General features: G+C 38.7%; 1 protein-coding gene across 4 annotated transcripts; it reads left to right on the forward strand.

Annotated features, from left to right (window-relative positions):
• The first annotated feature begins 15,432 nt into the window (after positions 1-15,432).
• CR2 (complement C3d receptor 2) lies at positions 15,433-60,656 on the forward strand. 4 transcript variants are annotated; one of them, XM_055419938.2, is made up of 27 exons: positions 15,433-15,587; positions 26,760-26,939; positions 28,293-28,392; positions 28,804-28,889; positions 30,349-30,747; positions 32,350-32,526; positions 32,607-32,709; positions 33,325-33,410; positions 34,505-34,894; positions 36,694-36,882; positions 36,971-37,070; positions 37,288-37,370; positions 38,075-38,482; positions 40,309-40,485; positions 40,581-40,671; positions 40,947-41,023; positions 45,651-46,058; positions 46,431-46,607; positions 46,682-46,769; positions 47,124-47,206; positions 48,189-48,581; positions 49,615-49,800; positions 50,847-51,035; positions 52,001-52,024; positions 53,968-54,043; positions 57,149-57,254; positions 59,937-60,656. In XM_055419938.2, exons 1-26 carry the CDS (start codon positions 15,530-15,532, stop codon positions 57,237-57,239), a joined length of 4,419 nt encoding a protein of 1,472 aa, XP_055275913.2. In that variant the 5' UTR covers positions 15,433-15,529; the 3' UTR covers positions 57,240-57,254; positions 59,937-60,656. The 4 variants fall into 4 exon arrangements, with proteins under 4 accessions (XP_055275913.2, XP_055275915.2, XP_088701285.1 ...); XM_055419940.2 differs by lacking the exon at positions 46,431-46,607; XM_055419941.2 differs by lacking the exons at positions 26,760-26,939; positions 28,293-28,392; positions 28,804-28,889 and having other exon boundaries at positions 15,437-15,587.
• Positions 60,657-60,948: the final 292 nt, after the last annotated feature.

The raw sequence follows: 60,948 nt of genomic DNA on the forward strand, positions 1-60,948 counted from the left end.
AATCAAGATTGCCGATGATACCACCCTTATAGCAGAAAGTGAAGAGGAACTCAAAAGCCTCTTGATGAAAGTGAAAGAGGAGAGTGAAAAGGTTGGCTCAAAGTTCAGCATTCAGAAAACTAAGATCATTGCATGTGGTCCCATCACTTCATGGGAAATAGATGGGTAAACAGTGGAAACGGCCTTTATTTTTTTGGGCTCCAAATTCACTGCGGATGCTGATTGCAGCCATGAAATTAAAAGATGCTTACTCCTTGGAAGGAAAGTTATGACCAATCTTGACAGTATATTAAAAAGCAGAGACATTACTTTGCCAACAAAGGTCCGTCTAGTTAAGGCTATGGTTTTTCCCGTGGTCATGGATGGATGTGAGAGTTGGACTGTGAAGAAAGCTGATCGCCGAAGAATTGATGCTTTTGAACTGTGGTGTTGGAGAAGACTCTTGAGAGTCCCTTGGACTGCAAGGAGATCCAACCAGTCCATTCTAAAGGAGATCAATCCTGGGTGTTCATTGGAGGGACTGATGCTAAAGCTGAAACTGCAATACTTTGGCCACCTCATGCGACGAGTTGACTCACTGGAAAAGACTCTGATGCTGGGAAGGATTGGGAGCAGGAGGAGAAGGGGATGACAGAGAATGAGATGGCTGGATGGCATCACTGACCCAATGGACATGAGTTTGAGTGAACTCCTGGAGTTGGTGATGGACAGGGAGGCCTGGCGTGCTGTGATTCATGGGGTCACAAAGAGTTGGTCACGACTGAGCTACTGAACTGAACTGAACTGAAATGAAAAGCAGAAAGAGAAAAGCAATGTATTATGTATAAGGGAACCCTCATAAGACTGGCAGCAGATTTTTTCAGAAGAACCTTTGCAGGTCAGAAGGGAGTAGCATGATATATTCAGCTGCTGTTCAAGAATATTGTGTCCAGCAAAGTTGTCTTTGAGAATTCAAAAGGAAATGAAAAGTTTTCCAGACAAAGAAAAGTGAAAGGAATTCGTAATCATAAGATGAGCATTATAAGAAATGTTAAAGGAACTTAACAGTTAAACAGTTAAACCTGAGATAAAAGATTCAATTAGGAACAGAAAAACACATAAAAGTATCAGTCTCATTGGAAAAGATGTTAATAAATATATAGTTAAATTCAGGTAGAATCAGAATCATTTCAGTCACTCAGTCGTGTCAGACTCTTTGCAATCCCATGGACTGCAGCAAGCCAGGTTTCCCTGTCCATCACCAACTCCTAGAGCTTACTCAAACTCATGTCCATCCAGTCGTTGATGTCATCCAACCATCTCATGCTCTGTTGTCTGCTTCTCCTCCTGCCTTCAACCTTTCCCAGCATCAGTGTCTTTTCCAGTGAGTCAGTTCTTCGCATCGGGTGGCCAAACTACTGGAGTTTCAGCTTCAGCATCAGTCTTTCCAAAGAATATTCAGGACTGATTTCCTTTAGGATGGACTGGCTTGATCTCCTTGCTGTCTAAGGGACTCTCAAGAGTCTTCTCCAACACCACAGTTCAAAAGCATAAGTTCTTCGGCTCTCATCTTTCTTTATAGCCCAACTCTTACATCCATATATGACTACTGGAAAAAGCATAGCTTTGACTAGATGGATCTTTGTTGGCAAAGTTTATGTCTCAGTTTTTTAATAGGTTGTCTATGTTGGTCATAACTTTTCTTCCAAGGAGAAAGCATCTTTGAATTTCATGGCTGCATTCACCATCTTCAGTGATTTTGGATCCTCCCAAAATGAAGTCTGTCATTGTTTCAATTGTTTCCCATCTATTTGCCGTGAAGTGATGGGACCAGATGCCATGATCTTAGTTAAATTAAGAACACTCTAATGTTGTGATGTGCTGTGCTGTGCTTAGTCACTCAGTCACATATGTCTCTTTGTGACCTCATGGACTATAGCCTACCTGTCTCCTCTGCCCATGGGAATTCTCTATTCATGGGGATTCTCCAGGCAAGAAGACAGGAATGGGCTGCCATGCCCTACTCAGGAGATCTTTCCAACCCAGGGATCGAACTTGGTCTCCCACACTACAGGCAGATTCTTTACTATCTGAGCCACCAAGGAAGTCCAAGAATACTACAGTGGGTAGCCTATCCCTTCTCCAGGGGATCTTCCTGATCCAGGAACTAAACCTGGGTTTCCTGCATTCCAGGCAGATTCTTTACCAACTGAGTTACGAGCGAAGCCAATGTTATAATGGTGGTGGATAAATCACTTATAAATCTAAAGTGAAGGTTAGAAGATAAAAGTAGTAAAAGTAATTATAACTACAATAATTTGTTAATGGATATACAAGATAAAAAAGGTGTGAACTGTGATATAAAAAACATAAAATTGTGGGTGGAAGGGTGTAAAAATGTAGAGCTTTAGTACATGATCAATCTTAAATTGTTAAAAGCTTAAAGAATAAGGTTATCAGTTCAGTTCAGCCACTCAGTCATGTCTGACTCTTTGCAACCCCATGGACTGCATCATGCCAGGCTTCCCTGTCCATTACCAACTCCCAGAGCTTGCTGAAAATTATTTCCATCCAATCGGTGATGCCATCCAACCATCTCATCCTCTGTCGTTCCCTTCTGCTCCTGTCTTCAATCTTTCCCAGGGTCTTTTCCAATGAGTCAGTTCTTTACATCAGGTGGCCAAGTTATTGGAGCTTCAGCATCAGTCCTTCCAATGAATATTCAGGACTGGTTTCCTATAGGATGGACTGGTTGGATCTCCTTGCAGTCCAAGGGATTCTCAAGAGTCTTCTCCAAAACCACAGTTTAAAAGCATCAATTCTTTGGAGCTCAGCTTTCTTTCTTTTTTTTTTAATAATTTTTATTTTAATTGGAGGCTAATTACTTTACAATATTGTGGTGGTTTTTGCCAAACGCTGACATGCATCAGCCACGGGTGTACATGTGTCCCCCCATCCTGAAATCCCTCCCACTTCCCTCCCCATCCCATTCCTCTGTGTTGTCCCAGTGCACTGACTTTGACTGCCCTGTTTCATACATCAAACTTGGACTGGTCATTGATTTCACATATGGTAATACTCATGTTTTAATGCTACTCTTTCAAATCATTCCACACTTGCCTTCTCCCACAAAGTCCAGACGTCTGTTCTTTACATCTGTCTCTTTTGCTGTCTTGCATATAGGGTCACCATTACCATCTTTCTAAATTCCATATATATGCATTAATATGTTTTATGGGTTTTTTTCTTTCTGACTTACTTCACTCTGTATAATAGGCTCCAGTTTCAGCAGCCTCATTTATAGCCCAACTCTCACATCCATACAGGACTACTGAAAAACTATAGCTTTGACTACACGAACCTTTCTTAGCAAAGGACTATCTGCCTTTAAATATGCTGTTCATAGCTTTTATAAATAAGATGTTCATATTTTATAATAATATGCTGGTCATAGCTTTTCTTCCAAGGAACAAGTATCTTTTAATTTCATGGCTGTAGTCACCATCTTCAGTGATTTTGGAGTCCATGAAAATAAATCTCTCACTGCTTCCATTCTTTACCCATCTATTTGCCATGAAGTGATAGGACCAGATGCCCTAATCTTGGTTTTTTGAATGTTGAAAGTTAAGCCAGGCTTTTCATTCTCATCTTTCAGTTTCATCAAGAGGCTCTTCACTTCCTCTTCCTTTCTGCCATAAGGGTAGTATCATCTGTGTATCTAAGGTTATTGATATTTCTCCCAGCAATCTTGATTCCAGCTTGTGCTTCATCCAGCATGATGTACTCTGCATATAAGTTGAATAAGCAGGGTGACAATATACAGCATTGACGTACTCCTTTCTCAATTTAGAAACAGTCTGTTCCATGTCCTGTTCTAACTGGTGCTTCTTGACCTACATACAGATTTCTCAGGAGGCAGGTAAGGTGGTCTGGGATTCCCATCTTTTTCAGAATTTTCCACAGTTTGTTGTGATCCACACAGCGAAAGGCTTTGGCGTAATCAGTAAAGATGAAGTAGATGCTTTTCTGATATTCTTTTGGTTTTTCTATGATCCAACAGATGTTGGCAATTTGATCTCTGGTGCCTCTGTCATTTCTAAATCTAGTTTGAATATTTGGAAGTTCATGGTTCATGTACTGTTGAAGCCTGGCTTGGAGAATTTTGAGCATTACTTTGCTAGCGTGTGAGATGAGAGCAATTGTATCGTAGGTTGAACATTCTTTGACATTGCCTTTCTTTGGGATTCGAATGAAAACTGACCTTTCCAGTCCTGTGGCCACTGCTGAGTTTTCCAAATTTGCTGGCATATTGAGTACAGCACTTTCATGGCACCATCTTTTAGGATTTGAAATAGCTTTGTTTGTCGTGACACTTCTTAAGGCCCACTTGACTTTGCAATCCAGGATGTCTGGCTCTAGATGAGTCATCCCACCATCATGGTTATCTGGTTCATTTAGGTCTTTTTGTATAGTTCTGTGTATTCTTGCCACATCGTCTTAATATTTTCTGTTCTGTTAGGTCCATACCATTTCTGTCCTTTATTGTGCCCATCTTTGCATGAAATGTTCCCTTGGTATCTCTGATTTTCTTGAAGGGATCTTAGTTTCTTCCCCTTGTATTGTTTACCTCTATTTCTTTGCATTGATCATCGAGGAAGGTTTTCTTATCTGTTTTTGCTTTTCTTTGCAACTCTGCATTCAGATGGGTATTTCTTTCCTTTTCTTTTTTTGCCTTTCACTTCTATTCTTTTCTTAACTATTTGTAAGTTCTCCTCAGACAACCATTTTGATTTTTTTTATTTCTTTTTATTGAAGATGGTCTTAATCACTGCCTCCTGTATAATATCATGAACCTCCACCCATAGTTCTTCAGGCACTGTCTATCAGATCTCTTGAATCTGTCACTTCCACTGTATATTTGTAAGGGATTTGATTTAGGTCATACCTGAATGGTCTAGTGATTTTCCCTACTTTCTTCAATTTAAATCTGAATTTGTCAGCTCCTGGTCTTGTGGATATCATAAGAGAATACTAGAAACAGTTATTATAGTATTGCCAACAAATTGGACAACCTAGAAGAAGCTGACAAATTTCTGGAAATATACAGCCTTTCAAAATTGAATCAGAAAGAAACAGACAATGTGAACATGCCAATCACTAATGGTAAAATTGAATTTTTAATTTAAAAAATTTCCAGCAAATAAAAGTCCAGAATCAGACAGATTCACAGGGAAATGCTCTCAAAGATATAAATATCTACACTCCTATTCCAAAAAATTTCAGAGGACTCCTAAGTTCATTCTATGATGACACTATGATCCTGATACCAAAACCAGGCAAAGATACCACAAAAAGAAAATTACAGGCAATATCTTTGATGAATATGGATGCAAAAATGTTAGCAAAATATTAGAAAACCAAATTTAACAATATATAAAAAAAGGATCATACATAATGATCAAGTGGAATTTATTTCAGAGATGCAAAGATGCTTCAATATTTGCAAATCAGTCAGTATGATACATCACATTAACAGAAGAAAGAATAAAAATCACATGATCATCTCAATAGATGCAGAAAAAGCATTTGACAAAATTTAACATCTCTTCATGATAAAAAGTTTTATCAAAGCTGATATAGAGGTATATATCTTGTATATGTTGGCATATATTCTAACATAATAAAGACCATTTATGGCAAACCCAAAACTAGCGTCATACTCAGTGATGAAACTGAAAGCCTTTCTTTTAAAACCAGAGACAAGAAAAGGATGCCCACTTTTGCTACTTTTTAACATAGTATATGAAGTCTTAGCTATAGTAATCAGACAAAAGAAAATTAAAAGGCATCCAAATTGGAAAGGGAAAAAGTAAATGTGCCACTGTTTGCTTTGCAGATGGCATGATACTTTATATAGAATACTCTAGCATCTCTACCAAAACTATTAGCATTAATAAATTAATTTGGTTAAGATGTAGAATATAATATTTATATATAGAAACTTGTTACTTGTCTATATACTAATAATGAATTACCAGAAAAATTAAGGAAAAATCCCATTTACAATTGCATCAAAAAGAATAAAATACCTAGGAATAAGCTCAACCAAGGATGTGGAAGATCCATACTCTAAGAAATATAAAACATTAATGAAGAAATCTGAAAATGATACAAAGAAGTGGAAGGATGTTCCATGTTCTTTGATTAAAGGGTTTAACATTTTTAAAATGTCCATACTATCCAAAGTAATCTACAGATTGAATGCAATCCCCATCAAAATACCCATATTTTTCACAGAACTAGAAAAAATCTTTAAAAAGTATATGGAATCACCCTGAATTGCCAAGTTGAGAAAAAAGAACAAAACTGGAAGTATCAGTTCCCTGATTTCAAACTATACTAAAAAGCTACAGTGATCAAAACTATACTGTTTGACACTAAAATGGACACATAGGTCAGTGGAACAGAATACAGAGTCCAGAACCCAAGGCAAAACATTCAATATCACAGTAATGCAAGTCTATACCCCAAACACTAATGCTGAAGAAGCTGAAGTTGAATATTTCTATGAAGACCTACATGACCTTCTAGAACTAACACCAAAGTAAAGGATGTAACTTTCATCATATGGGACTGGAATGCAAAAGTAGGAAGTCAAGAGATTACTGGAGTAAAAGGCAAATTTGGCCTTGGAGTACAAAATGAAGCAGAGAAAAGTCTAACAGAGTTTTGCCAAGAGAACGACTGATAATAGCAAACACCCTCTTCCAACAACACGAGACTCTACACATGGACATCACCAGATGGTCAATACTGAAGTCAGGTTGATAATATTCTCTGCAGCTGAAGATGGACAAACTCTAAACAGTCAGCAAAAACAGGACCAGGTACTGACTGTGGCTCAGATCATGAACACCTTATTGCAAAATTCAGACTTAAATTGAAGAAAGTAGGGAAAACCACTAGACCATTCAGGTATGACCGACAGAGTGCCTGAAGAACTATGGATGAAGTTTTGCAACAGTGTACAGGAGACTATGATCAAAACCATTCCCAAGAAAAAGAAATGCAAAAAGGTAAAATGGTTGCCTGAGGAGCCCTTACAAATATCTGAGAAAAGAAAAAAAGTTAAAAGCAAGGGAGAAAAGGAAAGATATACTCATCTGAATGCAGAGTTCTAAAGAATAGCAAGGAGAGATAAAAAAAAAGTTTCCCTAAATGATTAACACAAAGAAATAGAGGAAAGCAATAGAATGGGAAGAACCTAGAGATCTCTTCAAGAAAAGTAGAGATACCAAGGGAACATTTCAAGCAAAGATGGGCTCAGTAAAGGACAGAAATGGTACGAACCTAACAGAAGCAGAAGATATTAAGAAGTGGTGGCAAGAATACCCAGAACTATACCAAAGAGATCTTAATGACCCAGATAACCATGATGATGTGATCACTCACCTAGAGCCAGATATCCTAGAAAGCGAAGTCAAGTGAGCCTTAGGAAACATCATTATGAACAAAGCTAGTGGAGGTGACGGAATGCCAGTTGAGCTTTTTCAAATCCCAAAAGATGGTTCTGTGAAAGTGCTGCACCAAGTATGCCAGAAAATTTGGAAAACTCAGCGGTGACCACAGGACTGGAAAAGGTCAGCTTTCATTCCGATCCCAAGAAAAGGCAAAGCCAAAGAATGTTCAAACCTACAAACATATAGTCAATTAATCCACAACAAAGAACCAAGAATATACAATGGAGGAAAGACATTCCTTTCAATAAATATGCTGGGAAAATCAGACAGCTATCTATAAAACAATGAGAGTAGAACATTTCTTGTTTCCATATGCAAAATAAACTAAAAATGGATTAAAGATCTAAATGTAAAACATGTAGCCATAATACTAGAAGAAATCATACGTAGAACACTCTTTGACATGAACAGTAGCAATATTTTTCTTCAATCTGACTCTTAAGGCAAAATAAATAAAAGCAAAAATAAACAAGTGGGACCAGATTAAAGTTAAAGAAAACTTTTCAACAGTAAAAGAAACCATCAACAAAATGATAGGACAGTCAAATAAATGGGATAAAATATTTGCAACTGATATAACCAGTAAGAGTTTAATATCCAAAATATATAAACAGCTTGTACAACACAATATCAAAAAGAAGAAATCCAAAAATGGGCAGAAACCCCAAAAGACATTTTTTCCAAAGAAGATATACAAATGGCCAACAAGCCCATGATAAGGAGGCTCACCACCAGTAATCATCAGAGACATGCACATCAAAACCTGAGTGAGAAGTCACTTCATACTCGTGGCTATCATCAAAAAGTCTGCAAATAACAAAAGCTGACAATGATATGGACAAAAGGGAACCACAGGCCTAGTTGAGATTATAAACTAGTGCACCTACTGTGAAAAATAATATATAGATACCTCAAAACAGTAAAAATAGAATTATCATATGATCCAACAATTCCACTGTTGACTACATATCTGAAGTAATCACAAAGACACATGCACCCCAATGTTAATAGCAGCATTATTTACAATAGTTATGATATGGGAGTATCCATCAACAGATTCAGTTCAGTTCAGTTCAGTCACTCAGTTGTGTCCAACTCTCTGCGACCCCATGAACTGCAGCACACCAGGCCTCCCTGTCCATCACCAACTCCCGGAGTTCACCCAAACTCTAGTCTATTGAGTCGGTGATGCCATCTAACCATCTCATTCTCTGTTGCCCCCTTCTCCTCCTGCCCTCAATCTTTCCCAGCATCAGAGTCTTTTCGAATGAGTCAGCTGTTTGCATCAGGTGGCCAAAGTATTGGAGTTTCAGCTTGAACATCAGTCCTGGATGCCATTTCAAACTTTTAATGCCATATATTTCTATCTATATGCTGCTCTAGTTCCATCCCAGCAGTTTTTGTGTACTGTGTTTTTATTATCATTCAGTTTCAAAAAATTTTAATTCCTCTCGGGATTTTTTTCTTAAGGAGATGGGTTATTTATAAGTATCTTTTATAAGTATTTAAACATTTTGGGATTTTCTAAGTATCTAATGTTTATTGATTTCCAATTTAATTTCACTATGACCAGAGAATATATTTCATAAGGTATCAAATATTTGATTTTTTTGAGACCTACTTTGTGGATCACTATGTGGTTTACCTTGGCAAGTGATACATGTGTGCTGAAAAAAGAAAATAGAGTCATTGCAGTTGGGTATTTTAGCAGTTGTTTGGTATTGTGTTCTTTGTTTTCGCCTCTTTAATTTTTGTGATTTTTCATTAAATGTATATACATTTAGGATATTTGTTTTCCTGGTGATTGTTTCTTTTAATCTTATATATTGTCTCTCTTATGCTTTTGTAAAATTCCTTGCCTTGAAATCTTTGTCTGATACTAGCTTAGACATGTCAGTTTTCTTGTGGTTACTCTATGCATGTTGTAACTTTTCAATCATTTACTTTTAACCTATCTTTGTCTTTATGATGATTTTTTTTGTAGAAAGCATATGGATTGCCAATAAACTGATTTTCTAAGAATAAACAGATGAATGGATAAAGAAGATATGGCATACACAACACATATACATGAAATATTATGCAATCATAAAGAGAATGAAATTCTGCCATTTGCAGCAATGTGGATAGATCTAGAGGGTGAAGAAAGTCAGGCAGAGAAACACAATTGTTCAATGTTATCACATATGTGGGATCTAAAAAAGGAAACAAAAGTATGCAACAAAAATAGAAACATATTCATACAGAAAAAACCAATAGTTACCAGTGGGAAGAGAGTAAGGTAATGGTCAAAATAGGGGTATAGGTTTAAGAGACACAAGCTATCACATACAAAAATAAATAACCTACAAGGACATGTTATGTAGCATGGGAAAATGTAGCCATTATTTTGTAATAAGCTTAAATGAAATATAATAGATAAAAATATTGAATCAGTATGCCATATACCTCAAACTAATATAATATTGTAAATCAACATATTTCAATAAAAATAAAATAGAATAAAATAATGTGAAAAATACCTACAAAAGACATCAGTTCAGTTAAGTCACTCAGTCATGTCTGACTCTTTGGGACCACATGGACTGCAGTATGCCAGGCTTCCCTGTCCATCACCAACTCCCAGAGTTTGCTCAAACTCATGTCCATCCAGTCAGTGATGCCATCCAACCATCTCATCCTCTGTCGCTCCTTTCTCCTCCTGCCTTCAATCTTTCCCAGCATTGGGGTCTTTTCCAGAGTCAGTTCTTTGCATCAGGTGGTCAAAGTACTGGAGTTTCAGCCTCAGCATCAGTCCTTCCAAAGAATATTCAGGACTGATTTCCTTTAGGATGCACTGGTTGGATCTCCTTGCAGTCCAAGGGACTCTCAAGATTCATGTCAATGTTTGGCAAAATCAATACAATAATGTAAAGTAATTAGCCTCCAATTAAAATAAATAAATTTTAAAAAATGAGTCTTCTCCAACACCATAGTTCAAAAGCATTAATTCTTCAGCACTCAGCTTTCTTTATTGCTCAACTCTCAGATCCATACACGACTACTGGAAAAAACCCTAATCTGACCCCACAAGAGACTGACCCAGACTCGCCTGTGAGTGTCCAGGAGTCTCCGGCAGAGGCATGGGTTGGCGGTGGCCCGCTGTGGGGGCAGGGACAGTGAGTGCAGCAGTGCGTGCACAGGACCTTTAGAAGGAGGTTGCCATTGTCTTCATTGTCTCCACCAACTTTTAACCCCAGGTCAAACAACGGGGAGGGAACACAGTCCTAACCATCAACAGAAAATTGGATTAAAGATTTACTGAGCACGGCCCCACACATGAGAACAAGACCCAGTTTCCCCCATCAGGAAGCTTCCATGAGCCTCTTATCCTTACCCCTCAGGGAGCAGACAGAATGAAAACCACAATCACAGAGAGCTAATCAAACCGATCACGTGGACCACAGCCTTGTCTAACTCAATGAAACTATGAGCCATGCCATGTCCAACCAAGACAGCCGGGTCATGGTGGAGAGTTCTGACACAACACTGGAGAAGGCAATGACAAAAGACATACATAAATGGAAAGGTATTCTATGCTCATGAATTGAAAGACTTCATATTGTTACAATACCCATATTACCCAAAACTGATTCACAGATTCAGTGTAATCCCAATAAAAATTTCAATGGTAGTTTCAACATTTAAACAGAAAAAAAAAATCCTAAAACTTGTGTGAAGCCACAAGATATGCCTAATAGCTAAAGCAATTTTGGGAAAAAAACAAAACTGGAGGCATCACACTTCCTAATTTCGAACTATAAAGAAAAAAACTCAGCTTTTTTTTTTTTTTTCCTATGTAGGGAAAAACCCAATTGTTCCCCACTGTGTGTTTCTTTCCTGTGTGTCTCCTTTACCTTTAGTAGAACACTCCTTCTTACACTTCTGGTGACCAAGCGCCTAGAGGACTTGACCCATTTCAAGCATTCTCTGCAACATCACTTGAGTGTCCTACACTACAATTATGACACTTTATACATAGAGATTGCATCGCATTCCACACGTTAAGGGCTCAGCCATACAAGACTACTCTCACCCCAACTCAGTTGCCATTCAGAAACCCACTTTATCTCCTGTGGCCATGGCCAGGTGTCTATAGATTCGAGGTTACAAAAACCTCCTCCTTGAGTCTGATCAATTTGCTAGAGAAGCTCACAAAACTCAGGGCCACACTGCCTCACATTTATCAGTTTATTAAAGGGTATAATAAAGGATGAACTTCCCAGGTGGCTCAGCGGTAAAGAATCTGCCTGCCATTGAAGGAGATGCTAAGAAAAGCCTGCTCGATCCCTGGGTTGGGAAGATCCCCTGGAGAAGGAAATGGCAACCCACTCCACTAGTTCTAGCCTGGAAAATTCCGTGGACAGAGGAGCCTCGTGGGCTACAGCCCATGGGATCACAAAGAGTCAGACATGACTGAGCACACCCTCACCTCACCACCATAATAAAGGTTACAGATGAATAACCAGATGAAGAGATACCTAGGGCAAGCTCTAGGAGGACCCAAGTGTAGGAACTTCTGTCCACATGGACTGGGAGTATGTCACCCTCCTGGTGTGAGTGTCTTCACCAGCCGGGAAGCTCTCTGTGGCTGCACTATTGGGATTTTATGGAGGTTTCCTCATGTAGGGGTGGTCAATTATTAACTCCATGTCTAGCCTCTCCCCTCTCTGGAGGATGGGAAAGGAAAGGGGCAAGCTCCTAATGATGGCTTGATCTTTCTAGTGACAAGCCTCCATCCAGAAGTCCTGCAAGAGTCACCTCAACAGAACAAAAGATGTTCCTAGTGCTCGTATCATGAAAATTTACTAGGATTTTATGAGCTGTGTTAGGGTAGAATCAAAGACAAATATTAGAACAAGATATCCTTCTAGTAAACACCTAGAAAATAGCAAGGATTTTAGGAGCTCTGTGCCAGGAACAAGGAGCAGAGACCAACACATATATTTTATATTATCTCATGTAAACTGTATTACACAGCTATAAAAATCAAAAGTGTATGGTATTTGCATAAAAACAGACACACAGATTAATGGAAAAGAATAGAGCACTCAAAAATAAACCTATATATATATAAGACTAATTATTTTACGACAAAGGAACCAAGAACAAACAATGAATAGAGGATAGTCTCTTCAGTAAATGGTGTTAGTAAAACTCTACAACCATATGCTAAAGAAAGAAACTGAACCATCTCACACCATACACAAAAATCAACTCAAAATGCATTGGAGACTTGAATGTAGGCCTGAAACATTAAATACCTGGAAGAACACATGGGGGTAAGCTCCTTGACATTGGTCTTGACAATTTTTTCTTTGATTTGACACCCAAAGTAAAGACAACATATGCAAAAAATAAACAACTATTACTACATCAAACTAAAAAGCTTCTACATATCACACATAAAAAGATGTTCACCATGATCAATCATCAAGGAAATGCAAACCAAAACCAAAACTTCACACCTGTTAGAATGGCTACCATGATAAGGGATAACAAGTGTTGGACAGGATGTGTATAAAAAGGACTCATATAAATTGATGCAGCTGCTATGGATAAAGAGTAGTCCCTCAAAAAAGTATTGCAGAACTGCTATATTATCCAGCAGTTCCACTTCTGTGTACACATCAGAAGGGGAAAATAAAAATGTGCCATATATTTTGTATATACATATATACGTATATTCAACCATAAAAAGAATGAATCTTGCCATTTTTTATAACATGGATGAACTTCGGATGCATTATACTAAGTGAAACAAGTCAAACAGGGGAAGACAAATACTGTATGATCTTATTTACATGTGAAATCTAAAAAGAACAAACTCATAATTACAGAACAGATTGGTGGTTGCCAGAGATGGGGGCAGGTGGGAAGTGGGGAGATTGAGTGAAGGTGGTCAGAAGACACAACCTCCCAGTTATAAGATAAATAAGTTCTGGGTATATAATGCACAGTAGGGTGACTACAATCAACAATACTGTATTGCATATTTGAAAGTTGTTGAGAGAATAGATCTTAAAAATTATTATAAGAAAACTTTGTAACTATGTGAGGTGATGAATGTTAACTAAAGTTGCCATTCTAATCATTTTTCAATATGTACATACATCAAATCATTGTGATGTACACCTTAAATGAATACAATATTATATATCGACAAAACTGGAAATAATTAAAATAAATATATGTTACCAAAAAAGTTAATATCACCTGAAAACACCCATACAGAAACTCTCAGAATAATTTTTGACCATGTATCTGGGCATCTCATAGCCCAGTCAAGCTGACCCATACAATTAACCATCACAAGTATCCAACAGGATACTATGGAAGTAATATAGTATGAGTTCTGAGAATAAATTTTAAATGACATTGTGACTTCTGCTTTTTTCTCTTGTTCTATAAGAAACCAGCTGGCATATCACAAGGACACTCAAATAGTCCTAGGGCGTCGTCCTCCTGGTAAGGATATCTGGCCTCCAATCTACAGCCATGTGAGTGAGTCTGCTTAGACTTAGATCCTTCAGTCTCAGTCCAACTTTCAGATGACTGCAGTTCTGGCCAGTGTCTGGACTACAATCTCATGAAAGCTCTCAAGCCAGAACTACCTTACTTATATGCTCTCAAATTCCTGACACAAAGTAATTGTGTGAGATATTGTGTTCTTATTCTTGCTTTAAATTAATAAGTTAAGGGTAATTTGCTACTTGCAATAGGTAACTAATTTAAAAGTCATTAAACAAAAATAATTGCTGTGTACTTTCAAAAATTTCAAGGTCAGGAAAACAAAAAGACTGAGGATCTTTATCAGAATAAATGAGAGAGAGAGAGAAAAAAAAAAAACCAAAATCTAATGCAATGCATGATCCTAGAATGACTCAGCACCAGAAAAAAAGCGAGTGTGTGTTCATTTGTGCATGAGTTGGCACTTGCCTTCCCCCACTTTTTTTTTTTTTGCCACAATAACGAATATTAGATGATTGGAAAAATCTGTACTGTCTGTCCCTTAGATAATACGTCAATTTCCTATTTTTGCTCATTGTACTGAAATTATGTAAGACTATATTCTCGTTTTCAGGAAATACATATTGAAGTATTTAGAAGAGGGGCATCATGCCTGTAACTTATCTCAAAGAGTTCCAAAGTAAAAAATTATATAATTGTAATCACATACACTTATAAACCTAAATGTGTATGTATCTAAATCTCTATATAACTATATCATAGTTATTTATCTAGAAAGAGGGAGAGCCGGAGAGTGAAAAAGAAAATAAAGTGTTAACATTTGGAGAATCTGGGTGATGGATGTGTGGGGATCCTTTGTATTATTTTTGCAACTTTTCTGTACCAGTTATTGCAAAATGAAAAGGACACCAGAAGTGGTTGCTGTTCCTTAGTTTCCTTTGTAAGTAAACGGTTTTCAAACGGAAGGTTGGAAACATGAATAACTTTTGAAATGAATTTAGCGAATCCAAACCAGAATTTTCAAGAGAGAGAAAGCGGGGGAAGGGGAAGAGGAGAGGCGGGGAAGGGAGGGGAAAATACGGGAGCGGAGGGAGGAAGGCTTGGACGGGGAGGAGAGGAGACGATAGAATAGGACAGGACAGGAGAGCATCATAGATCGGTCAGGTAGTGCTGTTTTGCTTCAGAGCCCTAGCGGCAGAAGTGGATGCCCTGGGCTGCGCGGTCCAAAAAGCTGGAAAGCGACTGCACTGAAGAGTGGAGTCTGAGCCAAACAGTGAATCAGAGTTTCTCCGCCCGCCGGCCCCGGGCCAACCCGCAGCTCCTGCTGCCACCCTCACGGTGCGGTCCCGCCCCCACCAGCCGGCAGGTGTGCACTCAGGCTAGCACGTGGTGCCAGACACTACTTAAGGGCCCACCTTCCCCTGCTTGCAGCTGCCAGCTTCGCTAGCCCTGTCTTCCCGCAGCTGCCGGAGGCTCGCGGGTCTCAGAACGCATTCCGCCGCTGGGGCTGCAGCCGTGGCATGGGCGCCGCGGGCTCGATCTGGGTTTTCTTGACTCTCCTCGCGCCGGGGGTCCTCGGTGAGCTGGGAATGGGATCCTGGAGGTAGGGACGCGTCTGGGGCCGGGCTGGCCTCTGTGCCACGATGCAAAGGAAGCAGTCAAAAGTGAGAAGGTGGGACAACCTTGCCTGCTTCTCGCACGCTTTGGGGCACCTCTCTTGGTCCTGAAGGTCTTCGCTCGCTCCTTCCGTGCTGGGGCCACCAGTATCGCAGGCTGCATGACGAAATGGCACTATGTGATCTGTCCAGTGTGTCCTGTGGCGTGACGTGCGCGCTCCGTGCTCGCCGGGCTCCGAGCCGCCAGGACTCAGCATGTGCTCAGCGCTCTGGGTCCCGCAGGTCTGCGAGCGCTAATGGCTAGACACTTACCCGAAACCTACTCGTGCTGAGTGCAGTTGCATGCTCCGCTAGGCGCGGGAGTTTCTGCACACGCTGAACGCCCTCCTGCCTAGTAAAAACAGCACAACCTCCCGCTGCCTTCCCAGAAAAAGAATAATGTCTGATTCCCTGGCGTGATTCTCATATATGTTTTTAAATTTTGATGTGATATTGGTAGAGAGATCCTAAATGATAAACATCTGGAGCTACTTAGAAAAGCTGATATGTGAATAAAAACTGCAGTTCTTTGTGTTATTTATTGGCAAGGGCACCAGAAAGTGTCATTCAACGTTTATTAAATTTTCTTCATCCAGACTGGCTTAATTTTAAATTGCAATTTAAATTGTAAATTGTAATTTAAGATCGGAGTTTCTTGGTAATACACTAGATATTACTGTCTAATAATTTTCAGAGGACAGTGGATAAGAAATTTACTGTATACAGACCTCAATACCTACGTGACTTTTAGCAAGTCATTTAGTTCCCAAGCCTCAGTTTCTTCATCTTTAAAAGGAAGCTAGTGATAAGCAGCCCTCCCCTTACTGGACTGCCCCAAATATCAGATGAAATTAGGCAAATGAAAACTGGATGTTCGATGTTATTACTAAATGTCAGTAATAAGATGACTATCTGGATCTGTTTTGACAGAACCAGCATTTAAGCTTGACCACTGCCAGCTTGCTAGGGGATATTGCATACTTTGGTTCTATTACAGTTTACTTTGTCAGCTTCCTGACATTCAACTTTTTCCTGACCCTTAATTGAACATTTCCCCAAACCACTATCTTCATCCCTCTCTCTCCTACCTATTAACTCTCTTTGAACAAATGTACTTTCACAACTTTCTCTAACACATCTGTGCGGCATTGCTCCTGACTGGACTTCTTGCCAGTGTTCCATTCGTTTTTCTAAATTTCAGAGAGGATGTTATCTACTGAAAATCAACTTCTTTAGCCACCCTGTCAATTCATTGTCCCCCCAAGGATACCAGAGCATCCCCTTCCAGTACCAGAGCAGGACTGTCCTCAGTCGCTCAACTCCAGACACACGAATGAGCAGGTTTACTGAACCACCAGCTGTCATAACTAGTGTGCTGCTGTTGTTTGTCTTATCATTCTCACACCAATATTCCAATCATTCTCATCATGATTGCCTTTGTAACAACCTCCTTTCTTACAGGTTATTCTGATACCTGTCCAACCTTTCCAATCATGAAAACTAAAATTAAAATATCTTTTTCATTATTTCACTCCCTTGCTCAAAAATCTGAAATGGTTTCCTACTGACTGTGGAATTAAAGTTAAATCTGGTGTCTTCAGCCTTTCAAGCCTTTGGATTTCACTTAAGCATACCCCTCTTGATTCCCCATCACTTCCTGCTCATCTTGCCTGACTGTCACTCCGTTATCTCTTGTTCATGCTCTGCCCATGCCCTCCTCCTGACTTTAGCTCTTACTATGTACCCTCCCCTGTCCATCCCTTGACTCTTGGCCAGTTCCTGCCTCTGAGCATGCTCAAGAAACTCTTGACATTCCTTTTACAAAAAGTATTCATACATGTATTTTTCCAGGTTTATTGAAAGATAATTGATATACATCATTAAGTTTAAGGTGTGGAGTATGATGGTTCGATTTGCACATACTGTACAATGATTACCATATAAGTTTAGTTAACATCCATTTGTTAACACAAGATAAAAAGAAAAGAAAAAAAATTTCTCCTTGTGATGAGAACGTAGGACATCCTCTATTAACAATTTTCCCACACATCATAAAACCATGTTAAATATAGTTATCATGTTGTACATTACATTGCTAAACTTATTTTTCATATAACTGGAAACTTAAAACTTTTGATCATCTTCCTCCAGTTCTCCTCCCATGCTCTGTCTTCAGTAACCGTAAATCAGATCTATTTTTTTCTATGAGTTTGGTATTTTTGTTTTTAGATTCCACATATCAGTGGAATCATACATTATTTGTATATCTCTGACTTATTCACTCAGTATAATGCCTTCAAATATCATCCATGTTGTTGCGAATGGTACGATTTCCTTGCTTTTAATGGCTGAATAATATTCCATTGTATATATTCATCCACAACTTCTTTGTTCATTCATCTGTTGATGGACAACTAGGTTATTTCCATGTGTTGGCTATGTTTACAAGTATAAATAATACCACTATGAACATGGGGGTACAGATATCTTTTCAAGTTAGTGTTTTCATTTTCTTTGTATATATCCCTAGAAATACAATTGTTGAATCATAAGGTAGTTCTATTGTTAATTTTTTAAGGAATTATGATGCCTTTTTATAATACAGGCTTCTGGGTTCCATCTTACCTTCCAGAGAAATGTTTGGGAGTTGGCCTAGGAATCCAAGATTTAACAAGCATTCTAAAAAATTCTGAAGCAAGTGTCTTAAAGACCAAATTTCCTTCTCAGAGTGGTTTCGTCTTTCTCCTTTTGTCTATTTGCATAAACCAATTCAAATTTCCTACACTCTTAAATTTCACTCTTACCTTGACTGACAGCCTCACCTCACCCAACACCAAGGAAACAAAATCATTAAGAGAAATTCCCCTATTTTCCAATCATTTACTTCTGTCTGAAATCAGATCCTTTTCTCTCCTCTGCTTAAAACCTGCCAAGGGTTTCCCATTATGTTGAGACAAAATCCATGTTCCTGAAACTCAATGCCAAGCCTCTGTCTCTCTCTGAAATTCTCTGTATTCCTCACTCACCACCTCTGTTCTAGCCATGCGGACCTTCTTTCTGTTCCTTAATTGGAGTCACACTTGTTTAGATATTGCACTAGGTGTTCCTCTGCTAAATACTTGTCTACAGGTCACCCCTTACCTGTCTCCTCACCATTCAGGTCTCAGACCCACTGTTATTCTTCTCTGACTTTCTGACTCTTACTTGAAGCAGTTCCTGCCCTAGTTCACTCTATCACATAACCATGTTCTTTTTTTCACAGAGCACCTATCATCATATAAAACCTTCTAATTTATTTACTTGTTTGTTCCCTTACCAAACCATGACAGCAAGCCTTTATCTGTCTTATTGCCTGATGAATCCCCAGCATTCGCACATGTCTAGGAGTTCAAGTTCTATTTTCTTCTATAACAACGGAAGAAGTATTCTTCCTCCTGACAAAAGTCAGCTCCTCTTTCTATATCCATGATCACAATCCATCCTCTATTTCCTGTGCAAGGACTTTACCTCTGCAGATATCCCCTGTCTTGTATCATCCATTTGTATCTCTCTCTTGGATGATCCTCACCAGGCCCCAGGGCATCCTTTCTTTGGACTTCTCATTACCCAGTGGCTTCTACTTTTTTGTCCTTTTTCTCATCTTTCTCAGCAGAAATTCTCATTGACTACTTTCTCATGTTTATTTTTCTCATTAATCCTCTCCAGACAGGCTTCTTTCCACACTGTTGTTTTGAAGCTATTCTCATCAAGGTCAGTACTGACCTTCTGCTAACAAATCCAATGGTCGTTTTTCTATCTTTACTTTTCTCAGTCTTTCAGCAAAAGCTGACTGACTTCTGCCTTTTGAAACAGTTTTCATTATCATCTTCCAAAACAGGACACTCTTACCTATTTTTTCTTATTTTTACCTATTTTCTCTGATTACCTTCAGTCTCTTTTGCCCTATCTCTAATATTTTTTTAGAGAGTCTTAGGGTTCAGTCCTGGGCCTCTTCTGTTTTCCTCCATACTTTCTTCCTAGGAGAGCTATCCAGTCTCATGACTTTAAATACTATTTATATGTTGATGACTCATATGTATTATCTGTAGCCCTGAGCTCTCTCCTGAGAGGCAAATTTGTGCATACAATTGCATTTGCATCTTAATTTACACTGAGTGTGTTAAATACACCAAGTCTAAAGTGGAACCAATTTGGTACATTCCCCACAACACACACAGGCATGCACACACACAGACACAGACACAGGTCCATTCCAATCTCAATACATTGTATTACCATCAATAAAGTAGTTCAAATAAAAGCTTAAAAGCTATTTATTAGGTTTTTCCTGGTGGCCCAGTGGTTAAAACTCTGTGTTCCCAATGCAGGGGGCTTTGGTTTGATCCCTGGTCAGGGAAATAGATCCCACATGTTCAAATAAGTCCCAGTGTAGTCAAATAAATGAATAAATAAATAAATTTTGTTTAAAAAAGCCTGGAGCCATTACGGAACACTCCCATTTCCTTAGCCCCACATCTAGTACAATAGAGTCTTACCAATTTTATTTCTATAATGTATTCCAAGTTTATCTGTTTCTCACTATCTCCTTGTATCCAAGCTTTATTTTATTTTATTTGGTCTAATATACTTTAATAGCCTCCAGACTGCACTCCCTACTTCTGAAAGTAAAAGTCCAGTCCATTCTCCATCCAATTACCAGACTATTCTTTTTAAAAGTTAAACCAGATCACATGACTCTCTTGCTTGAACTCTCCAATGACATCCACCCAAAAAACCATGGTGACATCCTACTGTAGACTAAGAAGCCCTGTGCAATTCCTTCTGCTGGACTTTCCAGCTTTATCCCATTCCACTATGATCACCAAATTCCAGCCACACTTGACTTTTGTCTTTGTGACCCCATGGACTGTAGCCCACCAGGCTCCTCTGTTCATTGGAATTCTCCAGGCAAGAATACTGGAGTGGGTAGCCATGCCCTGGGATCTTATCAACTCTAGGATTGAGTGCAGGTCTCCCACATTGCAGACAGATTCTTTACCGTCTGAGCCACCAGGGAAGCCCTAGTCTGTCGCTGCTGCTGCTGCTAAGTTGCGTCAGTCGTGTCCGACTCTGTGCGACCCCATAGATGGCAGCCCAACAGGCTCCTCTGTCCCTGGGATTCTCCAGGCAAGAATACTGGAGTGGGTTGCCATTTCCTTACATAGCAAATCTATCCCTGATCTTAGGCTTCTGCTTAAAATGCTTTTACCCATCACTTTACCTGGCTGACACCTTCTTATCCTTCAGTCATGACTCAAATGTCTATTTTTCATAGGTCTTCCTTAATCATCATAACTGAAGTTGTATGCCATCCTGTCTCCTCCTTTTCCCAGTCCATTACATTTTGATATATCACTCTATTTCCTTTACATATCATTTATTTATTTATAGTCCATCTCCCTCTATTTTAATATAAATTCCATGAACGTGAAAATCCTGTATCTAATATTCACTGATACATGTTCTTTGCTTAAGACAGTATTTTGGTTAATATGCGCACTGGTCATTCAAAAATTATCAAATGGTAAGGAAACCCAGTGTTTTGATATTTGATTATAGTAATTCTCATTATCTATAATATTTTCTCCTCCTACCTGCTGTCTTAAATTTCAGGTTTATTTTTATTATCCTATATATTTGTTCTTAATTCATTTCAAATGGACTTCTAAGCCTGTTCAGGTAAATATCTTTAAACACAAATAAAGAATTAAATATATTTTTGTTCTTTAGAAACTCCTTTGCATACTTAGTTTTAACATGGTTTATGTGATGTATATGTCAATATTTTGTCACTATCTTCTATTTTAGATCCTGTCATTATTTATACTGATGTTTACTCCTGATTTTAAAAAGATTTGAAGAGGATCCAACTTAAGAAAGATAATGTTACTTAATGGTTCATAGTTAACGTTCCCTTTTCTTATGTGGAAAACATGATTTTGGAATTTCTGTCCTCTGACCTGGGATTTTGATAATTTCATTACTAATAAGAGCTGAAAAGTGAAAGTGTTAGTTGCTCAGTCAAGTCTGACTCTTTGTAACCCCATAGACTGTAGCACACCAGGCCCCTCTGTCCATGGAATTTTTCAGGCAAGAAGACTGTAGTGGGCTGCCATTCCTTTCTCCAGGGGATCTTCCCAACCCAGGGATAGACCCTAGGTCTCCTGCATTGCAGGCAGATTCTTTACCATCTGAGCCACAAGGGAAGCCCTACTAATAAGAGTTGGTGTCCTCCAAAATAGAGAAAGTTACTAAGTCTCTTTGAAGATAAGAATTCCTAATATTTCTCATCCAGAAAGTATGATTCTTACTTCATTTCACCCCCAAATGTCACGTTATAAAGTAACTTCTACATTTTACTTCTCCAAGATCTTGGTGGCATCCTAGTCCATGTCATCACTACTGAATAAATCTTGTAAATTCAGATAGGTTTTCAGCTTGTTGAATTATTTAGGGTTGTTCTTATTCACATTGGATACGTATAGGTTATGTCGTTTGGTTAGGATGAATTGATACAAATAATGACAGGGTCGTGAATTTGGTCTTCATTAAGGTCAAACCCTGACTTTCCCCATAGAGTCTTGCTGTTTTGCAAAAGTATGTGCTTGAAGACATATGTAGGTGTTAATGGAAGAAAACAGAGGAGTTGAGAAAAGAAACAGGAGACCTACAGTGTGACATGGGTTCCAACAGTAAAGGCTAGTCTTAGATCGTGTTGACCAGTTCAGTCACTCAGTCGTGTCTGATTCTTTGTGACCCCATGGACTGCGGCACACCAAGCTGCCCTGTCCATTACCAACTCCCAGGGCTTGCTCAAACTCATGTCCATTGAGTTGGTGATGCCATGCAAACATCTCATCCTCCGTTTTCCTCTTCTCCTCCTGTCTTCAGTCTTCCTCAGCACCAGGGTCTTTTCCAAAGAGTTGGTTCTTCCTATCAGGTAGCCAAAGTATTGGAGCTTCAGCTTCAGCATCAGTCCTTCCAATGAATATTCAGGACTGATTTCCTTTAGGATGTACTTGTTGGATCTCCTTGCAGTCCAAGGGATTCTCAAGTGTTTTCTCCAACACCACAGGTCAAAAGCATCAATTCTTTGGTGCTCAGCTTTCTTTATAGTCCAACTCTCAGATCCACACATAACTACTGGAAAAACCATAGCTTTGACTACACAGAACTTTGTTGGCAAAGTAATGTCTCTGCTTTTTAATATGCTGTCTAGATTAGTCATAGCTTTTCTTCCAAAGAGCAAGCGTCTTTTAATTTCATGGCTGCAGTCATCATACGCAGTGATTTTGGAGCCTAAGAAAATAAAGTCTCTCACTGTTTCCATTGTTTCCCCATCTATTTGCCATGAAGTGATGGGACCAGATGTCATGATCTTCATTTTTTGAATGTTGAGATTTAAGCCAGCTTTTTCACTCTCCTCTTTCACTTTCATCAAGAGGCTCTTCACTTCCTCTTCACTTTCTGCCATAAGGGTTGTGTCATCTGCAGATCTGAGGTTATTGATATTTCTCCCAGCAGTCTTGATTCCAGCTTGTGCTTCATCCTGCCCAGCATTTTGCATGATGAACTCTGCATCTAAGTTAAATAGGCAGGGTAACATTATACAGCATTGATATACTCCTTTCCCAGTTTGGAACCAGTCTGTTTTTCCATGTCTTGTTGTAATTGCTGCTTCTTGATCTACATACAGATTTCTCAGGAGACAGGTAAGGTGGTCTGGGATGCCCATTTCTTTCAGAATTTTCCAAAGTTTGTTGTGATCCACACAGTCAAAGGCTTTGGCATAGTCAATAAAGCAGAAAGAGATGTTTTTCTGGAACTCTCTTGCTTTTTCTATGATACAACGGATGTTGGCAATTTGATCTCTTGTTCCTTTGCCTTCTAAATCCAGCCTGAATATCTGGAAGTTCTTGGTTCAGGTACTATTGAAGTCTGACTTGGAGAATTTTGAGCATTACTTTGCTAGGGTGTGAGATGAATGCAACCATGTGGTAGTGTGAACCTGCTTTGGCATTGCTTTTTTATGGGATTGGAATGAATATTGACCTTTCCCAGTCCTGAGAACCACTGAGTCCTGTGACCACTGCTGAGTTTTCCAGATTTGCTGGCATATTGAGTGCAGCACTTTCACAGCATCATCTTTTAGGATTTGAGACAACTCATCTGGAATTCTATCACCTCCACTAGCTTTCTTTGTCATGATGCTTCCTAAGGCCCACTTGACTTCTGAATCCAGGATGTCTGTCTCTAGGTGAGTGATCACACCATTGTGGTTTTCTGGGTCATTAAAATATTTTTTGTGTAGTTCTTCTGTGTATTCTTGCCACCTCTTCTTAATATCTACTGCTTCTGTTAGGTTGATACCATTTCTGTCCTTTATTTTGCCCATCTTTGCATGAAATTTTCCCTTGGTGTCTCTCATTTTCTTGAAGCAATATCTAGTCTTCCCATTCTGTTGTTTTCCTCTATTTCTTTGCATCGAAAACTGAGTAAGGCTTTTATATCTCTCCTTGGTATTCTTTGAAACTCCGCATTCAGATGAGTATATCTTTCCTTTTCTCCCTTGCTTTTCACTTTTTTTCTTTTCTCAGCTATTTGTAAGGCCTCCTCAGGCAACCATTTTGCCTTTTTGCATTTCTTTATCTTGGGAAAGGTTTTGATCACTGCTCTCTGTACAATGTCACGAACCTCCATCCATAGTTCATCAGGGATTCTATCACATCTAATCCTTTGAGTATATTTGTCACTTCCACTGTACAATCATAAGGGATTTGATTTAGGTCATACCTGAATGGTCTAGTGGTTTTCCCTACTTTCTTCAATTTAAGTCTGAATTTTGCAATAAGGAGTTCATGATCTGAGCCACAATCAGCGCCAGGTCTTGTTTTTGCTGAGGGTATAGAACTTCTCCATCTTCAGCTGCAAAGATCAATCTGATTTCAGTATTGACCATCTGGTGATGTCCGTGTGTAGTATCATCTCTTGTGTTGTTGGAAGAGGGTGTTTGCTATGACCAATGCATTCTATTGGTAAAACTCTGTTAGCCTTTGCCCTTTCATTTTGTACTCCAAGGCCAAATTTGCCTGTTACTCCAGGTATCTCTTGACTTCCTACTTTTGCATTCCAGTCCCCTATGATGAAAAGGAAATCTGTTTTTTTTTTTTTTGGTGTTAGTTCTGGAGGGTCTTTTAGGTCATCATAGAACCATTCAACTTCAGCTTCTTCGGCATTATTGGTTGGGGATTACTTGAATTATTGTGGTATTGAATGGTTTGCATTGGAAATGAACAGAGACCATTCTGTCATTTTTGAGATTGCACCCAAGTACTGCATTTCAGATTGTTCTGTTGACTATGAGGGCAACTTCATGTCTTCTAAGCGATTCTTGCTTACAGTAGTAAATATGATGATATTCTGAATTTAATTCTCCCATTCCAGGCCATTTTAGTTCACTGATTTCTAAAATGTTGATGTTCACTCTTGCCATCTCCTGTTTGATCACTTCCAATTTTCCTTAATTCATGGACCTAAGATTCCAGGTTCCTGTGCCATATCCTTCTTTACAGCATCAGACTTTACTTCCATCACCAGTCATGTCCCCAACTAGGTGGTCCTTTCGTTTTGACTCAGTCTCTTCATTCCTTTTGGAGTTATTTCTCCACTCTTCTCCAGTAGCATATTGGGCATCTACTGACCTGGGGATTTCGGCTTTCAGTGTCTTATCTTTTTGCCTTTTCATACTCTTTATGGAATTCTCAAGGCAAGAATACTGAAGTGGTTTGCCATTCCCTTCTCCAGTGGACAACATTTTGTAAGAACTCCCCCTATGCCCTACACAGCATGGCTCACTGTTTCCTTGAATTAGACAAGGCTGTGGTCCATGTGAACAGATTGGTTAGTTTTCTGTGACTGGTTTTCATTCTCTCTGCCCTCTGAAGGAGAAGGATAAGAGGCTGATGGAAGCTTCCTGATGGGGGAGACTGACTGTGGGGGAAACTGGGTGTTGTTCACATGGGTAGGGCCATGCTCAGTAAATCTTTAATACAATTTTCTGTGCATGGGCTTGGCTGTGTTCCCTCCCTGTTGTTTGGCCCACGCCTCCACCAAAGACTCCTGTCTATATGACTCCACCAATAGAAGTGTTGGCTACAAAAAGGCTGGAACCAGCTATAACCTTGGGAGTTCTATTTCCCTTTGTGTCAGTTAGTCCATGTTTGAACTTAGACTTGCACCTGTAACTGTTTCAGATTTGTTTGAAAAAGGAGATTTATAGATTTGATATTCAAATAAACCATCATTCTGGAATTGAAACTTGAACTGTCTTCCATATCTAGGAAAAATTCTTTTCAAGGTACATTCTTAATCATCAGGGCATTACAGTTTTTTTTTTTCTCATCTCCTAGAATAAGATTTGTTTCTTCTTCATCATCATAATCACAATTACCTTAAGTTACAGGGACATATCTTGAAACAACTATCTCCTTTTATCTGGTACCCATCAGAAAGTATTTACTAAACACTTTTGGGGGTATATTACTCCATTAGATTAATGGAAAAAAATAATGAAGAATAAAAATGGAGAATCCTATTTTCTCCTTGCTAGGACCTAAAGGTTTAAAGACTAAAATAGGAATGTTAATTCAAAAAAATAATTTTGGAGGTTCTTACATGAAATGAGCTTACAAGATCTGATATACTTGATATACTTGTTTCTTGTGATGTCGCAGAAAAGTTTTTATACCATTTTAGTTTTTATTTATGAGATGTTATAAAGGTGGAACACCAGGGTCTTTATGGAATTTTATTAAAAACTTATTTTCTCCAGCTCTTCTTCTGAAGTCTGTCATAAAAAGTCTTTGAACTCCTGAGCTTGTTTCCCTGTATATGCATTCATACTGTAAGATACATTTTCTTTGACCCTCCCAAATATCTACATATTAGATTTAATTTCTAAAGATCAAATTTGTCATTGTAACTGGGGGCCATACAGAAGCATGGTAGAGATTTTAGCCTCTCTTAGTTTTGATATTCCTGTGATCTTTGTCTCTAGGTCAGTGTAAATTCCTGCCAAGGTATCCTTTTGCTAAGCCTAAAATTCAGAGTGATCAGTCTGAGTTTGCTGTTGGCAAAACTTGGGAATATGAATGCCTTCCTGGGTATTTTAAGAAGTCATTTGTTGTCACCTGCCTAAAGACCTCCAAGTGGTCAAATGCTCAGCAATTCTGTAAACGTGAGTAATCTGTAATAGAAGAATCTTTGAGTCTATAGCATGTCTCTATGGGCTAACCTGTAATTTTTAAGATAAAAGATAAGAAAATTAGTCGGTAATCTCAAATGAATGGGTTCCTAGGTTTTCCATGTTTTCTTTTACTCCTAAGGGTATTAGATATTGGGTATTGGAGTTAAATCATCACAGCTGGCCAACTCTGTTTATCCTATAATCTCCACGACTTTGTTCTATGGTCTCTGTATTGTATTCCAGTGATCTTAAAAGTTAGTATATTAGTATATACTAGTATAAACTAATACTAATATTAGTTTCACCTCAGTCGTACCCAATTTAATTCAAGAAATATTTGAGTAATCACTAGGTATAAAGCATTAAGCTAGATGGTGGGGTTGGGGAGAGATATATAAATTAATCTGCTAGTCTCTGTCTTTGGGGAGCTCCTATATTATTTGTAGAGACTGGCTTTTAAGCAAACACTGTACTATGGTATAATTTCTTTTATCTATAGAGATAAAATTATATGACATCACAGAGAAGTAAATAATAAGTGCTATCTAGGAGAACAGGGAAATCTGGGCATTACAGACAGAAAAAATAGTATATGTCAACATATAAAGATATGGAAGAACATGATGTCTTTGGAAAATAGAAAATAGAGAAAAAAATTGTGGCTGGAACATAAGGCTCATGGTGAGAAACAGTAGATGGTGAGGACTGGAACTTAACTGTGGTGGGTCATACATTCTTTTCCAATGAGCATTGGTAAGTGATTGTAAGTTTTTGAATGTGGGGAGTGGCATGACTGCACTTGTTATTCTGAATGATAATGTGTGCAGTGGCATAAAACATGTGCTGGTCCAGTGGCAACCAGCATTAGAAAGGTAAATTTTATTACTCGGTGATCTAATAAGAGATTTTAGCAGTAGCAAAATAATTGGTTTGGAGAGAGATTTCTGGAATCTAGTCATGAAAACTTGATGATCAATTGAATTAAGGACAGCTGGTAAATAATGAGCTACAGAAAGGAAATGATAACTTTTTTTTTTTTTTAAGCCACAAGACTTGCTAGATGGTGCCATCAACTGACAGAGTATAAAAGGGGGAAGTAGAGACTATAAATTATGGTTGACCACAAATAATATTTTCATCCATGCTTAGAAATATAGACTACATGTTTTAAACAAATAATGTTATGGAGTTGAAAGATAAAAGCTTTCTAAATGTCCAAAATTTCCTTGCATAAGCATGAGTAGGCTACTCAGCAAGTCCAGTCAGATTGGAATTTAATAAAAGCAGAAACAAATCCCCAAAATCCCAATCCCCAATTTTTTTCTGTTTTGTTCTCACTTGTAGGTAAATCATGCACGGTTCCTAGAGAACTCCTCCATGGCTTCGTCCATACACCTCAGGGTATTGCGTTTGGGGCCACAATTACATTTTCTTGTGACAAAGGGTGAGTCGGCAGGAGACATCTCCAGAGTACATGGGTATTAGAACAGTAGTTTCAATAGAGATCATTTGTCTTCCAGAAAAAAAGATATGAGTAATTGCCACCCACCCTTAAAGATAGATAAATAAAAGGAGAATCGCCTCTCTGATATGCTCCAGGGAGAACTGTTTAGGATGACCCACGAGAGAGGATCCCTAGAAGAGAAGAAATCTGTGCTACTCCTCTTCCAATTTAGTGACCAGGAGGTCAAATTTCATTTGTCTTTAGATTATTGAATCTTATGGATGTGTCCATAGTCTTTCACCATTACTTTCACCATGATATTCTATTCTTTGCCATTCTTGCAGTGGAAAAAGATCTAAGGTTTTGTAAAATGTCCAGCTGGGAGATGATCACTCATCTCTTTATCTTTAGATATCGACTCATTGGTGATTCATCTGCTACATGTATTATCTTAGACAATACGGTAACCTGGGATAAGGACCTACCCCTTTGTGAATGTGAGTAGAATTGTCCCTCTTGAGGGAAAGTGGGCGTTTACACATCAAGATAAGTACCCAGGAAGGTTACACTTGTTCTGAGCAGATCTGGACACAAATCTGTGATTTATTTTCTTCCATGCCCCTGATCCCACTACCCTCTCTTTTGCTTACTGTACCTTGATGGTAAGTTAGTTCACAGTGAATAAGTGCTCAAGTCTAAAATATGCCACAAGACTCCACACTACCAGCTTAAATCTATGCAGAATGTATGGCACTCTAAGTACCTTTTGTAAGAGTTTATTTGTACTCTGGGGGTGAGGACTGGTGACTAGGTCATATTTAGGGGGTTTTATTAGGCCGGTTCTATGTATCTTCCTACCTTGCTACTTTTCATTTAGAACCATCTTTGAGATGAGCTTACGGAATTTCAGCAATATGGGTTAATTGTAGGTGAAGTGGAAGTTTGGTTTGCAAGAGTTAAGACAAAATTCCCAGAAGATATAACGTTTAGTTTTTTATTTTTATTTTAATTAGGGGCTAATTACTTTACAATATTGTATTGGTTTTGCCATACATTGACATGAATCTGCCCCAGGTGTACATCTGTTCCCCATCCTGAACCCCCTCCCACCTCCCTCCCCATATCATCCCTCTGGGTCATCCCAGTGCACCAGCACTGAGCACCCTGTCTCAAGCATCGAACCTGAACTGGTGATCTGTTTCACATATGATAATATACATGTTTCAAAGCTATTCTCTCAAATCATCCCACCCTCGCCCTCTCCCACAGAGTCCAAAAGACTGTTCTATACATCTGTGTCTCTTTTGCTGTCTTGCATATAGGGTCATCATTACCATCTTTCTAAATTCCATATATATGCGTTAGTATACTGTATTGGTGATTTTCTTTCTGATTTACTTCACTCTGTATAATAGGCTCCGGTTTCATCCACCTCGTTAGAATTGATTCAAATGTATTCTTTTTAATAGCTGAGTAGTATTCCATTGTGTATATGTACCAGAGCTTTCTTATCCATCAGTCTGCTGATGGACATCTAGGTTGCTTCCATGTCCTTGCTATTATAAACAGTGTTGTGATGAACATTGGGGTACACATGTCTTTTTCAATTCTGGTTTCCTCGGTGTGTATGTCCAGCAGTGCGATTGCTGGATCATATGGCAGTTCTATTTCCAGTTTTTTAAGGAATCTCCACACTGTTCGCCACAGTGGCTGTACTAGTTTGCATTCCCACCAACAGTGTAAGAGGTTCCCTTTTCTCCACACCCTTTCCAGCATTTATTGTTTGTAGACAGTTTGATAGCAACCATTCTGACTGGCATGAAATGGTACCTTATTGTGGTTTTGATTTGCATTTCTCTGATAATGAGTGATGTTGAGCATCTTTTCATGTGTTTGTTAAAGAAGATATAACATTTAAATACCTTCTCTCTTTTCCTACCTATCACACCACCAAAGCTATTCCTTGTGAGCCACCCCCAGCCATCTCTAATGGAGACTTTTACAGCAGCAATAGAGACTACTTTTACTATGGAATGGTGGCTACTTATCATTGCCGTGTTGGACAGAATGGGAAAAAGCTGTTTGACCTCGTGGGTGAGAAGTCAATATATTGCACCAGCAAAGACAATCAAGTTGGCATCTGGAACAGCCCTCCCCCTCAGTGTATTCCTGTAGTCAAATGCCCAATTCCAGAAGTTGAAAATGGAGCTATGGCATCTGGATTTAGGCAGTCATTTTCCTTAAATGATTCCGTGATGTTTAAGTGCAAGCCTGGCTTTACCATGAAAGGCAGCAGCACAGTATGGTGCCAACCAAACAGCAAATGGAATCCTCCACTGCCAAAGTGCTTAAAGGGTGAGTTGGGCTGCAACTTTGGGGATCTAGAAATAAAATGAGATTTTGAGAGAGATAGATGTAGGATACCTATGAGAAGAGGATGATAAAGACAGTGTATGTTGTTGGATATCCTGGTTAAAGAATTTAAAAGTAGCTAGACAAAGCTTCATAAATTTTCTAAAATATATTTATTACAGTACTACATACATATAGGTATACAAAAGCTTTTCTACTATGCTTGATAAAGGCTTGAGAAAGAACAGCAGCAATAACAACAAAAAAGAGATGGAGAAATTGGAAAACATAAACTAAGCGAAATGGGAGCACTGCATATGAAATAGAAAAGATGCAACAAACAAGACAAAAGTAAGAGATCATCTGATAGTTCAGTTGTTTTTAAACATATCTGCTCATTAGAAACACGCATGGAGCTCTCCAGAGAAAAGTAGCAATACCTGGACATTTTTATTTTTCAAAAAAATCCAAAATAATCCTGCTGTGTATCTGGATTTTAAAAAGTAAAATTCAAGTTTTTCTTTTAAATAATAGTTTTAATAATATAGAATTCTGTTATTTTCTGTTGACCAATCATGATACAGTGGCATTACCTGAATAATAGTTGCATAATCACAGTAGTAAAAGATGTTTATCAGTTTTCACAATCAATAGCTAGACAAAAATTAAAAGATAACTATAATTTTATAATGGAGACATGATTAACTGAACAATATAAAATAATTACATATGATTTGGGGGGTTAAGTAGGGTGATGTGGTAATTGGGAAAGAAAGAATTTAAAAGTAAACTTTGAAAGTAGTACCTAAATGTTGAAGAGATGAGAAATTTACTATATTCTGGGACCGAACTAGATATACATTAATTTAGGGGAAATCAGAAGACACTAAAAAAAAAAAAAGCAGATAGTACCAGAGCAATGATCAAAGATTTCTATATGATTAAAATTGTATGTGGTTAGATTTTATTTAAATGAGGATAAAATAAACTCTTAATCCCATTAGCCAGTCCAGTGGGGGAAACTGACTGATCAGAATTTGATTCAAATTACTGTGGACTTTATACATTCTCCTATTGAAAAATGTAGCCTTTATGGAATAAGGTTAGAATTAAGATTGAGTCACTTCCCCCATTTCCCCTCTTTCCCCTACTTTTATTGAGAAATGCCCGACTTACTAAAAACCTGGCACCATTGGGAGTTCCTTCCCCAAGACTTAGACACTTCATCAGTGGTATGGGGACCAGGAAGAAAGGGGAGATTTCCGTGGTAAAAAAAAAAAAGGCATTATAATAGTTTGGTTCCCTTGGCTACAGTATTAGTGAAAGGATATCCAGTTAAATAAAACAGGAAAGTGATGAGGAGGGGTCATATTTCCTGGCGTAGATCAAGATACAGAGGAGATAGATGCAAAGTTCATCGTGTCTAAAATACGTAGCATATGGTAGCCCCACTCTGTCTCACCCAAAAGAGTGTCTGCCTTACACTTAGGAGGGCTGACATGACCACCTTCATCTAACTCCTGCCAACCCTAAATTGGCTTAGGTTGTAGAGAAGAAAGTTCTTATTTTAGAAATAACAGGCCTCTGGTCCTGTTCTCTTCTCAGGGTGTCTACCACCTCCACATACCCACCATGGTAATTATAACCAATTGGATGAGGAATTCTTTGCAGTTGGACAGGAAGTGTCCTACAGCTGTGAGCCTGGCTACACTCTTGTTGGAACTAACCCTATACAGTGTACATCCTTGGGAACATGGAGCCACCTAGCACCCAAATGTGAAGGTGCATGAAGGTCTATCTCATTTCAAGGAAACTCAGTTGTTCTGACTCTTCATGTGCCAGCCTTGTTTCTTTTTCCCTAGTGAAATCATGTGGTGACATTCCAAACCAACTTCTCCATGGTCGTGTGGTAGCTCCTCCTAATCTCCAGCTTGGGGCAGAGGTTTCATTTGTTTGTGATAAAGGGTGAGTGCAAAGTGATCCATAGCTAGTCATTGCAAAGTGTGACCTTTAAAGACAGTTACATTTCTTTGGTTCTGATTTTCTCTCTCCTTTTCTTTGCCTTTTATGATTATGAATTCTGTTATTAAAAGAATCCCATTTATTTCCTCCAAATGTGTGCATGGTCAGCCAAAGTTGGGAATTGTCCTTTCATCATTTGCAAAGGCAAAGATTAGGCTCAGAAGTTAAGGTTTCTTTTATGGAGACGGAATAGAGGTTGAGGGTTCAATAAGAGGGGCTCTTTGAAGTGAGCTTAGGAAACAAAGTCTTTGATGTTTTCTTCACTAGGAACTAAGGTTGTTTCCTTCTAACTGTCAAGAAAATCTTAACATTTGGATGCTGAAGATTAAAGCAAGAACTCAAAAGAAAACAGACCATCAGGACTGTTTACTCTGTGTTTTTAGCTGGTCTGAAGTCTTCATATAGCTTAGCTGATTCACAATCTTGGACTTTTTCCTTAAGGAAAATTCTTATGAAAATAGAGCCCGTTAATACCACACTCTTGAAAGAAGTGCTTAGTTCCATGTAAAGGAGGGTTGATTTGTTCTGGTGATAATGTGCTGCCCCTTATTGTTTAAGGTACCGGTTAAATGGCCAGTCTTCTAGTCAGTGTGTCTCACAAGGAATGAGAGTACTCTGGAGTAATAAGTTTCCTGTCTGTGAACGTGAGTAGAAAGCAAAAATAATCAAGTATGGATTGTGCCTCTTGATTTTTGGTGTGTTCTCATGCATTTATCAATTATAAAATCTTATCAACATGTATGCTTTGAACACATATATGCCACCCTTCTGTATGTTCTAGAATGCAGGCCAAAACTAAATTTATTCAATTGACTACAAATGGTGTTGAGTATTCTATGTGTATAAGGATAAAGGCTCTCAAAAGTTACTCCTACTGAAAATGAATAGCACTGATGCACTGACATGGTTATGCCACTTCCTCATCTGATGAGCAAATCTTGGAGCTAAATGGAAATCAACCAGAAGTTTCAGAGGTTGGCAGTTTTCTCTTTATTCTGAGACTCACTCAGGAAAAGTGTACATATACTAACACAGATATAAACAATTAATATTCTTCATGCCCATTAGGACAAGTAAATAAAAGATATTATTTGAAACCATTTCCTGTGGCTTCTTCAAAGGAGACAAGCATTAAAAGAAGACAGTTGACTTGCAGTGAGGATGCAGTACCTTTTGTAACAGGACAGAATGTGGTCTCTATACTTATAGCCCCAGTTGTGTTTGAAATAGGTGTTGCATAATTAGCATGTTCCAGGTATTGTACTTGTCCTTTTCAGCTACTTTTATCTTACTAGATTAAGAAACTGAGGCTTAAAGAGGGTGAGACTTGCTTAAGGTCATGCAGCTATTGAATGACTGTGGGGATTTGAAACCAGGCCTATTGAGCCCAAATTGTACACATGTGATTAGTATGTCATTAACATTATTTTCATGTACTATTTACTTTTTGTTTCATTATTAAAGCTGATTAGACACAGAACTATTCAATAAATTCCTGTTTCATTGTTATTGTTTGGTTCTAATTGCTTTTTTTGCTGAAGATCAAGAGAAAGGTAAGAATTTAGCAGCTAAGTGACAGCTCTTACTGAGCTGTCAGAATGAGTTATGAATAAGAAATTATACAAATTTTGAATCTATTTCTGAAACAGTGACATGACCTATATTTGGATCTTTTATCTAAATTTGAATCTTATTTTCATGATCAGTGTGACCACATATTTTCTTTTCTACTTTGCAGGGATTTTTTGTGACCCTCCTCCTTCTATCAAAAATGGACGCAGTAGTTATCATTCTGGTCCTGTAGCTCTTAACGCTGTGGTGACCTACTCATGTCCCAGTGCCTTCCGCCTCATTGGAGAAAAACACCTTTTTTGTATAAGTAAAGACAATGTGAATGGAATCTGGGATAAAGCTCCTCCTATCTGTCAATATTATAATAGAAATTCTGTTTGCTCCGAACCCATAGTACCAGGGGGATACCGAACTAAAACATCTAGACCACCATTCAGACATGGTGATGCTGTGACATTTTCCTGTAATGCCAATTTCACCATGAAAGGAAACAAAACTGTTTGGTGCCAAGCAAATAGAACGTGGGGTCCGACACCATTACCAATCTGTGAGAGTGGTGAGTAGAATGAAAATAAATCAGGAGCTTGGAGCCTTGATTTCCTGTGCAGGTTAAGTTTGGTATCATTCTGAAGGAAGGACAGTGTGAATGTGTAAATGGTAAAGGTGGAGGGAGGAAGCAAGGGAAAGGGTGAAAATTACAGTTTCCTGTTTTTTCTTAGTTGTAGAGGGATATAAATGTTCATTCATTAATAGTGCAAAGAATTTTAAAATATAATGGGAAAATCTAACTGAACACACCTGATAATTGAATGGAATGTCTCACAGCAATGCAGGCCAGAGTTAGTTTGGACTGTGGGAAGCGGATAGTTTAAACTGTCCATCTAGGGTATTGTCAAATGAAAAGAAATGTGGGATCTTAGAGCAAAAACACACCAAGTGGATTTAAAATTTATAAGAGCTATTAATGTAGTATGGCAGAAATGATTTACCATTCCCTTTGACCTCTATATATACTTTCTGAGTGATCCACACTATCTTCCAAACTCATCTCCTAAGCCATAACATTTCAAATCAAGTAACTTTGAAAATGGACATGAGTTTGAGCAAACTCCAGGAGATAGTGAAGGACAGGGAATTCTGGTATGCTGCAGTCCATTGGGTTGCAGAGTTGGACATGACTTAGTGACTGAACAATGACAACTTTGAGAATAGGAACTACTGTAAGCTCTTCCTTTCCTTCTTATTTTGTTTGACACTGCATTCTCAGCTTAACTGAATTTCAGTTATGTAATTGGGGGCTTCCCTGGTGGCTCAGAGGTTAAAGCATCTGCCTCCAATGCGGGAGACCCAGGTTCGATCCCTGGGTCGGGAAGATCCCCTGGAGAAGGAAAGAGTAAGCCACTCCAGTATTCTCCCATGGACGGAGAAGCCTGGTAGGCTACAGTCAACGGGGTCGCAAAGAGTCGGACACGACTGAGCGACAGAACGGAACGGAACGGAATTATGGGAACCGGCAATATTTGACAAAAATTGTACTATCAAAATATGACTCTATCTATAAAATCTTGGAGGCATTCTGAAGATAGTCCCAAATGAGGTAACCATGGAAAACAATTGTGTGTGTGTTTGATAGTCAGTCAATCACGTCTGACTCTTTGAGACCCAAAGATTGGAGTCTGTAAAGCTCTCCTGTCCATGGAATTATCCAGGCAAGAATACTGGAGTGGGTTTCCATTCCCTTCTCCATGGGATCTTCCTGATCTAGGGATGGAACCCAAGTCTCCTGCATTGCAGGCAGATTCTTTACCATCTGAGCCATCAGGGAAGCTTGGAAAACAATTAAGTCTTTATAAACACTTAGATAGGCCTCTATGTATTGACATGGAAAGATATAGATTATTAAACAAATAAAGCAAGGCATTGAATAATATGTATTGAGCATCACACACAGCAAAAATGTGTGTATATATAACACATACAGGATAAAAAAGCGATATTACTGATATCTGGCAGGATAATCTTATAAATAACAGCATGCTACTTTTGGAGCATAGAATAGGCTTAAGGGTAGAATGGGAGTGTGAGTGAAAAATGGACTTTATTTTTTGGTAATTGAAGGTTTTCACATGGAAAATATAATTCATGAATTGTAACTAAAAGATAATGCACTATTTGTAGTATAAAATGGATATAATTAAACCACACTTGTTTAATCTTTAAAAGACTGAGTTGAAAATTAATAATGACTGTTTGCCATAGATCATGTAGCATTTATTTGTATGTATGTACTAAATCAAAATAAAGACTATAAACATACTGTTATCTGATGACCTTTTTCCTAATGTGTGTGTAAAGATATTCCCCTGGAGTGTCCATCACTTCCCACAATTGCCAATGGGCATCACACAGGGGAGAGTGTTGGCTCCTTTGCCCCAGGATTGACTGTGACCTACAGTTGTGAACCTGGTTATTTACTTCTTGGAGAAAACACCATTCATTGTTTGTCTTCAGGAGACTGGAGTGCTGTTGCTCCCACATGTAAAGGTACTCTAAATTGACAATCATCTGTGTTAAGAATTTGGGCTTTTATGTTACTTGCCATATTTTGCTCATCTTTGGCTTGCTTTCTTAGAGGCACAGTGTGAACCTCCACGACCATTTCTCAATGGGCAGATAAAGAGGCCCACTAGTTTTGGGGTTGGTGCAACTGTGAACTTTTCCTGTAATGAAGGGTGAGTGTCCAGAGGTCTGATGGGATTTCATTCATTTGACTTATGTGTGCATGGTGTGAATTGTGAAACTATGAGGGTTGATGGACAACTTGAGGTTGTAAGAGATAATGCTGATAAAAAGAAGTTAGTGCCCACAAATTAAGTGAATTTATCTTGGATTTTTAATAGAGGTTTTCATTCTGCCTAATCATTCTGAATGACCTCCTTTTGTCTCCAGGTATCGGTTACAAGGACCACTTTCTAGTCAGTGTGTAATTGTTGGACAGCGTACTTTTTGGACCAGGATGCCAGCATGTGAAGGTAAGTTCGGCAACTGTAGTTCGTAACTTGCTCCTTGGCCAGAGGTTCAGCAAGACACTGCATTCTCAGCTTAACTGAAAGGTTTTTGTCCAGTTGTTACTATACAGGATTTCTTACAGAACAAAAATCTCCTCCAGAGATCTTCATCTTTTCATACTGTTCACGGGGTTATCAAGGCAGGAATACTGAAGTAGTTTGCCATTTCCTTCTCCAGTGGATCATATTTTTTCAGAACTCTCCACCATGACCGTCCATCATGGGTGGCCCTGCACAGCATGGCTCATAGTTTCACTGAATTGCACAGGCTGTGAAGAGATCTTTAGATTTTAAGGGATATATTCTTCACTGAAGCATCCTTGTATTATCTCTTTATCTTTTGCTTACTCAGGTAAAATAGGGTTCCTGAGCATTTCTTTCTCTGAAAGCTATGTATAGTTGCCATCCATGCCATGCACATAATGGAGATTATATACTTGGTAAAATAAATAAAAGGATCAGCAAAGTAGATATATTCAGGAACAAAATTTTAGATCATACTTTCTGAATTATTTTGCTGTAGCTGCTTTGACAGATTCATTACAGATTCAAACACTACTGTTCCTGAACCCAGGATGTGAGAAACCTAGAAACACCTAGAAACACCGGAGATGTTCTTTGTTGACAGTACAGCTGTAATCTTGTCAATTCTCTCTCTAATTTTCTAGAAATTCTTTGCCCATCACCTCCTCCTATACTCAATGGAAGACGTACAGGCACCTCTTCAGTGATCTTTCGATATGGAAGCACAGTCAGTTACGCCTGTGACCCAGGCCCAGAGAAAGGAGTGAACTTCATCCTCATTGGGGAGAGAACTATCCATTGTACCACCGATAGTCAGAAGACTGGGACCTGGAGTGGACCTGCCCCACGCTGTGAACTTTCTGTTTCTGAGGTTTGGTGTCCACCTCCTCAGATCCCAAGAGGCCAAATATCATCTGGGCAGAAAGATCAATATTCCTATAATGACACTGTGATATTTGCTTGCATATTTGGCTTTACCATGAAGGGTAGCAAGGCAGTCCGATGTAATGCCCAAGGCACATGGGAACCATCAGTACCAGTCTGTGAAAAGGGTGGGTATTCCAATGTTCAGAATAAATGCTACTGATTCCTTCTTTAGAAACATTAGAGAAGGTGTTTTGGACTTCAGCAGGACCTTTTCCAGCTTCTAGTCCCCCCAACTATACCAAGTATCAATTCAATTCAGTCACTCAGTCATGTCTGACTCTTTGTGACCCCCATGGACTGCATCACGCCAGGCTTCCCTGTCCATCACCAACTCCCAGAGCTTGCTCAAACTCATGTCCATCGAGTTGGCGATGACATCCAACCATCTCATCCTCTGTCATCCCCTTCTCCTTCTGCCTTCAATCTTTCCCAGCATCAGAGTCTTTTCCAATGAGTTAGCCATTCGCATTCAGTTCAGTTCAGTCACTCAGTCATGTCCGACTCTTTGTGACCCCAGGAATCACAGCATGCCAGGCCTCCCTGTCCATCACCAACTCCCAGAGTCCACTCAAACTCATGTCCATCGAGTCGGTGATGCCATCCAGCCATCTCATTCTCTGTCATCCCCGTCTCCTCCTACCCCCAATTCCTTCCAGCATCAGTCTTTTCCAGTGAGTCAACTCGTCGCATGAAGTAGCCAAAGTATTGGAGTTTCAGCTTTAGCATAAGTCCTTCCAATGAACACCCAGGATTGATCTCCTTTAGAATGGACTGGTTGGATCCCCTTGCAGTCCAAGGGACCCTCAAGAGTCTTCTCCAGCACCACAGTTCAAAAGCATCAATTCTTCGGCGATCAGCTTTCTTCACAGTCCAACTCTCACATCCATACATGACCATGGGAAAAACCATAGCCTTAGCGTCAGTCCTTCCAATGAACATTCAGGGCTGATCTCCTTTAAGATTGACTTGTTGGATCTCCTTTCAGTCCAAGGGATTCTCAAGAATCCTCTCCAGCACCACAGTCCAAAAGCATCAATTCTTTGGCGCTCAGCTTTCTTTATGGTCAGCTTTCATATGTGACTACTGGAAAAACCATAGCTTTGACTATACAGACCTTTGTTGGCAAAGTAATGTCTCTGTTTTTTAATATGCTGTCTAGGTTGGTCATAGGTTTTCTTTCAAGGAGCAAGTGTCTTTTAATTACATGGCTGCAGTCACCATCTGCAGCAATTTTGGAGTCCAAGAAAGTAAAGTCTGTCGCTGTTTACATTGTTTCCTCATCCCTGGGTTGGAATCTTCCCACCTTGCAGACAGAGTCTTTACCATCTAAACCACCAGGGAAACCCAAGGATACTGGAGTGGGTAGCCCATCCTTTATCCAGGGGATCTTCCCAACCCAGGGATCGAACTGGGTTTTCCTGCATTGCAGGTGAATTCTTTACCAGCTGAGCTATCAAGGAAGCCCACCCACACCAAATATAGTGAATATAAGTTATACAGAAGCCTTTTAAAATGCTGTCTGCCATTCATTTTGTGGAAGTATCCTTGGCTGAAAAACATTAGGAATCACTAAATTGTCCATTTCTTTAAAGAAAAAAAAAAAAACTGGGGAAAATGTTTGCTTAACAGTGATTTCTTAAAAGGGACTTCAGCAAAATCCCACCCTACATATAGATCAGAATCTCCCATTAGAAGCATACAAGAGGGTTCCTTAAGACCGGAAGAGACAGCAAATGAGTTGGAGCACTCAGTTGGAATGGAAAACGATCTACAGTAGTCTCAATGCAGAAAAAAAAGATAACCACTGATCTAAAGTTACCCAAAACTGGGCTGCAAGATTACGTCTGTACTGTACAACTGCCACCAGAATGGAACTGTAGCATTGCTAGCAACATCTTTGGCTCAGTTTTTTCTGTTGTTTACATAAGAAAATTCTCTGCCTTTCTTTTAGATTGTCAGGCCCCTCCTAAAATCCTCCATGGGCAAAGGGAAGACAGACACAAGGTTCGCTTTGACCCCGGAACATCCATAAAATACAGCTGTGACCTTGGCTATGTGCTGGTGGGAGAAGAATCCATACGCTGCACTCCTGATGGAGTGTGGATACCCACTGCTCCCACATGCAAAGGTGCCAGGGTCTGAATTTTGACATATATATTTTAAAATTTTTTGGTTTTGAGGTGGCCTTCAGTTGATTTCTCATTCTCCTTTTTTATTTTTTAGTGGCAGAATGTGAACCTGTTGGAAAGCAAGTCTTTAAAAAACCCAAGAACCAATTTATTAGACCAGATGTTAACTCTTCTTGTGATGAAGGGTAAGTGAGGACTCTCAGACTACACTAGGTACACTGCAAGCCCTGTGTTAACAGTTTATCTCAAAGACCTTCTTCACAGGTTTGTGGACATGCTGATCACTCTATTTTTCCATTAATAGAAACTATGCCACTCAGTGGATAGGTTGTGCTGATGGTGGCTACTTTTTTGTTCCTATAGTTGCCTGTCCTGAAAGTAATATGTGCTATTGAGCCAATAACTCTTGCTTAGGGTAATGGTCCACAGATGACAAAATGTCTTGACTCTTTGTCCCTAGGTACCGACTGGGTGAAAGTGTTTATCAGCAATGTCAAGGCACAATTCCTTGGTTTATGGAAATTCGTCTTTGTAAAGGTGAGTAGAAAAATAACAGAGGATCTAGACTAATGTGAGATCAATGAATATGAATAATAGGGGATCAGCTTCCTGTGAGGTTTCTGTTTCAGGCATGTTACGGGATTATGAATATTAGGTTCCATTCTCTTCTCCCTGTCAACAGTTACAGTTGCACAGTTTTGCTTTCTGTTGCCCCCTCGTTGTACTCAGAGCACAGCAATCACTTAATGTGAATGCATTTAGTTACTGATTCTCACATGATATGGGAAAATAAGAGTAATGAGGTCAGGAAGAATATGAACCGTCATCCTGAAGTTTGAGTATACTAGCTTAGTGGAGAGAAAGAGGACTGAGATGGGATCTGAACTCAGATTCTATTCTTACTTATTGACCTAGGGCAATTTATGTAACTTCTCTGAACCCATACCTCTTATCTGTAATGTTGCCATAAGATTGCAGACCTCAAAGTTGTTATAATTAAATGCTACTATCCCTACATTAAGGATGAGAACATTGCCTATCAAAAAGTAGATATTCAATCAACAATAAAAATTCTTGGCTAACCTACCATACCATTGCAACACAAAGACATACCATCTCAAAAAACCTTAATTCTATACTGCTGTGCCATTTATTGACCTATTCAGTTCAGTTTAGTACTAAGTCATATCCGACTTTTTGCGACTCCATGGACTGCAGCACGCCAAGCTGCCCTGTCCATCAGCATCTCCCGGAGCTTGCTCAAACACATGTCTGTCAATTAGGTGATGCCAACCAACCATCTCATCCTCTGGCGTCCCCTTCTCCTCCTGACTTCAGTCCTTCCAGCATCAGGGTCTTTTCCAATGAGTCAGTTCTTTGTATTAGGTGGCCAAAGTATTGGAGCTTCAGCTTCAGAACAGTCCTTCCAATGAATATTCAAGACTGATTTCCTTTAGGATTGACTGATTTGATCTCCTTGCAGTCCAAAGGACTCGCAAGAGTCTTCTCCAACACCACAGTTCAAAAGCATCAATTCTTGGACGCTCAGCTTTCTTTATGGTCCAACTCTCACATCCACACATGACTACTAGAAAAACCATGGCTTTGATTCTCTCTCTCTTTCTCTTTAGTAGCCCAGTCATGTCCAGCTCTTGCAACCCCATGGACTTTAGCTTGCCAGGCTCCTCTGTCCATGGGATTCTCCAGGCAAGAATACTGGAGTGGGTTGCCATTTCATTCTCCAGGGTATCTTCCCGACCCAGGTATTGAACCTGGGTCTCTTGCATTGCAGACAGATTCTTTACAAACTGAGCTATGAGGGAAGCCTTCATAGCCCTCTAGCTTTGACTAGAAGGACCTTTTTGGCAAAGTAACGTTTCTGCTTTTTAATATGCTGTCTAGGTTGGTCATACCTTTTCTTCCAAGGAACAAGCGTCTTTTAATTTCATGGCTGTTGTCACCATCTTCGGTGATTTTGGAGCCCAAGAAAATAAAGTCTCTTACTGCATTGTCTCTCCATCTATTTGCCATGATGGGACCAGATGCCATGATCTTTGTTTTTTGAATGTTGAGTTTTAAGCCAGCGTTTTCACTCTCCTCTTTCACTTTCATCAAGAGGCACTTTACTTACTCTTCACTTTCTGACATAAGGGTGGTGTCATCTGCTTATCTGAGGTTATTGATAGTTCTCCCGCCACTCTTGATTCCAGCTTGGGCTTCATCCAGACCAGCATTTTGCATGATGTACTCTGCATATAAGTTAAACAAGCAGGGTGACACTTTACAGCCTTGATGTACTCCTTTCCCAATTTGGAACTAGTCCGTTGTTCCATATCTGATAACTGCTGCTTCTTGACCTGCATACAGATTTCTCAGGAGACAGGTAAGGTGGTCTGGGGTTCCCATCTCTTTAAGAATTTTCCACAGTTTGTTGTGATCCACACAGTCAAAGGCTTTGGCATAGTCAATAAAGCAGAAGTAGATGTTCTTCTGGAACTCTCAGATGTTGACCTCTGGTTCCTCTGCCTTTTCTAAATCCTGCTTGAATATCTGGAAGTTCTTGGTTCACATACCGCTGAAGCTTAGCTTGGAGAATTTTGAGCATTACCTTACCAGTGGGTGAACATTTATGCAGTAGTGTGAACCTACTTTGGCATTGCCTTTTTTTGGAATTGGAATGAAGACTAACCTTTTCCATTCTTGTGGTCACTGCTGAGCTTTCCAAATTTGCTGGAATATTGAGTGCAGCACTTCCACAGCACCATCTTTTAGGATTTGAAATAGCTTGGCTGGAATTCCATCATCTCCACTAGCTTTGTTTGCAGTGATACTTCCTAAGGCCCACTTGAATTAACACTCTAGGATGTCTGACTACAGTTGAGTGATCACAGGATCGTCATTATCCTAGTCTTGAAGATCTTTTTTGTATAACTCTTCTGTGTATTCTTGCCACCTCTTCTTAATATTTGCCGCTTCTGTTAGGTCCATACCATTTCTGTCCTTTATTGTGCCCATCTTTGCATGAAATGTTCCCTTGGTATCTCTAATTTTCTTGAAGAGATCTCTAGTTTCTTCCCATTCTATTGTTTTCCTCTATTTCTTTGCATTGATCACTGAGGAAGGCTTTCTTATCTCTCCTTGCTATTCTTTGGAACTCTTGATTCAGATGGGTATATCTTTCCTTTTCTCCTTTGCCTTTAACTTCTCTTCTCTTAGCTATTTGTAAGGCCTCCTCACGAAACCATTTTGACTTTTTGCATTTCTTTTTCTTTCAGATGGTCTTAATCACTGCCTCCTGTACAATGTCATGAACTTCTGTCTTCAGGCACTCTATCAGGTCTAATCCCTTGAATCTTTTTGTCACTTCCACTGTATAATCATAAGCGATTTGATTTAGGTCTTATCTGAATGGCCTAGTGGTTTCCTCTACTTTCTTCAATTTAAGTCTGAATTTTGCAATAAGGAATTCATGATCTGAGCCACAGACAGCTTCCAGTTTTGTTTTTGCTGAATGTATAGAGCTTCTCCATCTTCACCTGGAAAGAATATAATCAATTTGATTTTGTTATTGACCATCTGGTGAGGTCCATGTATAGAGTCATCTCTTGTGTTGTTGGAAAAGGTATTTGCTATGATCAGTTCATTCTCTTGGCAAAGCTCTGTTAACCTTTGCCTTGCTTCATTCTGTACTCCAAGACCAAACTTGCCTGTTACTCCAGGTATTTCTTGACTTCCTACTTTTTCATTCCAGTCCCCTGTGATGAAAAGGATATCTATTTTATGTGTTAGTTCTTGAGTTAGTTAGAGGGTCTTATAGTCATCCTAGAATCATTCAACTTCAGGTTCTTCAGCATTAGTGGTTGGTGCATAGACTTGGATTACTGTGATGTTGAATTGTTTGCCTTGGAAATGAACAGAGATCATTCTGTCATTTTTGAGATTGCACCCAAGTACTGCATTTCGGACTATTTTGTTGACTTTGAGGGCAACTCCATTTCTTCTAAGGGATTCTTATCCACAGTAATAGATGTATTGGTTATCTGAACTAAATTCTCCCATTCCAGTCCGTTTTAGTTCGCTGATTCCTAAACTGTTGATGTTCACTCTTGTCTTCTCGTTTGACCACTTCCAGTTTACCTTGATTCATGGAACATTCCAGGTTCCTATGCTATATTGTTCTTTACAGCATCGGACTTTACTTCCATCACCAGTCACATCCCCAACTGGGCATTGTTTTCACTTTGGTTCTGTCTCTTCATTCTTTCTGGAGTTATTTCTCCACTCTTCTCCAGGAGCATATTGGGCACCTACCAACTAGAGGAGGTCATCATTAAGTATCGTATCTTTTTGCCTTTTCATACTGTTCATGGGATTCTCAAAGAAAGAATACTGAAGTGATTTGCCATTTCCTTCTCCAGTGGACCACATTTTGTCAGAACTCTCCACCATGACCCATCTGTCTTGGGTGGCCCTGCATGGCATGGCTCATAGTTTCATTGAGTTAGACAGGTTGTGGTCCCTGTGGGTTAGTTTTCTGTGATTGTGATTTTCATTCTGTCTGCTTATTGACCTACTGGTTGTTATAAAAAGAATCTTTTTCTTAATAATTTGCTATCAGACTTTAGTCACAATATGATATTTATATCAGTTCAGTTCAGTTCAGTCGCACAGTCGTGTCCGACTCTCCACGACCCCATGAATCACAGCACGCCAGGCCTCCCTGTCCATCACCAACTCCCGGAGTTCACCCAAACTCATGTCCACAGAGTCGGTGATGCCATCCAGCCATCTCATTCTCTGTCATCCCCTTCTCCTCCCGCCCCCAACCTTTCCCAAGATCAGAGTCTTTTCCAGTGAGTCAACTCATCGCATGAGGTTGGCCAAAGTATTGGAGTTTCAGCTTTAGCATCAGTCCTTCCAATGAACACCCAGGATCGATCTCCCTTAGAATGGACTGGTTGGATCTCCTTGCAGTACAAGGGACTCTCAAGAGTCTTCTCCAATACCACAGTTCAAAAGCATCAGTTCTTCAGTGCTCAGCTTTCTTCACAGTCCTCACCCACATTCTCTAGGAAACCTGAAAACGGGTTTATAATCAGCTTCATTTCATTTCTTTTGTGTTTAATACTGAACAGAATTGTACAGTAAGTTTTCCTTTCTCCAGATATCACCTGCCCACCACCTCCTGTGATCTACAATGGAGTACACACAGGCAGCTCTTCAGAAGATGTCCTGTATGGAACCACAGTCACTTACACATGCTACCCTGGGCCAGAGGGAGGAGTGAAGTACAGCCTCATCGGGGAGAGCACAATTCGTTGTATAAGCAACGATCAAGAGACAGGCATCTGGAGTGGCCCTGCTCCTCTCTGTGAACTTTCCCTCCCTGATGTTCAGTGCTCGCATGTCCATGTTGCAAACGGACACAAGATATCTGGCAAGGAAGCTCCATATTTCTACAATGACAGTGTGATATTCAAGTGTGATGATGGATTTATTTTGAAGGGCAGCAGTCAGGTTCGTTGCAAAGCCAATAACACCTGGGATCCTGAAATACCAGTTTGTGAAAAAGGTAAAAATCAAGTGGAGAAAAAATGGAGGTATTTATTTGTTTTTTCTTGTTTGTTACCTCCCACCCAAAGATAGAGCTATGGGAAAAAGCAAAGGGGCATAGATTACCATCCCATTCTGTATTAATACAGTCTATTTGTGTTGTATATGTTCTTTATCCTAATGCTCCCTTGGATATGGGATATAGTCAGGGTAGATAATTCAGAGGATCTGTTTTTAAGGCGCCAGTTTCCTTCAAAAGAGCAGAAAGCACTCAGTAATGAATAAGGGCTTGATCTTTTGCTTAAAAGTTTCAGATTGTCTTTTGTCAAATGTTGTGTACTTAGTGTTCTTGAGTTTTTGTTGGTATTTATGTGGGAAGTTTTCTCTCCAGGCTGTCAGCCACCCTCTGGGCTCCACCATGGTCGGCATACAGGTGGAAATAGGGTCCTCTTTGTCTCTGGGATGACTGTAGACTACACCTGTGACCCTGGTTACTTGCTTGTGGGAAACAGATCCATTCATTGTATGCCTTCAGGAAACTGGAGTCCTTCTGTCCCTCAGTGTGAAGGTATTTTCAGTTCCTGAGTTGTCTTTCTCTTTTATTTCAAGCATATATAAGTAATTTCAACTTTGCTCCTCTAGAAGCACAATGCCAACCTTTGAAAGAAGATGTTCAAGAACGTCCAGTTGGTTCACTTGTGGTACCAGCTAATACATCTTGCCAAGATGGGTTAGTAAGATTCATTTTCATAAAGGGTCTCCATCTTGCTTTGTGCATTAATTCTAGCCTCAATTTGTCCTGGTGACTCCCTTTTGAGGTTCTTTGTTGTCACACTAACAGAGGATGCAAGGTTCTAAAGACCTAACTAGCATCAGTAACTTTTCAATCCTTTCTTGACATGGAAATGTCTTTGCTGTGATCACTCTAAGTCTAAAGCAGTTTTCTTACTTGAAGGGCCAAGACTTTTGACTCTTCTGCATCAAAGTTCTTATTTAGAAGTACCTCTATATTAGTGGTTTGTGGAGGCTAGGTTTCAGAGATGTGATTTTTAAGAAGAGAAAATGTATTATAATCTCTCTCTAGGTACAAGATGACTGGATACACTTATCAGAAATGTCAAGATGATGAAAATAGGGTTTGGTTCCAAAAGATTCCACTTTGTAAAAGTAAGTTTAAAAAAAAAAAAGTCCATGGGTTTGTAGAGAGGTAAAGAGGACAGGTCACTGCAGAGCTACTTTATGCCTCAGCAGTGTATGTGTTCTAGCTTAGTTTATATAAAAAATATTTTAGTATTTAGATAGTACTGACATTGGGAAACAAAACTGTCAAGTCGGAAATGAATACAGTTGACCCTCTGTATTTGCAGGCTTCATAACTGTGTATCAACCAACTGCAAATAATATATATAATATATATATTTTAAATCCTGAAAGTTTCCAAAAGCTAAACTTGAATTTGCTTTGTGCTGGGTACTATTTACCTAGCATTTACATTGTATTTGTAAATATTTAGATAGCATTTATGTTGTATTCAGTATTATAAGTCATCTAGAGGTGATTTAAAATACATAGGAGGCTGTGCATAGGTTAAATGCGAACACTATGCCATTTTATATAAGGAGCTTAAGCCTCCTTGGAATTTGGTACTGATGGGGGACCCTGAATCAATCCCTTGTGGATATCAAGGAATGACTGTATTTGCAGTAGGCCTGCTAATTGCTAAAAATTAAAAAAATAACAATGTAAACTATTTACTTCATGGGAATGTAGCTGTATTTATTCCTTTCTCTATATTTATACTCTATTTTCTGAATTATTTTGGAATGAGTATGTATTATTTATAGAGTCAAAAAATCCGATAAAGTTTTTTAAAGAAAGCATGATCCAGCATCTAAAATTTAAATAACTTTATGTGTGCTCAGTCACTCAGCCATGTCCAACTCTGCAACCTCATGGACTGTAGCCTGCCAGGCTCCTCTGTCCATGGAGTTTTCCAGGCAAGAATGGAGTGGATTGCCATTTCTTCCTCCAGGGAACAACTTTATAGCTATGTGCAGTACACACAATTGCATAGTTGTATTTGTATCTGAATGAAGACTGTCCACCATGGTGTACCAGCTGAAGTAGAATTTCCTGTTCTCTTCTGCAGTTATCCACTGTCAGGCTCCACCAGTGATTAATAATGGGAGGCACAGGGGTGTGCTGGCAGAAAGCTTTCGATATGGAGATGAAGTCTCTTATGAATGTGATCAAGGATTTGATCTCCTGGGAGAGAAAAGTATACGGTGCATAAGTGATTCTAAAGGACACGGATCTTGGAGTGGACCTGTCCCGCAGTGTTTAAAATCTCCTCCTGTGACTCACTGCCCTAACCCAGAAATCATGCATGGACACAAGCTAAATAAAACTTATTCTTCATATTCCCACAATGACATATTACATATTGCCTGCAATCCGGGCTTCATCATGAATGGCAGTCACTTGATTAGATGCCATACCAACAACAAATGGGTGCCAGGTGTACCAACTTGCATCAAAATGGGTAAGATATTTTAAGGAATAAAATATGAGGTGTTACATAGAATTTTTAAAACGGGGTTTTGAATCTGCACTTGCCATTTCGCTTATAGAAAGGCAAGTTAAAAGCTTAGGTAATCATATTATTTTACAAAATACTTGCTTGTCTTATTTTCTCAGCTCGTTTTTTGTTTTCCCTTTTCTTTCCAAGCATGTTGACAAAAGGTACATGAAAGGATAATGGTTAACTTCTAAATTGATGGGATCTTCCAAATTTATTATTTTTATTAGTTTGGAATGGCAACAATGCACATACCTTTTCCAGCAAATGTTTGGCAGTAACATTGCTTGATAATTTCATATTTAAGGCTGTGCTATCAGCCAGAAAGAGATATTTGAGTATTCTGGAGAATTGAGCTAGCCTTAAAACCCAGTTAATTGTCTTTTAATTTTAGTTGTCATTGGTAGTTTTATCCCTGTCAGCGGCTATCTGCAACAGAGAATGCCAACTGGCAACCAAGAACTGAATTCAGAACTGTTTATTTTGTCTAGCACAGCAGTCTTACTTTAAGTGAGACCCATCTCTACTGCCCAAGATCAACCATGAATCTGTGATACAGTGAGGATCCCCTTTGCTTTCCTGCAAGGTACCAGTAGCTTGAATTAGGCAGTGGCTGTCATTTTTAGAAAGACAGGTGCTCTAAAACTTGGCATCACTTCCTGGTGCCTGTAGATATTTGAAGGTGTGACACTTGACTACAATCTTTTTATCATTTAAAGAGAAAAGATTACTGTTCTTTGATAGATTACAATTGTAGGCTGCAACCACTGATGTTTCATTATCTTACTTTTGACATTTCCTTTCAGATCATATATGGCGTAGGTATGAAATGCAAATATCTGTCCTATACCGATTGGTTTGGGTGGAATGAGTATTTTTGGATACTGATCAGTTGGCTTGTTGCCTGTCTTCTTTCTGTTTTGTTATCAACTACAGAGAGTATTGGCTATTTGTTCCTCCGTACTAAATTAAAAATCCTTTCATATTGATGTGTAAGCTTTCTTAGGCTGTCAACGTCCATTTAAGATCTCCCATGGAAATCATACTGGTGGAGACATAACTCGATTTTCTCCTGGAATGTCAATCCTATACAGCTGCAACCAAGGTTACCTGCTTGTAGGAGAGGCACTCCTTCTTTGCACACATGAAGGAACCTGGAACCGACCTGCCCCATATTGTAAAGGTGTGCTCTCTATTAGTTTTCTTATTTTATAAATAAAATTTGTTCCAAGTAGATATTTTCAGTTAAGTACTTTCAACTTAAAATAGCCAAATAGATACACTGATTGGATCATTTAATTAATGTATTTAATTGGATTAATAGATGAAGTAATCTAAATATTGCAAAATAAAGAAAATGGCTGAAGGCCTAGTCTATATGAGCTATCAATATGTAGTCATTTAAATATGGAAAGATGAAGTCTTTATGTAGATTAAACAACTAGTACAGATTGATTGTGCACTATGGTTGCAGTTATGAAAAGTGTGCATTTGACAAAATACTCCTAAAAAATAATTTTTGAGCATATTTCCCTGTAAGTGGTGGTGGGATTATGGGTACACTTATAAAAGTTTCAGAATGTTATTTTTACTGTCATAAATAGTGCGTATGGAATATGAGTGGTGAGTTAACACTAAGTTGGGCTCTTAGGGCACACAGCACTTTGCATTCCTTCTGTCATTTAATCCTCATGAGAATCGTATGAGATTAGTGTCATTACTCCTGTATTATTGATGAGGTTCTAGTAGAATGGAGAGATTTATAACTTATACAGAGTCAAAGAACTTGAAAGCCCTAGAGTTAGGTTCAAACCCAAAATCTCACACTATTGGCCACTACACTGAAAAGACAAAAGAAGAAAAGAGGAAGCATTCACATGTAAGAAGAACTGGAAAACAAGAATAGAAGTTGAGGAAATAATTCAGAAGTCTTAACATTACTCATTTGGCCTGCATCATTGCTCTAAAAAGCCACAAAAATTATTCATTATTGGTTTAGAGACTAAAGCACAAGAAAGAAAGTGATTTGATAACCGGGGTGTTATTGAGGTAGATGGCTGACACTAAAAGTCTATGCCTAGGATATAATTTTGTGTTATTTCAGTGAAGTTTTACTAACTGAGAATAGAATAAATTGGTTTCATAAATCTTTCCATTAAGGACAGTATCTACATTCTTAGTAAAAAGTCAAAATATGACACAGATTCAATTAGATTCCTTTAATTTCAGAGGTGAACTGTAGCTTCCCAGAGCATATAAATGGAATCCAGAATGGGCTGGAGCCTGGAAGAATGTATCAATATGGAGCTGTTGTCACTTTAGTATGTGAAGACGGGTATACCCTAGAAGGCAGTCCCCAGAGCCAGTGTCAGGAAGATCACCGATGGAACCCTCCCTTGGCTGTTTGCAAATCACCCAGTAAGTGCAAAGAGCTTCTCTGCAGCTTCTACTTGTTTCACTGGAAAGAAGAGACGGAGGGTTAGCCCTCAATTTTAGTCCCTAAAAGGGACTCCTGGGTTTTAAATTGACATAGGTTTGTGATCAGTGGTATAGTAACAGAAGAATTTGAAGTCAGTGGTCTATTGTAGTAAAAGTGAGACTTTCTGAAGATTGGGAAAGTAAAGAAAGAATATAAAGAGAGATGAGCACTGATTTAAAAAGTGCAAAACTAACAGCCTTATACAGTGGTCCTTTGGTATCCTCAGGGGAATTGGTTCTAGGACCCAAAAATCTGCAGATTCTCAAGTCCCTTATGTAAAATGGCATAGTATTTGCATATAATCTGTGCACATCCTCCCATATACTTGAAATCATTTCTATATTATTTATAATACCCAATGCAATGTAAATGCTATGTAAATAGATGCTGGGCTCACAGTGTGAGCTTTGCTTTTTGGAACTTTCTGGAATATTTTACTTTTTCAAATATTTTTGATTAGTGGTTGATTGAATCCACAGATACAAAAGACAGACTGTATTTTGAAAGAGGTTGCTCCTGAGACTTCTGCTATTGCTGAATGAAACTTGATTTATAAGTGCTTACTGATATGACAGGGACCTCCAAAACTATGCTAACTAACCTGTTGTAATGGTTGTTTGCATTCTGACCTGAAATCCTTGACTATAAATTTGAGTTTATTGGTTTGTTTTTTTTCCATGAATGAACTACCTCACCTTAAAGTGGAAAAAATTTTAAAGGCCAATGAAGTTGTTATATAAAGAATGAAGAAAGATTGGGTATAATTCAGTGTTCTGATACATCTTTTTAAGTTGACTTAAAGAAGAGGGATCTGAATGTTAATTTCTGGGATATCCGCAGTATTTGGAGCTACGTGGAGCCATGCAACTAGACTAATGTTTTCATGATTTTGTATTTTCCTTAGGTTCACTTGCTCCTCTTATTGCTGGTAAGTTTTCTTAAATTCTTCAATAAAACTTCTAATGGTAATTTATACAAATGTATGTAAAATTTGAGGCCCTGGAGAAATATCAACAAACTCAGATATGCAGATGACACCACCTTTATGGCAGAAAGCAAAGAAGAACTAAAGAACCGCTTGATGAAAGTGAAAGAGAAGAGTGAAAAAGTTAGCTTAAAACTCAACATTCAGAAAACTAAGATCATGGCATCTGGTCCTATCACTTCATGGCAAATAGATGTGGAAACAATGGAAACAGTGACAGACTTTATTTTGGGGAGCTCCAAAATCACTGCATATGATGACTGCAGCCAAGAAATTAAAAGATGCTTGCTCTTTGGAAGAAAAATTATGACCAACCTAGACAGCATATTAAAAAGCAGAGACATTACTTTGCCAACAAAGGTACGTCTAGTCAAAGCTTTGGTTTTTCCAGTAGTCATGTATGAATGTGAGAATTGGACTATAAAGAAAGCTGAGTACTGAAGAATTGATGCTTTTGAACTGTGGTATTGGAGAATACTCTTGAGAGCCCCTTGGACAGCAAGGGGATCCAACCAGTCCATCCTAAAGGAAATCAGTCTTGAATATTCATAGAAAGGACTGATGCTGAAGCTGAAACTCCAATACTTTGGCCACCTGATGTGAAGAACTGACTCATCTGAAGAGACTCTGATGCTGGGAAAGACTGAAGGCAGGAGGAGAAGGGGATGACTGAAGATGAGATGGTTGGATGGCATCACCAACTCAATGGATATGACTTGGAGTAAGCTCTGGGAGTTGGTGATGGACAGGGAAGCCTGGAGTGCTGCAGTCCATGGGGTCTCAAAAAGTCAGACACGATTGAGCAACTGAACTGAACTGATAAGTGCTATGCTTAGTCGCTCAGTTGTGTCAAACTCTTTGCGACCCTATGGACTGTAGTACACCAGGCTCCTCTGTCCATGGAATTCTCCAGGCAAGAATACTAGAGTGGGTTGCCATTCCTTTCTCCAGGGGATCTTCCCAACCCAGGGATCCAATCCAGGTTTCCCGCATTGCAGGCGTATTCTTTACCATCTGAGCCACCAGAGAAGCCCTGTATCCTGCCTGTTAAGTTTTTTCATTTGAACTCATGAGAAATTGTACTTTTTTTTTTAAAGTGTTCTAAGGATCTTTTAATGTGCACTTTACATCACAAACTGTCACTTTTCGATAGGAAGAAATGAATGACTTGATCAGCTACTCCCAGTTTTTAGTTCAAAAGTTTAGGTTTACTAAAGGTTTGGGCTTCCCATATGGTGCAGAGATAAAGAATTAACTTGTCAGTGCGGAAGATGCAAGAGCTGTGGGGTCAATCTCTCGGTTGAGAAGATACCCTGAAGGAAATGACAACCCACTTCAGTATTCTTGCTTGGAGAATTCTATGACAGAGGTGCCTCACAGGCTATATAGTCCATGGGGTCGCAGAGTCTGGCATGACTGAGTTACTGAGCACCACACACAAAACTTTCATTTAACTATTGGTCTTTTGCATGATTTGGTTGCTATCAAAACAGACTCGTTTATTCTGCAGTGGCAAAATATATTTCACAACTGAGAGTTAAATGTTGTATGAAAAGTCATGGAATCCTGGTGTCCTGAGCTCCTAATTTCACTTCAGTGACAAGATTATTACTAATAAAACTGAAAAGAACAGAAAAGCTGAACCTGAACTTGACTGGAACCTTGTGGTCAAATGCTTGATACTTTAGAATAAATATGAACTGTATTAAATCCAAAACTTAAGCCCACATACAACTATTTGGGAATTTAGCATCTGTATGGTTGAAGTAGAATAAGCAAAAAAGTCACATAACATTTTCCCCACCACTAGGAACAGGCCCCACAATCACTTCAAAACAATGTAGGTCACATTTTTCTATGATTTAATACTCTGTTTTGTATTTTAGGTTTTTCTGCAGGGGTAATAGCTCTTTTCTGCTTGGGTGCTGTCACCTTACGCATGATATTAAAACACAGAGAACGGTAAGTTTGATGCCTGCTTGACCAAAATGCACAGAAGATTTTGACTTCTTTCCTGAAACTAAACACAGAAGCACAAGTAAAATGAAATAAACACTACAATGTGATAACTGGAATAAGGTATCTTGTTCTTACAGAAAGGATCTTATGGAAACTGCAGAATATTCTGATAAGTGCAAAGGATACACTTTTAGCAAATGATATCATCAGGTATCAGCTAGGGAATGTTCTGTGTGTCCAGGTTCTTAAGGATCAATAAATGTTAGTGATAGGGAGGATAATCAGGTAAAGTCTAACCAAATCTCAGATAACTTCCAGTGGAGGATGACCAAATCATGTCATCACAAACATGTCACCCACAAACTCCCAGCAAAATTACTTTAACAAGCCACATCACTTGGATCTATCTAAATGATTTGATTGCACTGTTCACAGTTCTATAATGCCTAGTGTAGGCATCAGACATGAAGGGGGTTACATTGAAATTTTGTAATAATGGCATATTGAACCTGAATAGTTTGTTTTAAATCTGGAAGGTCCTAAGCACAGAAGGTCTGGCAAGGGTCTACAGTCGACTCTTAGACAGTAGTGTTTATCAGAGTTTATCACATAACCTTGGTTTTGTGAATGATTTCAGGAGAAATGGTGTTCTGTGAACAAATAAGATTGGGAAATACTTCATTCTACATTTTTCTCATGGGGATTCACAGTGACCATGAGACTATTTAAGGTCCTACACTAAAGAAGCCTATTTAATTTTTCAAAAGCTAGTCTCTCAGACAAGTTGGGCTGCTGAACTATTTTCTCATAAAATGCCTTTAACATCTCATGGGACTGATGTTTAACAGTCTTGGGGAAAGATGGTCTGAAAGTTAGATCATCAAAAGACTTGTATGCCATGACAAGGAGTTGGTGTTTACCCTGTAGAATCTTAAGCAAAGAAACAATATGTTCAGATTTTTCTTTTTTAAAAAAGGGGCAGTACTGAGTTGTCAACCAAAGCAGCAGTGGTGAGGATCAAGAGGATGCAATAGATGTAAGAAATATCTTCAAGGGCTTCCCCGGTGGTCCAGTGGTTAAAACTTCACCTTCCAATGAAGGGGTATATGTTCAATACCTGGTTGGGAACCAATATTCCACATGCCCGCTGACCAAAAAATCAAAACATAAACAGAAGCAGTATTGTAATAAACTCAATAAAGACTTTTAAAATGGTTCCCATCCAAAAAACCCTAAAAGGAAATATTTTCACTATGAAGACAATAGGCTTTTCAGGATTTCAGTTCAGTCACTCAGTTGTGCCTGACCCTTTGTGACCCCATGGACTGTAGCACACCAGGCCTCCCTCACCAACACCCGGAGTTCACTCAAACTCATGTCCATCGAGTCAGTGATGCCATCCAGCCATCTCATCCTCTGTTGTCCCCTTCTCCTCCTGCCTTCAATCAGTATTTCAGGGTTTAGTGAATTGCTAAATGTGGGAAGAAGGGGACACAAAGCATGAATCAAGTGGGTGCCACTGGACTGATGCAATGGTTCACCAAAAACGGAGAGGGACAGGTTTGTGGGGGAAAATGGTGCAGTTCTGATCTGCTACTTCCAGGCACCCTCTTCCAGGACTCAAGAGAGAGGCCTGGACTCAGGTAGATGATGCTTAAATCACAATTGTAGCCTTGGTACCAAACAGAAAATAGAAGATTAGAACAAGGACGAAAACAGATCTAAAATGACAGTAATACTTAAAAGGCAAGAGGGGGAAGGAATTGTCAGAAGTAACAGGAAAGTTGGGAGAAAATGGCTTCATAGAATTCAGGAGAGTTACAGGTCGTAAGAAAACAAACACAGAGATGTCATCTGCATGGCTTTTCTCACAGGAAGTTAGAACATAATTTTAGTCAAGAGTAATTTAAATACAAATTTAAATAAATAGAAAAGGTGGTCTCTATCTCCTTCCTTCTTTTTTCAAAATTTGCTATCAGAGCATTACATGTGTAGGAAAATTTGTAAACTTTGGGAACACCTATAACCTCAAATAATTTATAATATTCCTGTCTGATTATTAAAGTTATTAACAAAGTTATTAACAGGTTTATATCAAATACTATACATAAGAACCGCAGTTGATTATGAACTAAACATATATGTTAAATTAAACTCCTAAGCATCACTCATTTTATTTCCATTTTCTAACTAACTTCAGTTTAGTTTCTTATACTTAATATAGACATTTGAACTGCCTTAAATACTTTTTGTAAGTAAGATGAGTAATGGATCATTTAAAAATCAATGTCTACTAACAAAATTAAGTATTTTGAAGTTCTTCAAACGTGTGAAGAAGAGACTATGTTATTCTCTTCTTGCCTTCTAAGATGTTTCAATAAAACCTAAATCTCACATTAACCTAAAAATTATTTTTTGTAATAATTTTAATGTCTCTTCCTGCTAAATATGTAAATTGACCTCTTAAATGTGATAGTGAGTGGCAAGTTGTAAGTACCCTTAGCGGTAATCTTTCTTCCCTAGTAATTTTGTATTATTTTATCTCAGAGTTCTGCATGATAGTACAATCACATTTTGCTGTTTTTTGTTAATTTTGACAAACTGTTTTAGAAGCACAGCAAAGTACATGTGCCTTGAAAGAAAAAAAGTAAAAATGTCTTAAAAGTCATTCAAAATTTTAGTGCTGCATGATTATATAAGGATTTTGAATTAAATATCAAATATAAAAAATTTCTTTTTAAGTTAGATTGGAAGATTGTTCCTCCAAAGGTAAATTTATGATCGTATTATAAAGTGAAAGCTTCTTTATAGCTTTTTCAATCTGGGAGTCCTAATTATTAGTCATTAAAAGAGCTGGATAAAACTGCCTAATGTAAACTTCTGATTTGGATACTTAGTAGCTTAGCAAATTATTTTTATGGGTCTTTCCAAAAAATAGGGATTATAGTGATTACTTCATAAGATAGTTAGGACAATAAAATGAAATCATCCATGAAAAGTACTTACCACGTGTTGGGAATTGCAAAAACAACTGTTACTCCTTTATAGTAATCTTGGCCAATGAGTAAATAATTAATTCTTTTCTTTTCTTTTTTTTTTGCCATTTAGCAATTACTATACAAATACAAATCATAAAGAAGATGTTCATTTAGAAACACTAGACGTATACTCTGTTGACCCATACAGCCCAGCAAACTAATCAGAAGACAAACAGGTATCTAATGAAGTTTTAAATATTCTTATTAATTTCTATGTCAAAATTTCTTTCAATTTATATTTATCAATAAGCAGAGTACTAAATATATATGGGTCTGTTGCATAGGTCTTTAATAATTATGCACAGAATCTGTTAACTTACTTCACATTGCCAACTCATGTCCCTATTTTTTTTTAATTTATTCAACTATTCAACAAATATTTAAATGAATAGAAAATAAGAATCAATCAATCAATAAATATTGTGAGAAAAAATAAGCCAGAAAAGGGGCTAGATAGGGAAGGATAGTTAGAAGCGAAGTCCTCACTAAGGAAACGACAGTTCAGCAAAGACTAGTGTGAAGAAAGGACTCAGCCTTGTAGAGGAAGAAAGAACAGTAAGTACAAAGATCATATAAGGTGGTATGTTCCTGCTGTGCTAGAGACACACACGGGAAGGAGGGTGAAGATTGTTGGTCCTATAGAGTATGCTAGGTCATTGTAATGAACCTGGTGTTTATTCTGAGATGAGAATCATTGAAGGATTTGAAGCAGGGAAGCAAATGATCACTTTAAGTGCTGCATCAGGGACAGAGTTGTAGGTGCCAGGGGTGAAAGATGGGGCCTCCAGGTGGACGCTATCACAAAACTCTAATAAGTTGTAAATGGCTACTACCAGCCTGCTGAAGATAGGTCAGATTCTTTGTGCATTTTTGAGATAGTGACAGTAGAATTTGCTGACAGTTTGTATCAGGGTATGAGAGAAAGGGAGAATTCAGTGATGATGCCTGGATTTTTTGGCCTGTGCAGCTCGAAGTATAGAATTGCCGTTACTTAAGACAACTGAGAATGAAATCAGGACTGGAGAGAAACATGAGCAGTTCACTTTGGAGATGTTAAATGTAAGATATCTAACAGATATCCACATACAGGTGCTAAAAGATAGCTGGATGTACAACTCAACATTTTAGGAATAGGACCAGACTTGGGATACAAAGTTGGGTCTTGTCAGTGTATGGATATACAGAATAATGAAACCGAGTAAGGTCAATAAAGGGAGTGAGATAGGCAAGGGAAGAATACGGGTCCAAATGCCGAGCCCTGGCTCCTCCAATATTAGAAGTCATGGAGTGGGAAGGAGCTGACACAGGAGCATAGAAGCCGCTCTGATACAGGAGGGAACCCCAGAGTGTGGTGTTCCAGGAGGCATGCAAAGAGAGGACACTAAGGAGGAGGGAGCAATAGACCCTGTCGAATGTGCTGATAGATCAAGCAACATCACTGTGAAAACTGACCTGTGTTTAGTATAAGATTTGCTGGTAATCTTGATAAGAACAGTTTTGGCGTAGAGGAAAAGAAGCAAATTGGAGTTGACTGAAGTGAGTTTAAGAGAGAATGAAAGGAGAGAAATTGGAGATTTCTCTTTCAAGGATTTTTCCTATAGAGAGGAGCAGATAAGTAGAGTAATGGCAAGGATAAGAAGCAACGGGACATATTTGTAAGAATGGAGAAATAGCTGCTATTCCTATAAGCTGAAGAGAATGATCTAGGGGGAAGGAAGGAAATGACAGAGAAAGAAAAGGAAAAACTGTGGGAGCAATGTCCTAAGCTAGGAGGAATGGGATCTAGTGTTCAAGCAGGAGGTAGATCTTAGTGACAGGAAAGGTGGAACACAGGGGAGCAGATGAAGGCAGGTGGGGAGATGTGATTGAGAAAACACATGTAGAAGTTCTCTTCCAATGCCTCTGTTTTCTCAGTGAATATAAAGCAAAATGACCAGCAGACAGGGAGATTAGAAAAGGAGATGTTAAAAACTCGAGGAGAAGGTATTAATTCATCACCATGAGAGGTGAAGCCTGAATGATAGGGAGTACAGAAAGGTTGACAGGCAACATGAAGAGACCCTTTGAGGTTTCCAGGAGAAAATGGGGTGAACAGTTGAAGGTTTGCTAAGCCCAGGCCTTATGCTAAGGCTCTTTCACGCCTTATCTCATTTAGCCTTCACTGCAACTTTAAAAGGTGGGTATTATTTCAAGGTAATACCTGAGCGGGCATATAATATCCTAGGTTACAAAACCAAGGAAAAAGATTTTCTTGACCAAAGACTCAGGGTCAGTAATTGACAAAGGTAGAATTCAAGCTCAAATCTGACGTCAAGCTGCTTTCTCCTATGTAAGTTATAAAATATAAAATGAAGATATACCACCTCTACCCTATTGGAACACATTTTAGTCAGAAAAATAAGACATATACACATCATAGTGTAACATTAAGTGCCATAAACTAGACACAGAAACTGCTGTGGCAATTGAGGAAGAAAAGATTCCTTGTTGCTGATGAGCTGCAGAAAAAGAGAAGAGGACAGGAGAGACTATGCCAGAGTGATCTCTAAAACCAAAGCCCTGGAGGCCCAAAGTAAAGCTATCGTGTAAATGTTTGTTGAATGAATATTTGAGTAAGTTAGTATGAGACCATTGTTTTAATTTCTTCCTCATTTATTTTCATTCATATCTATCAATGCAAAATTTAATTATTATTTGCTTTGCTTCATGTAATATGATGGACCATTTAATTGAATGATGCTCCATTGTTTATAGCACTTGTAATTGGTATATATAGAGATAAGGTTAACACTCATACTTAAACTGAGTTGCATCACTGCTTTCCTTCTGCCTCCTAAATAGAAATTAATCTATTTCAGTATGCCTCATTGCTTGGAACCCAACTGAACATCAGTTGGAAAGAAACCATTCTACTATCAACAAGTGGATTAGTATGGTCTCAACATCAGTGAGATTGTTTCATAAAATTTAACTCCTATATGCAATCAGTCTCAAGCAGAACAAGGAAAAGTTGCTTGATGATGGTAAAGATGGGAGCCCAGTTTTACTGGTTTTCTCTTCAAGGACTTTTTGAAGCCTCTCCTGTGATGTACCTGGAGACAGGCTATGGCTTTAAACAGTTACATATTTCTGAAGAAGTGTCACATTTTTAAGGAAGGCACTAAAAAGAGCTTTCCTTGTGTCTAGAAAGAATCTAGACATATATATTGTAATCAGCATACTTACTGTTAGCATATACTTTTAATTATAGTGTGGTTTTAATTATTTAAGCAAAGTATGAAGCATATCCTGTGGTTAGGATAGGCATACATTTGTTGGGAAGCCTGTTTTTACTTTAATAAGAGCATCTTTCTCTGATTTTGTTAAACATCTCACTTTTATTTCCACTTGATTTGAGTTTTTCTCATCAAATATATTTTGCCTTTCTATAATCACTCAGTGATTCCAGTTTGCACATCTTTTTTAAAATTATGGGAGTCCAGTTTTAATTCTGAAGCTTAACTCTGAAGTAACTATAGTCGCTTGTAAAATGTCATTTGATAATGTGTCATTCAAATAAATTTTATCTTAAAAAAAAACTTGCCTTTTGTGATCTTTTTTCTGCAATCAATGAACTCTTGAATAGCAGACATAGTTTAGGGTTTTTAGAGTTTCTGATTTAACAATTTTGCATCCTGGAGCCCACCATTTTGTCATGTTAGTCAAACTCTTAACCCACAAACTGAATTCCCTCATCCTCAACACTTATCCAGCAACACCTTCCCCCAGTGCACTCATTATCTCCCACCACACTCCAAATCTGGCTGTCAGTGTTCTCTGTTCCAATATTTAAATTATTGAGAAAATAAAATCTTGCTCATTCACTACCAC

The sequence above is a fragment of the Moschus berezovskii genome, chromosome 17, assembly GCF_049115385.1.
Source record: "Moschus berezovskii isolate FMDL1 chromosome 17, NW_MosBer_1.0, whole genome shotgun sequence".
In the NCBI taxonomy this organism is placed as follows: domain Eukaryota; kingdom Metazoa; phylum Chordata; class Mammalia; order Artiodactyla; family Moschidae; genus Moschus; species Moschus berezovskii.

Coding starts and splice junctions, on each gene's coding strand:
- CR2 (XM_055419938.2), top strand. CDS start 15,530: ATGGGCGCCGCGGGCTCGATCTGGGTTTTCTTGACTCTCCTCGCGCCG. Junction 28,393..28,803: donor ACATTTTCTTGTGACAAAGG/GTGAGTCGGCAG, acceptor CTTTATCTTTAG/ATATCGACTCATTGGTGATT. Junction 37,371..38,074: donor CAGGATGCCAGCATGTGAAG/GTAAGTTCGGCA, acceptor CTAATTTTCTAG/AAATTCTTTGCCCATCACCT.